This window comes from Bidens hawaiensis, unplaced genomic scaffold, assembly GCF_021521415.1.
Source record: "Bidens hawaiensis isolate Kalapana, Puna unplaced genomic scaffold, B.hawaiensis_p1.1 tig00035983_1, whole genome shotgun sequence".
Lineage (NCBI taxonomy): Eukaryota > Viridiplantae > Streptophyta > Magnoliopsida > Asterales > Asteraceae > Bidens > Bidens hawaiensis.
Genome location: NW_027496280.1, coordinates 36,803 through 108,891, shown reverse-complemented (window position 1 = coordinate 108,891; position 72,089 = coordinate 36,803). Strand labels below are relative to the sequence as shown.

At 38.2% G+C, this 72,089-nt stretch overlaps 1 long non-coding RNA gene across 1 annotated transcript; it reads right to left on the bottom strand.

Annotated features, from left to right (window-relative positions):
* Positions 1 to 32,426: 32,426 nt before the first annotated feature.
* On the bottom strand, positions 32,427 to 33,609 carry LOC143588096 (uncharacterized). The gene is made up of 4 exons (XR_013145023.1): positions 33,529 to 33,609; positions 33,184 to 33,418; positions 32,972 to 33,045; positions 32,427 to 32,664 (listed from the first exon to the last, which is right to left on the bottom strand). It is a non-coding gene; the product is annotated as an uncharacterized LOC143588096 (long non-coding RNA).
* Between the last annotated feature and the right edge of the window lie 38,480 nt (positions 33,610 to 72,089).

Below are 72,089 nucleotides of genomic sequence, written 5' to 3'. Positions count from 1 at the left end.
TCAATTTGGCTTATAAAGCAGGAGTACAAACATTCATTCATTATACCCGTTTCTTTTATGCTTGTATAAACACAGGTGTGCTCATTCAAGCTACTTCTGGTTTGTACACTGGAGGACACATCACCTATAACGTTCTCCAATGGGTGATCTTTGTGAATTCTCGTGGTCGGAACAGCACCGACATGTAAATTGTCTTCCAAGTTTGAAGAGATCTCATCTATGGTTGTTTCTGGCTGAGAGTGAAAAGGATTAATAAATTCATCTTCAGTTGAAGCCGCAGGGGTATCGATAGGGTTTGATGTGGAAGGTTGAGATTTCTCAAACATCTGATGTTGCAATAGATTCTCTTCCTCATCAAGTATCATCTTCGTCACAACTCTTTCGTCTTCTTCAGAAATTTCCAAATCAGGTACGTTAAACGACTTAAAAAGTTTAACATAGTCGAAAAGCTCAGCAGGTCCATTGCTTGGTTTTGGCGGTTGGTAACTAGTAATGTCGGTGTTACAAACCACCTCCACCTTGCAAGTCGACGTATTGAAGACCCGTCTGTTGGGAGTCCCAACAACATAACCGACTAGGATTCCCTCATCGGCTACTTCACCAAATTTCGAATTAGTCTTCAAAATCGAACAAGGAGACCCAAATGGTTCAAGACCGCACAAGTTGGGCTTCCTTCCGTGGATAAGCTCGTAACAAGTTTTTCCAAGTTTCATAACTGTTAACACCCTATTCAGAACATAGCAGGCTGTAGCAACTGCTTCAGCCTAGAACATCACAGGAAGCTTCGAGTCTTCCAGCATAGTTCTGGCTCCTTCAATTAACGTTCGGTTCTTCCTTTCAGCCACTCCATTCTGTTGTGGAGTATACGGAGCGCTGTATTGATGTTCAATTCCCTTCTGAAGACAGAAGATTTCCATTTCAAAGTTCTTGAACTCTGTCCCATTGTCGCTTCTGATGTACTTAACTGATTTACTCATGACGTTCTCAACTTTTGTAATTAGATTCTTCACCATTTGAGCCGTCTCATCTTTCGTTTTCAGAAAATATACCCACGAATATCGCGAGTAATCATCAGTGATCACCAAGCAGTAAGAGGTACCTCCTAGACTTTGTACATTCACGGGACCGAAGAGATCCATATGAAGTAGTTCTAGAGTACCGGCAATAGAATTAATCTTCTTGGTGAGATGGGATTTCTTGTGTTGCTTTCCCTTCTTGCATGCTATACATTTGTCTTCAAAGTTAAAACTTTTTAAGGGAACGCCCATCACAAGCCCATTCTTGACAATGAAGTTCATCTTCCGAAGATGAATATGTCCCATTCTCCTGTGCCATAATTCTGATTCTGATTCGCTTGCTTTTGTCATTAAACAGGATTCTCCAGTGGCCATTTCAGTAGACCTCTATCCATCACATATGTATTCGTTTCACGTGGAGCTTTCATCACTATCCATTCGTCTGGTATTAGAAAACCAGGCTTCAATACGATCGCTTCATTCTTTGTGAAATGGACAGTGTAATCTTTATCACAAATCTGTGACACACTCAGCAGATTGTGCTTTAATTCCTCCACAAAATTTACATTCTCAAGTGTCATTCTCCCATTCGACATAGTTCCTCTACCGGTAATCCTACCACCGCTCTCACCAGCAAAACTAACTCTTGCTCCCTGAACAGGTTTTAAATCTTGCAACAAGTGTTTGTTGCCCGTCATGTGCCGGGAACAGCCGCTATCTACAATCCAAAGATTGTTGGCAGCCCTGTTCAACTGTTCCTGCACAATAAAACAAAGAGTTAGAATCTTGGGACCCAAGACCAATTGGTCTTGGATCGATACGTCCCGTACCCTGGCTTTCTCAAGTTAGCATCAGGATAATTTCTGTAAGTCCTGTTAGGGAATCTCCCTGCAGATTGAGTGTAATGCCTTCCAAACCTTTGAGAATTGAAAGTGTTATATCTTGAGGTTTGGTTGTAAAACTGAGGTTGGTTTTTATGAAAACTTGAATTCGTTACATTTTGGCATTTTTTAAAGTTTTCATTTTTAGCAGTAACAAAATGATGCTTATACTCAGTTTTATTTGGCTTCACACCTCTGAATCTCGGCTCCAGAGGGCAATCTGCAACTAAATGCCCTAATTTGTTACATCTAAAGCAACACCGACTCTCCATTTTCTTGTCAAATGTTGGTTTGGATGTAGAGGCAGTGTTACCAGCCGTTCGTCTCACATAAGGTGGGACGTACGGATTGAGTGGAGAACTCTTTTTAGAAACTTTATTTTTATCTCCATCGGTGGGTAACCCTACCTTCTCTTTTGTATGACCAGATTCGGACAACTTATCCGAATCCGATGAGACTGGACTTGAAACAGAAATATTCACATTAGAAACAGGCGAACTTGTTTCGCCACAGCTAACACTTGGTTTTACACTTGTAATCTTGATTGGAGTTGTCTGAGGAACTTCGAAATCAACAGATTTCTGAACACTCGGATTATAAGTATAGTTGTGGTTAAAGGGTGGTGGAACTTCATTATATCCGATTCCTCCCCTCTTTGCAGAGGTACCTGGATCACTCACGAGGTGATCAAGGATGGCCGAGGAATTCCTGAACTGCTCAAGTTTGCGGTTCAGTTCCACCACCTTCACCTGGTGGTCAGCAATCTGTTTATCTCGATCAGCAATCAATTTTGTTTTTTCCTCCAAAACTTCATAACTAAGATCAATTATTTCAATTTTCTCAGCAAGTTTAATTTTTAAGCTTTGAATGTCTTTTTCACATGCTTTTATTTTAATTTTATAACTTGTTTCTCTTGCTTTCGTAAAATGGTGATCTTCTTTAATAGTTTTAAAGTCAGCATCTAAACGGACATACTGATCAGTTATCGTTTTAAGTTGCTCAGACAAATTCTCACAACTAGTACAAATATTCTTAGTACTTACCTCGGAGCGATTATCCTTGTCATCTGCCATGAAAGCTGTTTCTTCTTCAGTAGCTTTCTCAATTCCATCAACCTTCTCACATTCTTTAACTTCAGCCTCAGCCATGTTCGCTTGCTCACCAGAACCACTTGAATGCGGGTTCCAGTTGTACTCTCCTGCTTCTCTGGTTAACATGGCGTTAATCTCTCTGTTAACTCCAGAGTGTTGTGTAGGCCGACCTTGTCCTCGTTCAACCCTCTCATTTCTGCATTCCTTGGCAAAGTGCCCGTACTGTTGACAATTATAGCACCTTACCTTGGATTTGTCGAACCCGGGCCTACCACCAACAAACTTTCTCCCAGTTTTGTTCATAAACCGTTTTACACGCCTCACAATCATTGCCATTTGCCATTGCAAATCCATCTCCTCCAGATCATCAGCATCGATCTGGTCGTAATCCTCATCAAGAGCAGCAGGGTCCACAATCTTCCCCTGAATGTAGTTTTCGTAGGAAGCAATAAATGATGCATAGACTGCAAACTGCTCTTCAGCAGATTTTACACTCATAGGCATCTTGGAATAATTATTGCTTGAGGCATTTGCAGAAAAACTACTTGAGGATGCTTGAGGCTTTGAAGTACTTGATCCTCCAGCAACGAAACAGACATCGCCGTTTGAGTTTACAGAAACGTTTCCTTCATGAGAAGAGTCAGAACCTGACTCCCCTTTTGAGTAATAAGCAGCAGATTCAGGCCTCGAACTCGAGCCTGAGTTAACCTTTGCACCATACATACCAGGGTCTTGTATCTGATCTGTTGGTGTTTCTTTTCGAACCATATTAAGCTCATAAGTTCTGAGCTTGTTTACTGCCGTTTCAAGATCACAATTAGGAAAGTCTCTGTCTTCCCTCATAAGAACGGTGTACATTTCCCACTTCGGTGGGAGAGCGTCGAGAAGCTTTTCAACGATCTCTTCTTCTCGGTAAGCAATCGAATAATTGCTAAGCTCTATCATTAGATGATAGTATCTGGTGATAATATCATCCAGTGATTCGTTCTTCAAAAATTTGAAGACGGAGAACTGGGTCTTTAAGAGTTTGATCTTTGATGCACGGATACCCACATTCCCCTCGAATCTATTTTCAAGAGCATCCCAAAGCTCTCTCGCAGAAGTGTACTTTCGGAACGTATGGAGAACCTCTTGAGGAAGTGCCATTGTTATCGCAGCATGGGCCTTGCTTTCGGCCTCGTACATTTTCTTTTCTTCGTCCTCCATTTTGCTGTACTTCTTAACCACATCACGACCTTCGTATTGCGCAGTTGGAGGGATATATCCATCCTGGATGCACACCCACATTTTGGCATCCTGGTATTTGATGTATTGGATGAATCTGTCCTTCCATGCCACGAAGTCAGTTCCTTTCATCAGCCTCGGGGCCTTAGTGGCAGACCCCGCTTCTACTTCCATCTTGACCAAATCGGAGATGTTAATTGACGACATCCTTGCGAAAACCTGAAAAACCTGAAAATACAAAAAAATATTAAAACAGCTCAGTAGGCGAAGTTAAGATAACTTCGCTTGAAAGTTAACTTCGCTGAAAAGAGAACTTCGCTGAGTTCTTAAATTCGCTAGACTTGGCGAAGTTAAAAATAACTTCGCTATGGCGAACTTAGGAGGTAAGCGAACTTGAGTGGAAAGCGAAGTTGCGGATAACTTCGCTAAGGCGAACTTATGAGGTAAGCGAAGTTGTGGTTAACTTCGCTAAACCTTATATCTTCGCCGAAACCCTAATTCCAGTGACGGCAACTTCGCCTGAAGAATGGTAACTTCGCCCGAAGAACGGTAACTTCGCCCGATGAACAAGGAAACTGTTCAGATCTGTTTTCGTCAATCCAGCAGTTTCCGATCAATGCAATGGCTTGAAAATGACTGTCAAGCACGAGCAAAACTCAATCCCAACAAAAACACGTCCCGCGAATAGGTCAAACGAGACGTTTTCTACACCCGCGTGAAATCCCGAACCTCACAATCGAGCCGATGGCTCTGATACCAATTGTAGGTTCCTGGACGGATCGTACACGGGATGTCGCTAACAACGCAGGTGCGGAATCCCTGCGTAGGTAGATACGAGTGTAGAGTATGTAGAGATCGAACACACAAGCAATAAACCAACCACGTTATATTGATAACAAACACGTGACCCGAGGTCACTGTTACAGACTATGACACGTAACTCGGTTACTGAATAACTGAAACAAAACCCTAAACGATCAACGCAAACTGTTTCGCTGAAACAGTATATAAACACGACAACTTCGCCACAGGCGAAGTTGTCAATAACTTCGCTGATTCAACAAGTTCGCCATAGCGAACTTGTTGACAACTTCGCGTATTACACAAATAAACATAATCAAAACATAATTGCATTACAGACTCGATTACAAATGCTAGACTATGAACTACTGACACACATGTACCAACAGACTGAAGCCAATGTTTGGAGATGAAGGACATACACGAGCTGGATGAGGAATCGGTGAATTTCGTTGTGACTTCACCAGTTTATGAAGATAAATGAGTTTGAAGCATTGTCGAGCTGTAGACATTAAATTCAGCGCTTACGGGAGGCAACCCGGGGTTTGTAACTGTCTGTCCAGTTTGTTTTTTATTTTATTGAGTCTCGTACTAATAGTCGTCTCGAGTTTTGTGTAGTAAACGCAATGTATGGGGAAGTTCGTTGAAGAATGGGAATTTAGAGAAGTTCGTTAAGCATTGGTCAAATTATACGTCTTTCTAGGTATGTAAAGGTGTTTTGAGTTTGGAAACGTGTTAAGGGTGTTGTCGGGAGGCCAAAAAGTTCATTTTTGAAAAAAATTTAAATCTGTTAAATTATCCCATCGCGATACGCGATGGGCATGTTGTTACTTCCATAGCGTATCGCTATAAAGTCTGGGCATCCCTGACATTATGACGTCATCGCGTATCGCGATGACGTCACAAACACCCCATCGCGTATCGCGATGGGGTCAAAACCCAAATTAACGTCAAATTGGGTGGCGATACGCGATCGCCACCCCTTTTGACCCATCGCGTATCGCGATGGGTCACGGGTTGATCCGAATCTCTTTTTAATATAATGACCTTTCTTCTTCTTTCCTTCTTCTCTTCTTCTTCTTCCTCCCGTCTTCCCCTCTGTTCTTCCTTCTACGGCGAACACCATCAATCACCACCACAATCCACCCCCGCCGTCCACCATTGTCACCACCACTCACCCCGCCGTCCACCATTGTCAACACCACTAACCCCACCGTCCACCCTACCCTATCCACCCATCCTCTGCCGTCCACCACTGTCAACACCACTACCCCACCTACCCACCACCATAACACCATTGATAACCAACATCCCTGTAACCACCCCTGTTTTCCAGTCACCTACCCACCACCATCACCGATAACTACCGCAGCCACTGCCACCACTCATTTTATTTTCTCTCATTCAAAACCGACATCGAGGTACATTTTTTTATTATTATTTTATGTCGGAATTTTAAAGTAAATTGCTTGTTAAAATACGTGAATTGTTGGAGTTTTGTCTTTTGGGTTGTCGGGTTATTATCAGGTTGATTCGGGTTTCAGCTTTATAGATCGTTTGCTTTTTGGGATGTCGGGTTCGTTGGGTGGATGAATATTGAGTTATTGATTAGAGTGACGTGTCGGGTTGGTTTGAAATTGTAAAGTCATTATATTATTATTAATTTACTGAAGGTGAAGGTTCAGAATTAAAAGAAATATTTTGAAATTGATTTATGCACATGTTATAGCCTAAACCCGACGCGTCACGTTTGTTTGCTTCGCACGTTATTCAAGACAAATTGTTTGTGTGTCTTGTTGGATAGAGTCAGTTGGGTTGTGTTGTTTTGTCTTTTTTTGGTTGTGTAGGTAAGCGTCTGTTGTGTCGATTGTGTTTTTGTGAGTCGAGTCTCGGGGCCGCCTTGCTAGTTTGAAATTAATGAGTTTGAATTGTTAATTGATTACCCACCCGTACTCAATCTCCATTCGGGCGGGTTAATTTGTTGGGTTTGAAATACGCACAGGGCGTCCCCGAATTTTATTTTTTTTCATCCTTATTTTGTTATTTTTATATTATTTTAATATTATTTTACTAAGTGGGACAACCGTGACCGAAATGCTATACGGTTGTCGCCACATTGACCGTTGACATATCTAATTTGCATGTTTAATTTTACAGATATGTCTGATGAACCAAAGTCCTCGCGCACCAGGCGCAAGAGATAGCGGACTCGGCCCCGCACCATACGGTATGATGGTGACGAGGTGCCGATTATTGCTGGAGTTGAGCGTGCAGATATTATGGTGATGGACGCCGCACGCAGCATTAGGTCCTACGATTTGGGATTACGTCCGAGGAGTACGCCAGGTACATGCGGATTAGAGGTATGCAGCTTTTGCGTATGAGGACGTTTGACTGGGTTTTATTACATACTCTGGAGGCAGATACCAGACTCCAGGGTTTGATGTCGAAGCAGTGGCGGGCGGTACTCGAGTGTGACTCGATTTCATATGTCGATCTCACACGCGAGTTTTACTCGACATTCTCATACCCCGCTCCCGACTTCGACGAGCCACATGCCGTGTCGTTCTCACTTGGACGACATGTGTATGAGATGTCAGTCCTAGATTTTGCTGTTGCGACGGGCTTCTAAACTCAGGAGTATGTTCGGACTCCTGAGTTCTTACAGAGCTTTCGCGGTTATACGCAGCATCAGCAGGCGGCCCGACAGTTTTGGCTCACTGAGCCTAATCTGGCTCAATTTTGGGGGCAGATCGCGGACGGGGCCCACTCGAGTTTCTGTGGTGGCATTTGCTATCAGGGACCCCGTCCACCGATACTTACACCGCATCGTTGCTTACACTATCGCTGGCCGTCATTCGGGCCGCGATAAGTGTAGCAACCTAGATTTGTTGTGCCTCATGTCCATGATCACTAGCAGGGAGGCCAACATCGCGATGCTGCTCCTTACATCTTTCGCACGAGGCTAGAGTATTCATGGTGCATCGGCCCAGTTAGCATTAGGGCCGTATATTACCAGGATTGCAGAGAGATTGGACGTATTTGATAGATTTCCGGTAGAATACTTCACTACGGGCCCGGCTACAGAGCCGTTTCCGTTGGCAGATACTCAGAGGATCGGGATCTGTACTTATGATGATCCACCACTGCTAATCCCGGTCCGACAAGAACCACAGGTACCACCACCAGAGGGTACTGCAACGTACGTGGCCATGCAGCGGGGGATTCCGACTCATCGTCGGCACATTCAGATCCCGCGCATTGATCGGCCTCAGCAGCAGCATCCACTGAGACAGGCATCAGCATCATCATCTTCACAGCCACCACCGTCGCAGCCGCCTGTCACGCTAGCGATGACCTTTCAGAGTCAACAGCAGATATTGGACGAGGCTCGGGCCGAGATGGAGGAGGCTCGAGCCCATCGACAGGAGGTTCGGGCCGAGATGGAGGAGGCCCGAGCGCATAGGCCGGAGACGCGGGCCCATCTGGCCCGCCATGATGAGTGTTTTCATTTGTTATTTATCTCTTTGTAGGTACAACTCCCGTAGTCATTGATTATCACAGTGGAGCAGCCTGTGGATCTGCCAAAGGATATTGCTGACGATCTGCAACAGCAGTAGATTTTTGGGTTACCTTTTTACTTTATTTATGTTTTTATTATTCTCATAGTTTTTATTATATTAATATTATATTTGTGGGAATACTATTTGGGTAACTGTTTGGGTGTATATGTTTATATATCTTTTGATTGCTGTTGTGTTTGATTTATTTGTATAGTTTGTTGTAATCGAACTTTGTGAGTGTTGTTCACTATAAACCCTCACGAGACCCCACTCTCCCTCCCTGGCTACCGGGAGGTTTACAGGGCTTGTTGCATACACTAAATGAAATCGTGATTCCTACAAAAGTGAGTTAGGTCTTTTAATGTTTTTAACTAATTTAACAGAATTTATTATGAAACGACTTAATTTGGCTCGGTAATTGTTTTAACAAAATTAACAAATATTCATTTTCATAACTCTTAAAAGACCTATGTCTTACACTTGTGAGAATCTTGCTTCTACACATCTCGAGATTTTGCAGGTTCGATTGTCAGTTTGGTAATTAGATGAGACAAGAGTATACGAGTGTTTATGAGAGTTCACGAGCCGACTGGTCCTTCTCCAGTCCCGTTGATGTCAGGTGATTTCAGTTTCATAATTTATTTTGCCTTTATTACTTTAAATGTTAAAAGTGTAATTGTATAAGTGTTAGTTGAACCGCCACATTTGAGCCTCGAGTATTAAAATTGCTTAATAGTCAAAAAGTCAATTTCAACCCCGTCCCTCAAATGTCATTAATCGTTTTATCTATTTTAACTTTGAGGAAAATGTTTAAGTATTCTTACATTTAGGACAATGTGAACCTCAAGTGTGGGGATGGGGGAAATTTGAAAAATTTTAGCCCGATAGTACCTCGAAGAGTGTTCAGAAACCAAAGTTGTTAACTGTTAGTTATTGCCATTAATTCCAAGTCATAGGTTTTCTGGTCATGGTTGGTTTTTCAGCTTCTCATTAGTCTTACTCACAAATGTTTTTATAACGAGAAGTTGAAAATGGGGTCGTTTAGGCGGGGATAACGAGTCATGGGGACAGGTACACATGTTTATATCGTCAACCCTATTCCTCCGGTACGTGTGTGAGTTGACCCAAATATATATAATACACATATAATATATAGTACACACATGTCATTTGAGTGCTTTCATTGATGTTCATGGATTACGGGATCGTAGTTGGCAAAATGCAAAAGTGACAGAGGCAATTAGGTTAAGCCTCGTCTGGATGAGCGTGAGTGTGGGTACAGGCAGGTTATGGCCTCATACATTATACATATGAGGATGGTTAATGTGAGGGGCGGGGGGTTGGGTCCCTTAGAAAACCTTTCTTGGACTTATTTTTCATTTGTTTAACCCCGACATTATGTTACGAGACGATCCGGCTTACTAGGTTTATCTGTAATTGTATTTGTTTTTGATTTTGTATTTGTATGTGTTCCAGTATTAAGCATCACGTTATTATGCTTAAAAAAAAGTTTGAGGAAAAAGCCAAAAATATGTCTGTGTATATTCAGTTATGTATTCAGTAGTTCGTTTAAGTCTGTTTATGTAAAACAAAAAAAAATCAGTATGTATGTTAGTTTGCTTATTTAGGGGTTATGTAATAAGTCAGTCAGTTTGTATAGTAGTTTCGTTTATTTATATGTTTGTAATAAGCCGGGTCGGATCGTTTGAGCTACTTAAATATTTCCCTTCCATACCCTTACACCTGGCCCCGTTACAACCCTTTTAAGACCTCTTGATTTGCATTTGTGTCAAAGCAGCTTTATGGATGAATATTTGCTTCTGAGTGATACTGAGAGCAGAGTAATACTGGCACATCTTTTGCTAGTCCATATATTAAACCGAGCGGAGAGATGTTATATTACGAGGGGTATGAGCATGTGTGCCTTAACCGGAAACAAAACACACTCGTATGGGCGACTCTATTGTTTTTATTATAGCACTTAACTTTATTTATGAGATGTCAATCTATAAAAAGTGTCAGTCTGGGAAACCGGGTATGACCTTAAACCTTACTAGTATTAATGGCGACAATCTACATACCTATGATGGAGTTTGATGTTTGCTTTGAAGTTTGCTTGAGGGCAAGCAAAAGATAAGTGTAGGGATGTGATGGTCGGTTAATTTGTATATGTTTTAGTTCGTTTATTATTGAGTTTTAATAGTTTATTCTAGAACTTTCGATACTTAATACGTGTATTATTGGATTTCAGGTCACAGATGTTAAAGTATATAATTTGGACCTATTGTAACATGGTATGAAGACCCGAGATGTCCTGCACGCGAAACGAGGAAGTTCTATGAAGTTTGTTGGTGACCAGGCCCATCGCGATATGCAATGGGATTGCGTGAGGACCCATCGCGTATCGCGATGGGATTTAAAATGATGTTGACTTTCTGGTCCATCGCGATACGCGATGGACCAGCGAAGACCCCATCGCGTATCGCGATGGGGGGTGCAGGCGGGAAAATTAGGTTTATATCTCATTCTTCATCAAAAACAACCCTAACTCCGTTTGGCGACCAAGAGGCGATTCCAGCAGCTATAAGAGGCGATTTTCACCACTATAGCTTGTGCCAAGACCCTACATATGATTCATATCATCTGTATTGAAGATCCAATGATGTCAAGGCTCGGCTAATCTCCTAGAATCGCACCCGGGATGTATAGTTTGTAATCTTTACAGTTTTTTCTCATGTGACTAAGAATATTATTGTATTATTATTGATGATTGATATATGATTACTGATGTTTGGTATTTCTGAGTGTTCGGTCGGTTTAGGTTTACGTTAGTCTGAACGATCTGTTACCAAGCGCTAGATAATTGATCATATGACTGTTTGGTTAGAGTGAATACAATAAAACATACAATTACCCTTAACTGAGTCACACTGGCAATGACTGTTTGATAACAAGTGCCGTGTATAAAGTGATTGTTGATGTCTGAGGTTTTGTCTGATTGATCAGTCTTTAGTTAATCGTTAATAATTAATCTGTTAGGTTGCATGAGATAACTGTAGGTTGCTTACTTAAATTCCCGGGTGTGGTTTGCTTTGTTAATTGCTTAAAACTCGTTTGCTTGTTTGTTACTAGTTTAACTATAAATTCAAATCATTGCTTGTGTGATCAGCACTAAAAACCAGTACTTCATAATATTAAAACTGTTTACACGAATTACATTGACCACATACTCCTTGTGATACGATACCCTACTTGCTCTAACTATTTAGTTTAAATTGGGTTTTTGATTGACTTGAACAACGGTCATCAGGTTTTCACTTGCTTCTTTCTTCTCTTTGTAGCTGCCTCAGACTTTAGAATCATCACACATGAATTCCAAAAACTACCAATTGTCTTCTTTTGGCTGATTTAATAGTTGACCATTACACGAGGGCTTTATATGATTTCTATCTTCATAACTCAATCCATCCACAAAACACTTTCTTAATTCCCACAACTCGTTCTAATGGTGCGGGCATTTTCTGATCATCACCTTAAATAAGGTAAAAGTCTCGTGAAATAATTCACCCGGGCCTCAGACTTTAGAATCATCACACATGAATTCCAAAAACTACCAATTGTCTTCTTTCGGCTGATTTAATAGTTGACCATTACACGAGGGCTTTATATGATTTCTATCTTCATAACTCAATCCATCCACAAAACACTTTCTTAATTCCCACAACTCGTTCTGATGGTGCGGGCATTTTCTGATCATCACCTTAAATCAGGTAAAAGTCTAGTGAAATAATTCACCCGGTAACTGTGCAAAGTGACAGGATTTCATTCTAGCCTCGTTTGTCTTCGGCTATGGGTAATACTCGTTCAGAAATACTTCTTGCATCTCATCTCAATTTCTGATATTGTGCATCGGTAACGAGTTAAGCCAGTGTTTTGCTTTGTCTTTTAGTGAAAACTGGAATAACCGTAACCGAACCTCGTCCTGATCATGACAAGACCGAGCCCCGGTGCGGAAGCGTGAATATTCGATATTAACGGAGGAGCTCGGATATGGGTTAGGATCGAATCGCACTTGTATTCACTCTTGAAAGATCTAATGGACGGATGATATGTATTGGGAGAGAGCCTATTTCGATTAACAATGATCAATAAAGTAGGATGAACACATATATGTAATCAAAACACAAACAAGATAGAACTGGCAGTATGATATTATAAGCCGAATGATTCTCATAAAGATGAACCACTCATACATACATTCATACATACAGAAGAAATATCAGCCACCCTGGGAGAGCTCATCCCTGGGGAGGAGACTCTCTCATAGGGATAAAACCCTAGATCTCAATCAATACTCAATACACTCACTCATCCTAGACAAATGAATAAAAACATCTATTCATACTAGTCTAGCATGACTTGATCTTCAAGCCATCCACCCTTGGTTGAGACGATGTGTCGGTCTAAAATTAAACACCCAACAATCTCCCCCTTAGACCAATGCCATCGAATTTCTTCCATGATCACTTCATAACCCGTTGTCTTTCACTGAAACTTTCCCCCTCACTTTAAGCATCTCCCGTTGTTCGTTTAGACCTCTTTTCTTTTTATCTCGTTTGATAAGTTGTATGGGCATAAGAATGAGGCTTTGAACTTCAATGATCCATATCAAGTAAAAAGGTTATCACAAAAGGAAATACACTCAATGTGATCATCAATTAATCTTCAATTCTTCAAACACGTTTCCTCCCTTGTAAATCATCTTCAAACCATTCCCTGAATTAAGATGGCATTCAAGTCAACCATAACCCGTTCTTGACTGTTCAAGTGACTATTTCATAGGAGGTTAAACTCAACTGATCATCCTTTCAACATTGTTGCTCGTGATGACTCTATCTTCTCATCCGTACTAGGAAATCTGAAAACTTACAAACGATGAACATCTTTAAAAAACCTTGGATTATTAATCTTGATCAATTTTTCCTTAAGCTGAGTCTTTTACTTTATTTGAAGTTACCATTTGCAATGAAATTCATAGATTTTTACTCCCCCAATTTCGTTGCAATTATCTTTAATGAACGTGTCTTCAAATCAAGTTTGGGTGAAACAATCTTGTCCATCCTTATCAAGATTGTAAGAATAAAATTATGTGGACACTCAAAGTGATTAAATCCTTAAGCTTGGTCGACACTTGTTCTTGTAAAGTTCTTAATGAAGTCATGAAATTCGATGAGGTTTGAATTCCATAAGATTGTTGATGATTGGAGAAAAGTTTACCAAAATACCCCTGGGTATATATCTTCCGTAGAGAACAGCTTGGTCAAACGGTCAATGGCACTAAATAGCTCAAAAGTTTCTTTAAAACCTTGAAATGTTTCACAAATACAAACTTTCTATTCACGAGCACACATATTTCCCTTTACGAGAACGTTAGCACATAGCCATGCTCATGAGTAGGAAGTGTGCTCGAGAGTAAAAAGATATGCATTGATTTGTCATGAAGGTTTTCTTTACTAGCACCAAGCATGCTCGTGAGCAAAAATATGCTCGAGAGCAAAGGTGTGCTCGAGACACAAACTTGAGTTTTCTCTTCCCAAGCATAACTGTTCAAGATAAAACAAAGTATACTCGAAAAAGAGTCTGCTCGAATAACAAAGTGTGCTCGATACTAGAAAAATAGTTTTCTAGAGAAGACCAAGGATATTCTCGGGGTTTCACAAATTATGTGCTCGAATCTGGAACTTGATGTGCTCGAGATAAGATGTGCTTGGGCTAAACACATCATGTGCTCGAAGCAACACTTAATCATTATAAATACTCGAGTTCAATCTTATATGTTAATAGTGTGCTCGAGACATCAAAACTTCATTTCTGCATCATCAGTTACTGATTTTCCCTTACAGAACCTGCTTGAATATTCACTTTGCATTTGCTGCAACCAACAATGATGAAATTGCCTTTATTACATGTGCATTCTTGACTTGTACATTCTCATTATCAGTTTGTACCATCGGCAATATTTTTCCAACAAACCATGTACTGTTTGTGCAGCACACTCATCAGAAACAATAACGAGCACACAAAACCCTAATTCTTCATATCCCGAAACAAGTTTCGTAATCTGAAATAAATCATTGTAGCACCATCCAAGTCATCTCGAATCAGAAATATATCTTCATATTATCCACAGCCTTTTCAGATCTGGAAATCATCACAAGAACGGAGTTGCCCTAAAAGGAGCCAAAAAACACTGGTACATCAGATCTGGACCGATATGACCAAATAAACATGAAATTGATGTTGAATCTCCAAACGAGTCATCAACCCAAACATCAATCCATAAACTTTTCTCCAAATCATCAAATAATTTCAAAACCCCCAAAAATAAGTTCAACGAACTTGATCGTTTAACATCCATGGCGGATTCAAGAGCAAAATGAATCAGTTTCAGCGGTTAGTCTGAACGATTCGGTAACCCCCGCTCTGATACCAACTGACAAGACCTGAGCCCCGGTGCGGAAACGTGAATATTCGATATTAGCGTAGGAGCTCGGATCTAGGTTAGGATAGAATCGCACATGTATTTACTCTTGAACGATCTAACGGATGGATGATATGTATTGGGAGAGAGCCTATTTCGATTAACAATGATCAATAAAGTAGGATTAACACATATATGTAATCGAAACATAAATAAGATAGAACTAGCAGTATGATATTATAAGCCGAATGATTCTCATAAAGATGAACCACTCATACATACATTCATACATACACAAGAAATATAATCCACCCCGGGAGAGCTCATCCTCGAGGAGGAGACTCTCTCATAGGGATAAAACCCTAGATCTCAATCAATACTCAATACACTCACTCATCCTAGACAAATTAATAAAAACATCTATTTAACTAGTCTAGAATGACTTGGTCTTCAATCCATCCACCCTTAGTTGAGACCAAACAATATATTTTTCACCCACATGTTAATTAGATGTGTCGATCTAAAATATAAGACCCAACAGATCATGTGTACCATCTTCAATGGACCAACAAATAGCTGAAAAGTCATACAAGTGTGAGTATGGGTTCTCCTAAGCCATCCCGTGAAAGTGAGGTAGGATGTTGATATACGATGGACGGGATTTGAATGCTGGTTGCCCTTGTACACGAACCTGCGGGACAATCTACGATGCACTATTTGAAATAGCCGGCCTAAAGCGGTTGTTCACACCCTGGACTGGGGCCACATAGTTCCTCCTTCTCCTCATCTGGTTAATCAAACCTCCTCTTTTAACTTGAATTCCCTGACCTTGATCAATTATGTCAGCTCTGTTAACTCTGTTTCTCCTAATACCATTTCTAGCCCTGTTTTGGTTAACAAATCCACCATGTCTATGGTTCAATAGTTCTTCTACCACTTCATCCCAATTATTATTCCTCTCAATTATCAGCTCAAACCCCTCATTATCTCTAACTCGCCAGTATGCCCCATTACTACCATTTTCACCCGGATCTTTATCATTCCACTCCCCCTCTTCTTCATCTTCTGTGTGGACACTAACATAGTCTTCATCATAATTCACTGGAACTCTGTGGCTAGGGGTGTTATATGGAACTGACGGTTTGGTTTAGTCAACGTTTCGGTTTTTGGAGTTTCGGGCTTAGTTATTTTGGTTTTGATGTTGGTTGGTGTTGATAGGTGGAAGATGGTCATCTTCGGGTTGGTAAATATTGTTAGGTTGAAAGCATTATTATCTAGTAATGGGTTTTGGTCTTGATTTTGATTCTAATTCAGAGGTTGGCCTTCACTTCTGACCCCTTGTTCTAAGCTCGGTTCTGCCAGCTAATCTCTCAATTTCAGGCTCGAAAACAAGCGGTGACTTTCTGCCGAATGGCAGGTGTGCATAAACTTGTTACCTGTACTAACAACACACCCCGCGTAAAATGGGAAAATAAAACTTAAACTAAAAACTAAAAATTAAAACTAAATTTAAAAAAAAAAATAAACAAGAAAATCAAATAACATGAAAACAAAAGTCGCACTAACTCCCCCGCAACGGCGCCATTTTGATGCTAGACTGTTGTTATCTAGTCTAAAACAATTAAAATTAAGTCCTAATCAACTAAGCAAGTTAGGGTAAGTAGTGTGTCGAACCAAGAGGAGTATGTGGTTAATATAATGTGTAATAGATTTTTACGATTATGAAGTAACGAATTATAGTGCTGATCATACAAGCAAACAAGTTTGGTTTTAATGATTAAACAAGCAATTAACAATCTTTCTGACAATTAATAGAAACAGATAATACCCGGGGTTCAAGTAAGAATATAAAAGTAATTTCATGTTAATTTAACAGAAAACGTATCAAAGACCAACACAAACTGATTAACTAGACAAACCTTAGGCATCAACAATCGCTAACACACAACACTAGTTATCAAACAATCCTAACTGTGACCCAACTAAGGGCAACTGTATACTTTATCAAATTCATACTAGTCAAACAACCCTATAAGCAATTATCATAGCAACCGACAAACTAATCGTTCAGATATACATAAACCTAAACCAACTGAGTGCACATCAATACTCGTAGATTTATCAACATAAATACAATCAGGTTATTCTTTAACACATGAGAAAACTGAATAATACAAACTTTACATCCCGGGTATGAATCTAGAAGACTAGTCGTGTCTCAAGATCTTCAATTCTGATGATATGGAACATGTATATGATCTCGAGATGAATCGGAATGATGGAAATACTCTTATTTTGCTCTGGAAACTGTCTATAAAGTGTTAAATGATAATAGGGTCTTCACAAGGATATTTTTTAGTCGCACTAACTCCCCAGCGACGGACCTTTTCATCAGCTGACTTTGTTCTTTGCATCGTTTTGCGTGCTGGACATCCCCGGTTTTCATTCCGTGCTCGTGCAAGTACAAAATAGCTACTTTAAGTACATGTGACCTGAAATAAAACACATGTGTATGAAGTACCAAAGTTCGTACAATAAACAGCTAAACCTAGGAAATAAACGGACTAAAATATATACAAACCGACCAACCATCAATGTCAGCTCTAACTTCTGTGTCATTAACAATCTTGGTCAATCTATCAAGTTCAACTTCATCCGTATCTATTGTAGCCGATCTCTATACTTTTATATCGTCTTTAAGTTCCTTCAACTTCATCATTAGAGTTAATTCCATAGACCACCCGCCTCTGCCGGCTCAGTTCAAAATGCCTTAACAACCTCCGAAAGACCGTTCTCAAACAACCAAGAGTTAAAAAACCTAAGCGGGATAAGCCCGAAGAGAAGATGATTAGCAATAATAAACAAAGGGCAATGATTAGAAAGAACCTTTGGCAAAGCCGTAGTCGAGGTAGACGGCCAATTATTTAGAAAATCTTTACACACCCAGATACGATGAAGCCTACTCATATAACGCCCATCATTGCTCATCCTAGTGAGCGTCACCCACAAATGAATATGATTTGTAGTATGTGGCTATTTTAGCATAAATTTAATTCGAATGGCACACTTGAGCGTTATAAAGCTCGATTGATGTGTGATGGTCTTTTACAAAAAGTGGGAATAGATTTGTAACGCCCCGTTTAAACTGGACGTTGGATTTACTCATAAACGCAGTTTTATACATCATAGTTAATTAAAACTTTACACGGAATATAAAACTTTCAACATTCATAACATTTCACAAACTTGTCTTAATCAAACATTCTTGTCTTTCAATTTAAACATCAATTCATAAAAACAACTTGAGTCTTTAAATGCCAACCTCTTATTCACCTGCCATGTGCCTTGCTCAAGCCAGCTGCCTCATTCTACTCACCTGTGTGCATACTAAAAGTCAGATGCGCTAAGCGAGTTCTAGTTAATCATTCAACATGCAATACATACACTTACCTTCATATATGCATCCGAATATACGCATTAAGTAATTTACTTATTACTTTCATTTCATACATTCTTACATATGTTCACACTTTATTACTTCTATACTATATACTTACTGTTCCTTCTATCTCAGATATTTTTAGGGTCTGATCCCTCTTCTTTTCTATCTCAGATATTATTAGGGTCTGATCCCTCTTTCCATGTCTATCTCAGATATTATTAGGGTCTGACCCCTTTCCTTCTTCTACACTTGTGCATACTTTTTTTACATACCCATATCATATTGTACCTTTACATATATATATATGTATATGTGTATATATATATATACTTTCTTTAACATTCATACATACTCACATGTCATACATATACCTTTCATACACATTCATATTTCATATACATACCTTCCTTGTCAATACGTGCAATATCCGAAGATCTTTCACGTACCTACAAGTTTTCGTTCACATTTTATATATATTAAATTTCACATAAATCGTACATGGCATACACTTACCATTTAAGGTAAGTGTATTAACTATCGCATCGAGTATGCACACAGCCCCGAAAACATAACAAGGAAGTGGGGCTAGAAACTCACCTGGATTCTGTTACATTTTCCGTTAATCGTTATCCCCCTCTTTAACTGTGCTCGGCTAACTGTACATTAAATATATGCATCAATATTTTCCCTAATTATCTATTTGGGTTTAAGCCAAAATGGCTAAGTATAGTCTTTTCTAATGGCTTATATGGTATTCCATTCACAAGCATGGTTTTGTATTCAATTAGAAATTACTTAGATTATAATTTTACCCCAACCCTAATGTGTTCAAATATAGTGTTTTCAAATACTTTAATATTTCTTCCTTTTTTTCTTTTGTATTCATAAACCCTATCTAGGTGAATTTTTCTTTCTTTTAGTATACGAATGCATACGCATATATATATATATATATATATATATATATATATATGGTACTGTACCCAAGTGTATATATGTTGTATTCATAACATCAATGTACTCCACTATGCACATTATATTCGACTCATACATAATGTATGCGAGTCCTTTATTGTATTCGGATACCCATAATGTATGCAAGTCTCTTGATGTATTTGAATACCCACAATGTATGCGAGTTTCTTGATGTATTCGAATACCCACACTGTATGCGAGTTCATGCATCGTAACCGAATGACATTGTATTTGAACAAGCGCATTGTATTCGGATCAGCTAGGAATTCGATTAAGCATATAGTATTCGAAATAGCTATGTATTCGATTAAGCTTATTGTATTCAAATTATACTTTGTATGCGGGTTTGTTGATTGTATTCAAACTCATCATTGTATGCGAGTTTAATATGTATTCGACTAGCCTCATTGTATGCGAATTGTATGTATGTATTTGAATCCTTATATTGTATTCGATTTGTTTAGTGTATTCTGATTTTAGCCTTGTAATCGAATGTATATGTAATCGAGCTTCTCATTGTATTCGATTGAGCATGTTGTATTCGAACGCGTCCATGTATGCGAGTCTAATTGTATTCGATTGTATCATAGTATTCGAATCAAGCATTGTATGCGATTCCTATAATGTAATCGAATGTGGCACTTGCATTCGAGTTTCTATGATGTAGTCGGGTATAAAAATGTAATCGAATGAGCCGTTGGTTCTTGTTGTATTCGAATGGGCCGGGGGTTATGGCTTGGTCCTCCAATCCCATTATCATTATACATTTTGTCATCTAGACCCATACCATGGTTCGGTATTAACCCATAAATGTTTCCCTAACCGTTTTCGACCAAAACTTGACCCGTGTAACCATAAAGCTTGGACCTTTATGGTCCAAAACGTTCAAGGCTAGATCTAGGGTTTCTTATGAGTCGTTTATAACCACGAGTTCGTTAAGTCCATTTTAAGCATAAAGTTTGAAACTTTATGAACTATCTACACCCGATCTACTCTAGGGTTAAATTTCATGGTAACCCGTTCATAAAAACACAACCTTTAAAGATAAAGAACGTACCTTTACTCGTTTTTAGGTTACGGTTTAGCTTGGTTATAAACTACAATCTTGTGTCTTGTTTGTATATCAAAGATCTAACGAGATATAGCTTGGTTTAGGTCATGGATTTCTTTTTCTAGCTCACGGCCGTGTATGGAGGTTTGTGTGTGTTTGAGTGTGTAAAGAATTATGAAAGGTAGAAATGAGGGATTTAGGGTTTTAGGGAGGTTTAAGGGAGTATTTATACCCTCTCAAGCCCATGGACCTAAGGCCCAACTCATCTTGTATTCCATCTTTCCCCATCCAAGTCCATGCTCCTTATTATATTTAATCTTAATTAAATATGAACACGCGTTTAACAAACATCAATTCCTTTATTTATTATAATAAAATTTAGGATGTTACAAGATTTTTCAAGAGTATGATGATGACATCTAACCGGTGACCGCATTATTATCTGCATAAGAGAAACGAGCAAACCTATGGAATGTAAAAAATAGGGTCACTCATGACAAACTTAAAACAGACTTGTTAGAACATTTATGGAGCAATCAACTAATTGATGACGACAATGATGAGAGCAGCGATGAGGAGAACGAAGATTATTATTATTAAATAATTGTATAATTTTATAATAAGGTTTTATCCATATATATTTTTTGAAATGTAAATTTTATTATAGAATAACGAGAAAATACAATGACAAATAACACAACAAAGAGACAATTACATCGTTACAAAAAGGGGAAATCACATAAATCTTTCCATCATATAGATTTATGAGGCGATCTACTTTTGAGCCAAATAAGGTCTTATATGGATATTAAATAAAACAGTCCGTTGATTAGATAAAAAAAGTGGTTAATTACAACATAAATAATTACAAATTATTATCCATTGCTTAATAAGTTTTTTTTAAAATAATAAGTTACAATCCAATAATCCATTCATAGCCGTTGGGTGTTTAAAATTCAAAATACAAAGAACAAAATATGAAGAATATAAAATTTGAATTCCAAAATTAAACTTTAGTCGTTGAATGTTAAAAAGAAAATTTAAAATAATTAATAGTAATTATTATAATTTTACACTATAGAGTTAAGTGCCACTTTAATACCTGTGGTTTGGCCAACTACCCAATTTTAGTACCTAAACTTTATTTTGTGCAACTAGCTACCTCAGCTTCAAAAAACTTGCCATTTTAGTACTTTTTGCTAACCCCGTTAATTTTTTCTCGTTAAGTCAGGGGTAAACTTCTAATTTCAATTATTTTATCATAAACTCAAAAAGAGTTAAGTGTCACTTTAGTACCTGTGGTTTGACCAACTACGCAACTTTAGTACCTAAACTTTTGCTTGCGCAACTAAGTGCCACTTTAGTACCTGTGGTTTGGCCAACTACGCAACTTTAGTACCTAAACTTTTTTTTTGTGCAACTAGCTACCTCAGCTTCAAAAAACTTGCCATTATAGTACTTTTTGCTAACCCTGTTAATTTTTTCTCGTTAAGTCAGAGGTAAACTTGTAATTTCAATTATTTTATCATAAACTCAAAAAAATATGTGGTGACAGGGACTCGAACTCGCGCCTATGGTTTTTACAAAGTTTTAACGAGGGATGCAATAGCTAGTAGGACAAGTGACTGATTTGTTCATAAGCTGGTTCTGAATACTTTTATAGTCAAGTTTGTAAGACCCCCAAATCCTCATAAATCATAGAAATGTCAAAATTGGTCATAACGGATCATACAACTAGTTACACCACCACAATTGGGCCCAATTCCGCCCTCCGATTCCGTCAATCAGAGCTGTTAATCCCGTGCTTAATTAGGATAATGCACTGCACATATTGTATAGCAGATTTTGGGTTGGAATTCAAAATGAAAATTAACCAGTTGGCCAGAGCTGAGATGGCCGGAATCCCGCCGGTATTGAGATCGGGACAGAAGCCGGAAAACGAAAGAGAAAGGGGGTGGAGGTTGTTTAGTTTAAGATTTGACACCATCGGTCCCTAGGTTGGAATTCAAAATGAAAATTAACCAGTTGGCCAGAGCTGAGATGGCCGGAATCCCGCCGGTATTGAGATCGGGACAGAAGCCGGAAAACGAAAGAGAAAGGGGGTGGAGGTTGTTTAGTTTAAGATTTGACACCATCGGTCCCTAGGGTTTTCAAATGTTTACAAACTAAACAAAACCTTTACAAAAGGGGGAATTTGATTAAATGAAGAGTTAAGTGTCATTTTAATACATGTGGTTTGGCCAACTACGCAACTTTAGTACCTAACTTTAGGTACTAAAGTTGCGTAGTTGGCCAAACCACATGTACTAAAATGGCACTTAACTCTGAAATGAATTAATAAAATAACTGAAATTACAAGTTTACCCTTGACTTAACCAGAAAAAATTAACGAGGTTAGCCAAAAATACTAAAATGGCAAGTTTTTTGAAACTGAGGTAGCCCGTTGCACAAAATAAAGTTACGTAGTTGACTAAACCACAAATACTAAAATGGCACTTAACTCTACACTATATAAACTAATAGTTTTAACCATTTTTACCACACCAAAAAAGGCCTAACTCTGTGTTCTCTACATTTATCTCTTGTGACATTAACCTAAACAACCAAAACATCCTCGTGATGAACATTTTTTACCCAAACAAGTTGCTTTACGTAATCATGTGTTGCGAGTGTTGCCAACAATCCATACTAGTTCAACACAAACACGCATGAAATCGTGTACCGACCTCTACCCCAAACCCCACAACCGAGACCTCTACCAATAACCCCACAACAAAGATTCGGCCTCTTCTTCCCTTCTCAATGCATACCGGAAACTCAACCGCAACCAAAACCCGACTTCTCATCTCAATCAATGCCCGGGACTCAACCACAACCTTCACCTGAACAAACGCTACGAACCTCTTCCAAGAAAAAGTATAGGAAAAAACATGTCGAAGAGGTGGCGATTGAAAAAACTGTCGAAAAATGGACGAGTGATGAGGAATTTGCGTTAGCCCAGGATTGGCTCGACACATCCGAGGATCCATTTATTGGTAATGCTTTTGAAAGTTTTATAATTTTGAGTGTATTGTTTTTATAATGCTTTGCGTAGGGAATGCTCAAAAAAGCAAGAAATCTTGGGATCGTGCTCGACACAAATTCCATGCTGAAATGCGTCGTGATTTATATCGCATTCCCGACCAAATTTCCGGGAAATAGTCCGCATGCGAACAAAACTCACCCACTTCAAAGATATGTATAGTCGGTTAACAAATAATCGATCAAGAGTAAGCGGTACTAGCAATGTCGACATTAGAATCGAGACACATAAGATTTACAAAGATGAGTATAAAATCGCGTTCACCATGGTAAAACCATGGGAGTTATTAGTCGTCAAAGTGGCAACTAGTTCCTCCGGTATTGTGAAATTCTTGTTTAAAATAAATGTAAAAGTAAGTGATAATGTGAAAATGTAAAGATGGCTTGAGAATGTGTGTATTGTTGTTGTGAAAATAGTGGTTTTTAAGAAAGTTGATGTGACTGGTTTGACACAAAAACCGTTGGAGATGGTCTAAGGGCTTTCTGCACTCTCTCTCATTTATCTCTCATCCATGTCATCAATCCACATTATCAAGGGCATATAAGAGCTTCCACAACAACAAACTCATACAAACCGCCACATCATCGCCACATCATATTCCAAACTTTTCTTAAAATCTTCATTTTTTCCACAACAACAAATCTCTGCAAACCAACACATCATCAGTTACTACTTCATATTTAATCAATTTAAAATACTTTTACAACATATTAATTTTTATAGTTAATCAATTAATATTAATCTTATATCAATATATCATACCCAAAAGCCACAGTACTTGCACCACTCCCGTTTTATTTTACTATATATATATATTTTAAATCTGAAGCACCCCTTCTATTTAAACACAATATGTCAGTTCTAGCCGGAGATTCTAATTGATGGATGCAAGTAGTCGCTGGAGAATATAAATTGATCTCCCCATAAATCGAATCGTAGTGGAGACGGTGCATTTACCGCAACCAATCGAAGATGAACGCTCAGAAACTTCATATCGATAAGATCTGAAACCATGGCGGTTGAAATACATTTTGGTGAGGTTTCCGACGATCGATTTTAAGAAATCAAGAATGTATTTTATTTAGTAGATCTAAAGGGCTCACATCTACTCGTTTGTCTCACATTTGCAGAATCAGACTTTTTCACCAGACTTGGGCGCCCCAACGGCAATGTCCGGCAGACCTGCCACATGTATTCGGACCTTGGGAAACCATCCCCGTTGTGGATGCTCTAAGGGCTTCCTTTTTCTTCCCCATTGGAGATAGTCTTATTACAGGTACAAATCAAAAAGAAGCTTTTAGTGTTTAAAGATTTTGATACCGGTCAAATTTTTGCTAAGGGCATTTTAGGATATTGGTCAATTCGGAATCAAGTTATAATTCTGCCCCTTCAACGCTTCCTCTCTGTGGCTATAGCAACCACATGTCACTTAGAATTCAGGTACACTCCACGAACTTAATTATAATTCCATGTTACGGGTTCTTCTTCGAGTTTCAGGAGCTTTAATGGGAAAATGATGGTTGTTAAGACCCATGTTTTTCAGCAACCAGCTTCGTCATCCGATGGTTGTGTTGGTAGGTTGAAGTTTCAGGACAAGCATGAACTCGAAACCCGGAAAATAAGTAGTTTTATCTTTATTTTCATTGAATATTAGTAGGGCTATAAACGAACCAATTATTTAATTAGTTGTATCAGCTAAAAGTTTATTTATGTAATAAGCTAGCATAAACGATGTTTTTTCAATTGATTAAATAAATGAACATGAACTTGTGAATAGTTCTTTTTTTATCTTTAAAAATGGCCAGCCTGAGATTTTTTGTTTGACGGTTATTAACTATTTCTAAATATTAAACATGTAAATAGTTTTTTTTATCTGATTTTTCAACTTTTTTCTCTCCGTACACCTTCAACGGTCACCACCACCAAGTCCACCTACCTACCTATCTCCGGCCAATCTCCAAGACCAGGCGCCGGACCTAACCTGAGCAGCCACAAAATACAAGATCTCTTTACGGAACCGTATACCCAAAATCTATCCCTCTGTTTTTAACCTTAGATCTTGAGATTTCCGGCAGACTACACCAAAATTTTGGGCGGAGATCTAGAGTGTACCGAAGCGATACATTTTTTTACGGCGACGTACAAAGTTGGCCAGGCACAAATTGTTGTTCCCCGGGCGAATAGCACAGCCGTTGGTTCCAGCCGGAGCTCCGCCGCCAACCACCGTAGGTATCTGCTGCACTTACGTCCACCGCTGCACCATCTTCTATTTTTACCACACGACGCTGCTGGCTGCTCTGCTTATTCAACACACCGTTCTCACGCTGCCGGCCTTTCGCAACCTGCTGGCTGCTCTTCTTATCCCGCATTAACACAAGCTGCCACCACGACGCTGAAGCAAAAGAGCGAGCTTCTTGTAACCTGGCTGTCGTTGAGCTGTATCTGCCTTCATCATCTTCACGGTATACTCGTTCCTTTCTCACTATTATTATTATTATTAGTATTATTATTATTATCATTAGAACATACGTGATCCGGATCTTTGGAGTTTATTTTCATTTTAAGATCTCTTGACTATTATTGTTATTGCTACACACTATTATTATTATTATTAGTTTTTATTACTATTATTATTATCATTATTATTATTGATTTGGTGTTCTACTGCTTGTGTTTGTGTGATTAGTTGCAACCATAGAGCGTAGGAACCATGACTATTACTTGAGACCATGTCCTGAAACGAGGGGTGTAGGAAAGAGTAAACATAGGGAGCGTATATTGCGTTTGGCTTCTTGGAATGTAGGAACATTAAATGGTAAGTTGCTAGAATTGGTAGATGTGCTTAAAAGACGTAGGGTTCATATAGCATGCCTCCAGGAGACTAAGTGGAAAGGACATAGAGGGGCTGAGTGTAATGGGTATAAGTTGTGGTACTCGGGGTCTGATGGAGCTAGGAATGGAGTGGGGTTTCTAGTGGCTAAGGAAATACACACTAGTGTGGTGGAGGTGATAAGACATAATGACAGGATTATAGTGTTGAAATTAGTACTAGGAGAGGAAGTAGTGGCAGTAGTCTCCGCCTACGCGCCTCATGTAGGCCTAGGGGATCAGGAAAAGAGAGAATTTTGGGATTGCCTAGACGCAGTGGTAGGGGGCATACCTAGGGGGAGAGGATTTGCATAGGAGGTGATTTTAATGGACACATTGGTAAGGCTAACGATGGTTTTCAAGCCGTACATGGGGGTTTCGGTTTTGGTGATAGGAATGAGACCGGAACAGATCTTCTAGAGTTTGCGGTGGCACATGACCTAGGAATTATAAATTCTTATTTTAGGAAACAAGATTCTCATTTAATCACTTTTAGCAGTGGCGGACGCGAAACGCAAATTGACTACCTTTTGATGAGGCAAGGAGACCGACGTTGGTGGAAGGACTGCAAAGTCATACCTGGGGAGGCAGTTGTGACTCAACATCGACTACTAGTGACAGATATAGCCTTCAGAAATAAGCTGACTGTTCGAGAGAAGAAAGGTACACCGAGAATTCGATGGGGAAATTTGAAGGACGAAAATCTCCTACTGTTTAAGGATAAACTCATACTGCATATGCGGGCTCGACTAAATGGGGACTCAACTCATATATGGGAAGCTATGGAGACAAAGATCATCCAAGTAGCAAATGAGACTCTCGGGGTCACAACAGGAAAGACAAGTGGGCATAAGGACTCTTGGTGGTGGAATGACGCAGTGCAAGACAAGATAAGGGACAAACAAGGATGTTTTAGGGAGTTAATGAGGTGCACGAATGAGGAGGAGCGAGTGGAATTGAGGGACAACTACAAAACGGCCAAGATAGAGGCGAAGAAGGCAGTGGCGGAAGCAAAGAAGGCGGCCTTTAAACGGATGTATGAAAGTCTAGAAACAAAAGAGGGGGAACATGCTATGTTTAAGATTGCCAAAGCCAGGGAGCGTAGAAGGCAAGATCTAGGACCGGTGAAGTTCATAAAGGATACAGATGGGCATGTACTGTTCAAGGAGCAGGACATCAAGCTAAGATGGCAAACCTACTTCCACAATCTTTTTAACAATGGGAGAGCTTACCAAGAAGAACATGACAACACAAACTTTCAACGACAACAATCGAATAACTACTACTGCCGACGGATCACACGAGAAGAGGTGAAGGATGCACTTAGGAGGATGGGAAGGTCTAAGGCGGTTGGCCTAAACAACATACCCATCGAGGTGTGGAAGTGTCTGGGGGAGGAAGGAGTCATGTGGTTAACTACTCTGTTCAATAGTATTCTCAAATCAGGTAAGATGCCAGACCAGTGGAGGAGCAGCGTTGTAGTTCCTATCTATAAGAACAAAGGAGACGCCCAATGTTGTGGTAACTACCGAGGAATCAAACTACTAAGTCATACTATGAAGCTATGGGAAAGAGTGATTGAGGTTAGACTTAGACGAGAAACTCAGGTTACGGTCAACCAATTTGGTTTCATGCCGGGGAGTTCCACCACAGAGGCAATACACCTTATAAGAAGATTATTGGAAAAGTATAGGGAGAAGAAGCGTGATCTACATATGGTGTTTATTGACCTAGAAAAGGCCTACGACAGTGTGCCACGACAGGTGCTCTGGGAGTGCTTGGAGGGTAGAAGAGTGCCCAGGAAATACATAGAGATAATTATGGATATGTATACCAGGAGTAAAACAAGTGTCCTTGCGCCAGTGGGGGATACTGATTTCTTTCCTGTAGAGGTAGGTCTTCACCAGGGGTCAGCGTTGAGCCCGTTTCTTTTTGCAGTAGTCTTGGATGAGTTGTCAAAGTCGATTCAGGGGACTCTCCCGTGGTGCATGATGTTCGCAGACGATATTGTGTTACTTGCTGAGAAAAAACAAGATCTAAACATGAGGCTTGAGGAGTGGCGAACAACCTTAGAGACAAAAGGTTTAAAGATTAGCCGATCTAAGACGGAGTACCTCCACTGTGATTTTGGTGGGATAAACGACAATGAAGACGAACAGATCACAATTGAAGGGCAGGTGGTCCCACAGGTAACGAAGTTCAAGTATTTAGGATCATTTGTACAGAGCGATGGGGAATTAGACAGTGATGTGACCCACCGAGTTCAGGTAGGATGGTGTAGATGGAAAGCAGCCACAGGTATATTGTGCGACAAGAGTTTCCCGACTAAACTAAAGGGAAAATTCTATAGGGTGGCAGTTAGACCTGCAATGCTATATGTAACAGATTGTTGGGCCATCAAGAAGGCACAAGTGCGGAAGATGGAGGTAGCAGAAATGAGAATGCTACGTTGGATGTGTGGGCACACAAGGCTAGACCGAATAAGAAACGTTGTGTTTCGCGAGAGATTAGGGGTGGCGAACATAGCAGACAAGATAAGAGAGTGGAGATTGAGATGGTTTGGACATGTAAAGAGAAGACAGACGACGAATCCTGTTAGATCCGTAGAAAACATTACTATAGAGGGGAGGAGGGGTAGAGGACGACCGAAATTGACTTGGGATGAGAGGATTAGGCTTGATTTGATAGACCTAAACCTCTCCGAGGACATGGTTGAGGATAGGAATTCGTGGAGAAGTAGAATTAAAGTTAAGGATTTTTAGAGAGAATTGAATACCTTAGGGCTTAGACTTAACTTATTTAGGTCACATACCATAATGGTATTTCCCTTTCATATATTATTATTATTATTATTATTATTATTATTATTATTATTATTATTATTATTATTATTATTATTATTATTATTATTAGCTTTTATATAGCTGTTAAACTGTGATCTTATTATTAATATTATTATAATTAGTAGTAGTTTTTATATAACTGTTAAACTTTGATTTCCTTTATTTTGCTTCATACACATGTACTTAGAGCCGAGGTTCTCTCTGGAAGCCACCTCTTTATTCCTTTGGATAGAGGTACGGTGTACCTACATCCCACCCTCCCCAGACCCTACTTATAGCTTTGCTGTCGGTGGGATTTTACTGGGCATGATTGATTGATTGATATGTAAATAGTTTTTTTTTCACACAGCCACTGCATAGAGTTCACTTAGGGGTGGTACAATCATGTCAGCTTGAGTTAATGAACCCAAACGCGGTTTATATATGATTGTGTATATCAAGTAATCAACCTTAACCCTAACACAATAATACATAACAATGCATAACATGACCCGTGTAGCCCAATTAACTCAACGGGTTGTAACCAGGTTGTAGTTTGTAAACGTGCTAAACGGATCATAAATGGTTAAACACTTAAACAGGTTGGTGCCCCCAACATTTTTATTTTGTGATTGGCAGTCTTGATTTGTGATTTTTGAAGTTGTGTTACAGCATATGGATTCTAACAGAAACTATGAGGTAAAGCAAGGGTATGGTGATGGCGGATACAGATACGTGTCATGGTATGGAATGGAATAGAATCAGGAATCAGATATGTACTACGAGTTTTTTTAATGCCTAAGAGATTAAAGTTTTGCTGATCTTATTGTATACTAAATTTCTTAGTAGTGTGACTTGAATAAATTAAATGTTGATTATTATATGTTGGGTTGTTCACGAGTCGAGCCTGAGTCGAGCCAGGGTGGTTTCGAGCTTGGGCTTGAAATTAAACGAGGCATCTCAGCTAATGATCTAGCTTGATTTTGAAGCTAAACGAGATTTAAATCAAGCCAACGAGCCGAGCCATGATCGAGCCGAGCCTAGGTCGAGTCGAGCTTGATTACAAGAATGATCCAACTCAACTCAGAATGTTTCAAATCATGTTTTTTTAGCTAGTTTTATTCGAGCTTTTATCGAGCGAGCCACGAGCCCGAGCTTTTTGAACAACCCAAATTATATGTAATCTAGGTGTTAAATCGGTACGAGGTTGTTACACCCTCTGTTTGGGCAGATTCAAATACTGGTTTCTTTCTAAAACTAGTTCCTGATTACATCAACGAAAGTCAAAATTGGTAATGTCCAAGTCTGTTATGGTTTCAATTTTCAAACCAGTTTGTCGCAATCCTTCCAAACCCTGATCCCATCTTAAATTTAATTTTTTTATATTATGGCCCTGCAGATCATTTTGTTTTTGCATTGTTGAAACGAAACTTGCTCTTTAACGTCATTTGATTATTTTATTTTCCTAATAATGCTTCAACAAATTATAAGTAATTGACAGAATAGCAAAATTCGTCATTTCCGCCTCCATCTTCAACCACTGTCGGTTGGGGCTCAACCTACAATCACCGCCTACACCTGCAACTACCACAAGTTACATCTCCATCCTTAAGCTCGTTTTAATGCACAATCGTTTGGGCTTTAAAGGCAGCAACAGGGTTGTTGATGATTTGAAGCTCTTGAACATAAAATTGGGTTCCGGTCATGATAATACGATGTGATTTTGTTGCTCGTACCATGAGATGAGTGCGGGATTTTATGAGCTCCTCAGTAGCATTTTTAATTTTAGAAACCCTTATTTTGTGAATTTTGGGAGAATTTTGTGATATGTTGTGGATGTTTTGTAAATGAAGAGAAGATGATGAGTGGGAGAGAGAGAGAGAATGCATACATATATATATATACTTAGGTTGTGGGTGCCGTCGCGCACACAACTACCCCTAGCAGTGGACGGGGGTGCGGACGGTCGTCGTGGATAGGTTCATGGGGTTGAACGAGTCTTTGGGTATGGGGTGGATCAATCAAGCCCCACTACACCTTCTAGGGCTGATTTAGTGGCTTGATCATGTGCCACGTCAGCGCCTATGTAATGTAAATATATTGGTTCGCTTGGGGTTGGATCAAGCCCCACAACCCTTAGCCTTAATATTATTTAATTTTTTGGAGTAAAATACCAAAATACCCTCATGTTACTTGCACATGACCAGATTTAACAAGAAAAGTTAACTGGGTTACAGCCAAAGAACACAATGTGATTTGAGTTTTTTAACATAAAAGATATTTTCTGCCATTTCTTTTGCTCAACTAAAAAAAATCAAACATAAAGGACGTCTTTTGTTATTCTGTCTAAATAATTAATGTTTAATAGTATATCATGCTCCAACTCATTCTTAATTTCGAAATGTTTGGTGCCCAGCCCCTTGTAATACACGGGTTATAACCTAGTTGAGTAATAAATGCAATTAGTTAAAACTACTATACTTGATTTAAAATGAGTTTTGGTAAATTCTATTTTGCTTAGGCCATGGGGTATACTTTAACCTTTACATGGGTTAACATGACATGACACTTTAAAGATGGATTAAACTACTCCCTACTTGTGTTAAGTGTGTTAAAATGGCACATGGATTATGCTTCTAACGGGTTAAAATGAACAACATGCATTAAATATGTATTAATTACTAATTGTTTAGTTATTATTTATTTTGGTAGTTAAACTAAATGTTTGATTTTAAATTAAATATTAATAGGAGAGAGATAGAGTTAAATGAGTTAAACCATTTCCTTTGGATGACATGAAGTGAAATAGAAAAAATGAGTGATGTGGAGCTTATATGGAATTAGAATAGGTAGAGTATACCTCATGGCCTTATATGATGTCTAGGTGGCATTTTAACTAAACAGATAGTTAACACCACTAAGCATAGTCTAAAACATGACTGGCTTTTATAGTTTGTTGGAATAATATTAGAAGTCGGATACTATTTTATTAAAAGGAAACCTGATAAACTATCTGAAGATCCAACAAGCAACTCACAAATGATGACCATCAACTTCAAACTACAAGTCAATTTAAGAAGAAATCAGAAACAAATGAATGACTTGCAGATGAATAATTTGTGACCTCGCATTCTTGTACAAAATCTTCAACATACAAATCATTCTGGGATGATACAAGTTTCACTTTTGTCTATGTTCAGTTATGCAACAAACAATTATTTGGCATAAAAACGAGTCTCGTAGTTGACAGCAGTGACAGGAAATCATCTCCAGTTTCTTCAGCGGTATCTAACTTCATATTGATCATTAAAACCTATGCCCTTGTCAAGAGAGCAATAGACTCCCATTCCAATCCGCATATCACATCCTATAACGAATGAGAATCAGTATAATATGAATTAATTAATAAATATTAATTGGCCCGATCTTAGGCTTAAAAACCTACTCGCGAGCTAAGCTCATGCCTAGACAAGCTCAGGATAGACTGGTTCGTTTACAACCCTACTTACCATGAAACTTTCATCAGTTCATGTTAGACAAATTATGATTAAATTAGAAATGAATCCCAGCAACAAACTTTGAAGTAAAAGGAGAACTAAGAGCAATTATAAAAATGCTAATATAACAAGAATCAACTATAAAAAACACACCATGAGATGTTAAGTTCAACTTACCGAGGGGTTCTGTCGATCAATGTCGAAACAATTAATGGCACAGTTTTCAGTCAGTAGTTCAGTAGGTTCTTCACCTACAAAAATAAGCATCCACACGAACTTAGTATCTAATAACTAAAATTATAATGTAGTTATCCAGTCTGAATAAATGATTTATGCCAAAAAGTAGTTCGCTTATGAAAACTATAATACAGTTATATAATATTATCCACCTTGTTTAAGAACAGCAAGAATCCCATCTTCTGAGCAAATCATAGCAGGCAACACTCCTTTGGATGATAGTTTAGCATGATCCAAAGTGCCCATATACGTGTCGTATTGAACCTCCCACACATCACTTTCAGATATACATGTCGTGGTCTCTCCATTATCAGTTCCTGAAAGAACTATTGGCTGCTGTGGCCTTCTGAGATCCCATGCAAATATAGTACCATACGACCCTCCTGCCTTCAAATTGTAAAAAAAAAAAAATATGCACGTACCGTTTTGAAACGGAGTTAGCGTTTTTCTAGATAAGATAAGCTAGTAGTGGAATAAGATTAACAAAGTATACTCACCAGACACGTGTGCTTTCGTGACGGATGAATATCAATAGAGTGGACAATCCCGGAAGTATCTCCCTGAGCCCTGTAATAGGCTCTTGCAAAGTCATAAGGCATAAAAGGTATGAAAGTGTCTAAATCATTTACAGCAATAACAGTGCATGGTTTATCATACCAAAGTAAAAAATTCTGACAACGAGATTCGTATTAAGTTGGAGCAGTCCTAAAAGTGAGACTTACATTTTACAAATATAAAAACCAATAGCTTCTAAAACATATGCATTATAATAGCAGATAGATAAACGTCTACTGCATTTGTAGATTTACCATTGTTGCTGACATGAGTGACATCTATCAAAGGTGTACAAATGCATGAATGCAAATATAAGTGCGCTTGAAAAAAGTAATTCCATACACGTACAATTTCAATATAGCACTATGCTTCAGCTAAATCTTTAACTCGTTTCTAACAGTTCGGCCATTCGGGATTAAAGTTTCATTACGAGAGTAAAAACTACCAAAAGAAGAGAAACCCAACAATCCATTCACATTTTGTTCTCTTGTAAATTGAGATACAATAAATACATAAAGAACCCGTTACAAAACCTAACTATAAGCATGGATGTAAAAAATCCCGCCTAGGCACCAATTAGTCCCCAATTAATCGTTAGCGAGTACCCCACCAACTAGTTGCCGACTAGTCGCTATTTGGTCAAAATCAGTCAAATTTGAAAATCTTATGTATAAATGTTTGCATATATATGTATATTTGAAAAATTACATATAAATTCCAATCCGAGTAATCCTAATTAATCCGTATTATACCCATTGCTAATCGACTAATCCCTAACCTATCGCATAGCGATTTCTACAACACTGACTATAAGTAAAACACAACCCTTCACAAGTGCAATATTCTCTGCCTACTGTAAGTCTGTAAGAGAACAAATATCAGATTTCGATTTTGTAAAATCCGTACAGTTCAATTTTGACTTTACCCGAACATTAAAAACAAGAAAATGTGATAACTTGAATCAAAATCCGGGACAGTTTACTTACCAATTGGCCTTAAACTGCGAAACGGGCCCTCCGGCTCTCCTCAAATCCCACCACTGCAAAGAACTCCCCAACCCGCCAGTGGCAAACTCGGTAGGCGACGCCCAGCGAGCGGCCGTATACGAAAGCAAGCCTTTACTGTCGAAAACCCTCCGACACTCCAAAGCGGAATCGGCAAGAGTGATCAAATAGACCCTCCCATCCTCCCCCACAGTGACACAGGCAGACCCATTATCCTGCAAATCCAAGGAGGAAACGGGGCCCAAATGCAGGGAGACGGAGAGGTCGGAATCGAAGGAGGCGTGGATGGGGTTGGGGAAAAGAATGTGGATGGAGCCGGTGACGGTGGAGGCGGCGATGAGTGGGTTTTGGAGGGCGACTTTTAAGGAAGTTGAAGAGGTAGGTCCTCGCAAAGCCCAGTTGGACCCGCAAGACACACCTTGAAGAGGTACGTCTGCGCAAGGACCAGCTGGTTCCGCAGGACCCACCATGCTCAGAGAGATGAAGACCTTACACGCAGTAAGCCAGCTGTTCACGCAGGAAAGCCTCCCTTGGTACAGTACCCTACTTGTTCCCGCAGCTGTGGGTACAAGCCAAGAAGGAAGGCTACCCGCACTAACAGTAAGGCTACACGCATAAGGCACTAACTCATACTTCAGCAATGTCACCTGAGGAAGGAATGAGCAAGGCGGGAATATTCCCGCCCAAAAGAGCCAGTCCGTACGCTCCTGGAAGATCTTTTGTACTATACCTGCCAAGGTATGGACAAAATAGACAAGATCTGACCAAAGCAGCCCATGAACCAATCACAGGGTGACAGCTCACCGACAATAGTACGAGGAGGAGCACGCTCCAGTACAAAATGTCACTATCAGCCGCTGCCTACCCACCAACTCCCATCGTGGCACGTACGTAGCCTGTAGTTGGTGGAAAAGGAATATTATACAGCTGGCCGTACCTGCTTGGAAACCTACATTCGGCTATAAATACTCCAACACCTTGGAACGGTATGATCATCTTATCCTCTCTCTAGCTATTTCTCTCAATATACACATATTCAGAGCAATCTAGTCTGATTCTCACGCCGGAGGGTGGTCACAAGGAGGAACCCCCCCTTCTCAGTGACGAGCTCACGGTGTCTGTTTTGCAGGTCAAGAAGAATAACCATCTTTTCCGGACCTAACCCTCGTGGGAAACATCTACCTGACCCTAAGATTATCCTTAATCGGCCGGGGCCATTTAGTGTTTCTTCATTGGCGCCATCCGTGCATAAAGCTAGAACTAATTCTTTTTCTCAGTTTTTTCAAAACCTCTGGAAAGATGGTTAAGGTTACTCCGATGCCAAGGCCAACGAGTGACCAAGAAACTCCGGTAACCACAACCCCAGCTACTGGGGGGAACACCGGCGAGTACACGATTTTTACGAACACTACCCCGGTTACTCAAGCCGGGGCAAGTGCAGTAAACAATCCTCCCCTGGGATTCATTGATACCCAGTTGGAGAAACAACAGACAAGGCTTCCCCGCCAAACACTAGATCAAGTTAAAGTGTGGGCGGAAGCACGTCAGAAAGAATTCCAAGCTGAGTTGGACGAACGTTTACGTTCACTCCAACAGGCCAACGACGAATTCGGAAGCACTCGACAACAGCTCAACATGAGCAATGATTGCGAGTACTTGGACGATGAGAGGGAAGAGTCTGACAGTGACGCAAACCCTCGTCATAGGGCGAAAGGGAAGAGTAAAGAAATAGACTCCCAGCCGAGAAGAAATTTTGGAGAAACCTTCAAACCAAGGAACGCGGGGGGAAACCCACGTGACTTCTCCAACACTTTCAGACCAACTGTTGCAAATGCGTGAAAGTCCAAGTTTGCAAGGGACATTGCGGAAGCAATTGCCCCGAAGAGTGCCAAACAGATGTCCAACATCGGCACTTATGATGGCATATCTGACCCGAACGATCACTTAAACAGGTTCATAGCGGGGGTAACCGTCAGCAACTGGACGGAACCCACGTGGTGTTACATGTTTCAGATGACGCTCGTCGGAGCGGCCAGAGCGTGGTTTGATCGTCTACCAGTCCACCACATCTATGATTGGGCAGACTCCCAGCACAAGTTCAGCCAACACTTCAGTCAACAAAGAAAATATACTGAAGAGCAGTGGACGATCCTCAACTGCGTTAGAGAGGAGGATGAATCTTTGCTAGACTTCATCACTCGCTTCAACTCAAAGAAGCTGAGTCTGGGCACCATAAGTGAAGATCTTGTTCGCGCTGCTTTCATCCAGGGCGCCGAGTACCCAGAGCTTATCCGCACGTTGACGGGTAAAGATGGCATGCCATCCACAAGGGATGCCATCATGACGGAAGCTAAACGCTTTGCCGATACGGAGAAGCAACTGGGTAGGAATCTTCTCCAGAGTACAAACCTCTACAAGCAGAGGACCAGAGAAAATAACGTCCGCACCGCCCGACAAAACAAAAAGAGGAAGCTTGGTATTTGGCAGTCAAGGGTAAACTTTGACACCTCATCCAGCTCTCGCCCTCTATTAGGCGGAAGGGATAACACGCACTCATCAAACCGGAATCCCAGATGGACGCCACTCACCAAAAGCGTCACGGAGATATTTGCCACCGAGAAACTCCTATGGCCAAAAGCTCCAATGATCCGACAGCGCCAAAACGCTGATCAGAGAAAATCCTGTGACTTCCACGGGACAAAGGGCCACACCACCGAGGACTGTACATCTTTGAAGGATATTGTCGAAACATTCGTCAAATATGGAAAACTTACACACCTCGTGGCGTCAATCAAGAACGGAGGGAGGAATGACAATCGGTACAAGGGCAACGGACGAAAGCCCGTCGACATCAGCATACACATGGTTCATGGCAACGTCAGAGGAAGAAAACGACGAACGACAGAACCATGTGCGTGGAAGGAAGCTGAAGTGCGCTTCCCGTGTGTGCCGGGAGGGCCCAACAAAGAAGGCCCTATAGTCATCAAAAGCCAGCTGGGGCACTACATTACTTCCCGCACTCTTGCTGATAACGGCGCTTCGTCAACGGTCATGTACAGGCAGTTCTTCGACAAGCTAGACGACGAAGACAAAGAACGCCTGGAAACGGTCTACGCCTCGATGGAAGGGTTCGATGGCAGCACAAACACCCCCTTGGGTATCTTATCTTTCCCCGTCACTCTCACGGACGGGAAATACTCCCTCACAGAAGACGTGGACTTCGTCGTAATGAGGAAGCCACACCACACATACGACATTCTCTTCGGGAGAGATGGGATGGCAAGATTCAATGCCGTGGTGTCTTCAGTCCACGGCATGATGGGGTGGCCAACAGCTGAGGGTGTCGCGATGATCACGGGTATTCCCCAGGTATGCATCGCATCTGTCTCATCTAAACCCAAACCAAAGATGGCTAAACCAACCATTACCGAGCCAGAAGAATGGGCCTTCAATGGCAAATACCCTGACCAGGCCGTTACCATTGGCCCAACAGTTACTGATCCCACACGCACCCTACTCAAACGCTTATTGCAAAAAAACGCTGACATCTTCGCGTGGACACCAGCTGACATGACTAGTGTACCCCGAAGTAAGGCAGAGCATAAGCTCAAATGTGACCTAGCTTTTACGCCGGTCATACAAAAGCGTCGAGTAATGGGTGCGGAACAGGCTAACGCGTGTAGAACCCAAGTCAAGGAACTCCTTGACGCAGGCATCCTACGCGTTATTAAATATTAAACATGGGTTGCAAATCCCGTCATGGTACCGAAATCTAACAATCAATGGCGCATGTGCATAGATTTTTAATACCTAAACAAAGCATGCCCCAAGGATTGTTACCCGTTACCCGAAATTGACCTTAAGGTAGATTCGTTAGCACCGTTTCGCCTTAAATGTTTCCTTGATGCGTATAAGGGATACCATCAAATCCACATGGCTGTTGATGATCAGGACAAAACCGCATTTCGGACGCCCAATGGCACATTTTGTTATCAAATGATGCCATTCGGACTTAAGAACGCCGGGTCCACATACCAACGCCTGATGGACAAAGAGTTCCATACCCAAATCGGGAGGAACTTGGAAGTTTACATGGATGATTTGGTCATCAAAAGCCTTGAGCCAGAAGCGATGTTGAAAGATATCGAAGAAACTTTCAACACGCTCAGACGGATAAACATGAAGCTCAACCCGAGCAAGTGTTCTTTTGGGATGGAAGAAGGGAAGTTCTTAGGATTCATCGTTACCAAAGATGGCTTCAGAGCGAACCCTGAAAAGGTCGAAGCCATTATCAAAATGGAATCACCTACTACCATCAAACAAGCTCAGACACTGAATGGACGACTAGTCGCAATTAACCGCTTTTTGGCGAACCATGCGGATAGGTCGTTCCCATTCGTGTCAATATTGAGAAATTGTTTAAAGAAAACGCACTTCCGCTGGACACCAGAAGCGGAAGCAGCTTTTCAAGAGATTCGGTCACGCTTGATCGAACTCCCAACGCTCACAGCACCAGAAGCGGGGGAGGAATTAATCCTATACCTCCCCGCCACAGACAGAGCAACCGGGGCAGTCCTACTAGTAGAACGAAAAGGCACCCAGATGACCATCTACTATGTTAGCCGCGTCTTAACAGACGTAGAAACCTGGTACTCTACCCTGGAAAAATTAGTCTTAGCGCTTGTACAGGCTTCACGCAGACTAAGACGATATTTCCAAGGTCACCCAATCACCATTCTCACCAACTTCAAACTTACAAACGTTCTACGCAAACCCGAGTTGTCAGGACGCCTAGCCAAATGGGCAACAGAATTGGGAGAATACGCAATAAAGTACAAGGCAAGACCATCCATAAAAGGTCAGGTCTTGGCCGACTTTATTGCAGAAGTCCCCGCTTCACGGGAAAAAGAGTGCCAGGAAGAGGCTCAACCCTCTCCAGCACAGGACATTGATGATGTCTGGCGACTCTATACTGATGGAGCAGCCAACAACGAGGGTTCAGGCGCAGGGTTGAAACTAACTAACCCAGCGGGCAAAGAGTACACCTACACTATTCGACTGGATTTTCCAAGTACGAATAACGAAGCGGAGTACGAAGCATTCCTGGCCGGGTTGAGAATTGCGCGTAAGATGGGAGTGAAAAACTTGGAAGCCCACGTGGATTCCATGTTAGTAGCCAACCAAATAAACGGGACGTACACGGCTGTGAACGACATAATGGCCCTGTACCTCGCACAAGCAAAAACCCTTATGAGCGATTTCAACGATTGTAAAGTTATGCACATCAAGCGAAGCGAAAACAAAATCTGCGGATGCGTTAAGCAAGCTTGCATCGTTAGCCTTCACCCACTTGGGAAAGGACATCCGTGTTGAACCCCTTGGGGCACCTTCAGTCCCGCACAAGGAACTTTGTGTCATCCAAACCGGCACGGAAACATGGATGACACCAATCATAAATTACCTTGCGGCGGGTATACTACCAGAGCCAAAGGCACAGGCAAGAAAGATACGTTGTAAATCGCTGAACTATCAACTTGTTGATGACATACTTTACAGGCGTAATTTTCTTGGCCCACTCCTCAGATGCGTGGACGAACAAGATGCTGATTACCTCCTAAGGGAAGTACACGAAGGCATCTGTGGAGTACACGCAGGTCCACACGCAGTTGTAGCTAAGCTAAACAACGCGGGATACTTTTGGCCGGGGATGCATACGGATGCACTGGCCTACATCAGAAAATGCAGGTCCTGCCAGCTCTACGCACCCAACACGCATCGCCCAAAGAATGAACTTGTTCCAGTCACTTCTTCATGGCCATTTTAGAAGTGGGCCATCGATGTGACAGGCCCATTTCCGACAGCAGCTGGGAACGTCCAGTTCCTAGTGGTAGCCATCGACTACTTCACCAAGTGGATAGAAGCAAAACCCTTAGCCCAAACAACCGCAAAACATATCAAAAAATTTATTTGGGAATTTATTATTTGTCGTTTTGGACTTCCACAGAATTTGGTGAGCGATAACCGCACCAACTTTGCTGACCAGGATCTACAAAAGTGGCTGAAAGAACTTCAAATCACCCACACCTTTACCTCAGTGGCACACCCGCAAGGTAATGGTGAGGTGGAAAGAGCAAACAAGAGCATCGTCGACTGCATAAAGAAAAGACTCTTGGATCATAGATCCGGCTGGGTGGACGAAGTTACACATGTCCTTTGGGCGAACAGAACGCTAAAAAAGGCAAGCACGGGCGAAACCCCGTTTAGCCTCACCTATGGCACTGAAGCCATGGTCCCGGTCGAAATTGGTCTACCCTCACCAAGAGTCATGACTCAACCAGAAGACAATGATGCGGAAAGACGGTTAGACCTCATGCTAACCGAAGAACGCAGAGACTTAGCCGCAACGCGTGAAGAGAACAACAAGCGACAAATGCAAAAGTACTACAAGACGCGGGTAAAACTCTGCAACTTCAATGTCGGAGACTACATACTGCGTAACAACGAGGCTTCGAACCAAGAGCTCCCAGGAAAGCTGGCCCCGGTCTGGGAAGGGCCATACATTATTAAAGAAGTTTTGGGAAAGGGCGCATACCGGCTCGAAAGGCTCGATGGCACCCCCATCCCAAGAACATGGAATGGAGCTCAATTACGCAGATGTTACATGTAGATCAATTCCAAACTTGTAAAGAAAAGGCTTAGAGCCACTTCTAATGGAAATGATTCTCCTTATCACATTGTGTTGATAGCCTTACCTTTATACTTATGAACTGACCACACTGATATGCCGGTATTCACCGCATAAATAAGGGAGTAAGTCGTTGCGTGTGGAAAGCGGCAAAACCCGCAAAAACACAAAAAACGGTAGAAAATTTCTAAGGAAAAGATGAGGAAAACCTTCACGCTGATCAGATATAGGTGAAGTTTGGTCATCCTACTAAGTGAAAGTGACGGTCCTACCCGCACAATCATGATAGCGGAAACTGAACATTAGCCTATTACAATCACGCGTCAAAAGGTTAACTTATTCAAAACACTTAGAAAATTGCTAAGTTAAACTGAAATATACATGAGCAAAACATATAATGTTTACAAGGCAAGGCGTTAACAAAATATTTATATTCACAATAAAAATTCAAACATTACAAGAATGTCTAGGTATCTACCCGCCTACAAAAATATATATCTATCCTAACGGTTGGAAGGGATCTCAAGGTTCACGCTTCAGGACCACTCCCTCCAAACCCACTTGAACCCGCACCATCAGTTGGCTGCGGCGGTTCAAGGAAAGCCTTGAGAACAGCTAGCCTGTCATCAGCAGCAGCAATCTCGTTCACCTTCTCCACCACCGGATGCGGGAAGGCAGCATACTGGTTCACTGCTTGGTCGTAGGCAGCTTCAGTGTCCACGTCGTGTAGAGGAAAGTTGGAAGGCGGGATGCCTTTCTCAACAAACCCCAGACCAAGCAGGAAACCAGCCTTTTCCCCATCCTCATGAGAAGCGTTGAGGGCTACACTCATGGCATCGTCATAAGATGTGTTCGCAAAAATCCGATGCACAACCTACAAAATATATATATATATATATATCAAAAACTTTTCTAAGTATAAAGAAAAGCGGAAAGAAATTATGAAGCTATGCGTACCTGAGGCAACGCTTCTCGCAGAAGCCACTCCTTATTTGTCAGAGCCTCCTGAAGGGTAGCTTGAGCTTGATCGCGGGCGCGTTCGGCTTCATTTTTGTCGAGGTTGGCAAGCAACACATCCTTAGCCGAAGCCTCTTCAACGCCCTTAAGCTTACGCTCAGTGCGATCAAGCATACCCTTCTGATCCAGGAGCTCTTGGAGCTTCTTGGCGTCTTCTAGGGCTAAAGCATTATGAGCCTGCTGAAGCTTCTCTAGTTTGGCTTTAAGCTCCTCATTCTCGGCGCGCAGAGGCTCAGCAATGGCTTCAGCTTTGGTGGCCCTCTCGGTCGCGTTACGCGCAGTCTCTTTGGCCAACCTAAGCTGCTCGTTGACAGCTTGGGTAGCCTTGGAGAGGGCCTCATGCCTGGCCTGGACCTCGACCTCAAGGTCCTTGAAAGCCTTCTCCTTCTCCGCTGCGGTGGCAGCGAGTCTCTTGTTCTCCTCCCGCAATGCTCGCGCCTGAGCCACTTCCAGGCTACGCGCCGTCTTTAACTTGTCGTTTTCACAACAGAGTAGCTCGACGTGCGGCTGCATCCGGGCAAGGAGGATCCGGAGCTCATTGGACATTGCCTCCCCCAACGCACCGCTTGGGGCGGCATGACGCGCCCACTCGATGCAGTCCGCAGCCGTTCGGAGGGTCGTTCCCCGGAGGATCTTCCACCGTGGAGCATACACCTCGTTGGAATCCGAAACTGCAAAAACAAAAAACAGTTAAAAAAATGATAAAAATAGATAACAGGCCAAAATAACCCCACGCACCTGTAGGGTCGATAACAGGCCGGTAGCCGCCAAACCCATCACCCGAACCTAAGGGATATCCATCCAAGAGGTCAAGGAGATGGGAAGGGGGCAAAGATTGGCTAGAAGCCCCAACCCTGAACATACTTGAAGAACCGGCCACGGAAGAGGTAGTCGCTGGCGCCGGAGGGGGCATGGTAGAAGCCACCGTGGTAGAGACCATCGGAGGTGAACTCATTGGAGATGAGCAACCGAACCAGCACCGGAAACAGGCGTGGCCGCCTGGGTCATCGCCTCGGATAGGTTGACCAAACCTATCGTCGTGGGTCCAGAACTGCTTCCGCCCGACCGCTCTGGAATGCGGATGCGTCCACTCCTGCATAAAGAGCAAAACATTAAAAACAATGGCGAAAAGAAATGCGGGAAATGTGAATAAAAATTATACTTACGGGTTTTCTTAATCTTGAAAGTTCTGACGGGCGGGGACGAACCCGATGGAACTGGCCTCTTCACGCCAGTCACCGTCGTAACGCTTGGTTGCTCGGAGGTGACAGCTGTCCCAACCTCCGAGACAATGGTCTCACCACCACCAGGGTTCCCCGCCGCCTCCTCGCTTTCAGTCTCGGAATCAGACTGATTTCCCAGGTCGACGGCGGAGGTAACCTTCGCCTTGCCCTTCACGCCGGCAGCTTTCGTCTTCCTCACGAAGAAAGGCCCATCTGCGGATCCCTCATCAGAAGATAATAAAATTAGAGGGACTCCAGCAGAAGTTTGAGCATGAAGAGGGCGAGGATTAAAGAATCCCTTACCTGGCCGCGTGGAGCTCAAAATCTCGTGGCCCTGCGTGTAGACCTCCACAAATCTATCCGCCGTCTGCTCCAAGATGGGCAACTCATTCTCGTCAAGATCGCGAGTACCCAGCCGGGCGGGACCACCAGTCTCCCGCAGATGCAGGAGCGATTGTAAGTCGTTTCCCTCTGAAATAAAAAGAAAAACAATTAGAAGAAAAACCCTATATCAGCACATAAGACGGAGCATACTGTAAGGAGTAAAGTTCAAACTGTATTCGAGGATGATGGTACTTGCGGAGTCTCAGAACCGGCATCCTTCCATACCCGGCTCATCCCAAGCATCACCATCCCAGACTCCGCAAAGCGGTAAACCGTAGTCTGGATCTGGGAGATCTTGGTAAACCATTCCGTCTCCTGGTAGTTGGAGGCGTGAAGGTTAGGGAGTGCCCTCCCATTTTTGAACGTCATCGCAATGGGGACGACACGAGCGGAGATGTAGAAAAACTCCCGCTTCCAAGACCGAAGACTGCGCTCGGTAGCGCAGATCTTCAAACCCTTGATCCGAGTGACCAAGGTATACCAGCCTTGGATGCACCTCCAGGAGTAGAAGGTCATCAGGCGGTCGACGCGGGGCTCGATGCCCAGAATGTGGCACACCCATTCAAAATGGCGAACCTTAGCGATCGCCATCGGGTGCACCTCCGTCAAGTGTACACCGTGTTTCTCCAGAACACGGTATACAAACTTCGTTAATGGGAATCTGAGATTCCCATATATGAAGAATGAGGCATAAACCCCTATCTTGCCTTTAGGGGCATCATACACCGTCTGGTGGGGTTCCGGAAACTCAGGCTCGTAAGGATCGAGCATGAACTTCTTGACGATATAGTGGTATAGATCGACAAAAGAGTACACTGGCACTCGCCAGCAGTACTCTTATCGTCCTTATCGAACGCAGACGTCGGGTTCTCGAGGTAAACGTCAGATTCCTCGACGTCAACCTCAGGATCGTGAGTAGAAGAAGACATGGTGTAAGGGTTAAGAGAACGATTTCAGAAGAATGCTCGACGGAAAAGTTAGAGTATTCGCCGGAAATCGCTTAGAAGAAGAAGAGTGAAGTGAAGGTATGAATTGAGATGCACCCTCTCCCCCCTTTATATACCCATCGCAATGAATGCGATGAATTTAATGCGGAAGAGAGAGAAAGCGCAGGTGCAATGAAACGGAGACACGTGGAAAAAGCAAGCTGGCAACAACTGTCAAAAGGACGAGTTCCGTAAAACTCGCGCCCACGCGCCTGAAAATGCGTCTGGAATGACCATATACTGTCACGTCGTCATAACTTCCTGCACGTCCTGAAGCCGTCAGAAGAAACCGTCAGGAAACGCCAACGTCACTTCAACCGTTTGGGCTGTCCTTATCCTTTCACCAACTCTTCGAATTTCAAAAAGATTCAAAAAGATTCAAAAATAAGAGGGAGTATACCCCCTTACCTTGGAAAGCAAGAAACCGTAAGACAAGTGCGGGTACAGTGTCAAGGCGAAACCCTTCACATACTTAGCACTTGCAGGGAATTGAAACCAAGAAGGATCTTATGGGCCATGCTTGCGGAAAGAGAAATAACACCTCCGCATGGCGGGGAACGTTGAGAACTAGATTGTTGGAAGCTTCAAGGTGGAAGTGGTGGTTTAACATAACTGATCACTATGTCCAAAACTACCAAAACCTCGTGAAGAATCTATACAAGTGAAACTCAACACTCCCGACTTGCGAAGAGATTAAAAATCTACCCGCATCATGACCAAAGATCAGGCAGAAAAGTCGGGAATTTCTGCAAGTGACATTAGGAAAACTACGGGAAGAATCCCCACGGAAAACCTTAAAAAACAAAAACCCCTCTTTAAAACCCCTTGCTTAAAGTCCAAAAGTTCACCTCATTAACAATTCATGAGAAGAACAATGGACTGGGGGGACTTGAAGAGGTAGGTCCCAGCAAAGCCCAGTTAGACCCGCAAGACACACCTTGAAGAGGTACGTCTGCGCAAGGACCAGCTGGTTCCGCAGGACCCACCATGCTCAGAGAGATGAAGACCTTACACGCAGTAAGCCAGCTGTTCACGCAGGAAAGCCTCCCTTGGTACAGTACCCTACCTGTTCCCGCAGCTGTGGGTACAAGCCAAGAAGGAAGGCTACCCGCACTAACAGTAAGGCTACACGCATAAGGCACTAACTCATACTTCAGCAATGTCACCTGAGGAAGGAATGAGTAAGGCGGGAATATTCCCGCCCAAAAGAGCCAGTCCGTACGCTTCTGGAAGATCTTTTGTACTATACCTGCCAAGGTATGGACAAAATAGACAAGATCTGACCAAAGCAGCCCATGAACCAATCACAGGGTGACAGCTCACCGACAATAGTACGACGAGGAGCACGCTCCAGTACAAAATGTCACTATCAGCCGCTGCCTACCCACCAACTCCCATCGTGGCACGTACGTAGCCCGTAGTTGGTGGAAAAGGAATATTATACAGCTGGCCGTACCTGCTTGGAAACCTACCTTCGGCTATAAATACTCCAACACCTTGGAACGGTATATCATCTTATCCTCTCTCTAGCTATTTCTCTCAATATACACATATTCAGAGCAATCTAGTCTGATTCTCACACCGGAGGGTGGTCACAAGGAGGAACCCCCCCTTCTCAGTGATGAGCTCACGGTGTCTGTTTTGCAGGTCAAGAAGAATAACCATCTTTGCCGGACCTAACCCTCGTGGGAAACATCTACCTGACCCTAAGATTATCCTTAATCGGCCGGGCCATTTAGTGTTTCTTCAGAAGTGGTTCGGGAGGACGGGGTGAAGGAGGAATGGAGGGTCAGGGATTGGGTTTGGGAGTGAATGGAATGGAGTTGGATTGAGGGTTGGCTGGAATCGGAATTGAAGGATGAAACGACGACGTAGCGGTCTAAGGCGGAGGAGAGAGGTGGGAGGAAGCGGAGGGAGTCGATGTAGGTGGATTGTGGGACTCGGTGGATTTGCTTTAGGTTTAGGTTTTGGGTTTCAGAAGCCATTGGGAGGGGTTTAGGATGGAGAGTGGAATGGAAGAGGTACAGTTGACTGGGTTTTTGGTCAATAAAGAAAACAAGGTGACGTCATCACCAACCCATATAAATTCAGGTTGCTTCGGTTTGGTAATATCATAATATGATATGATAATGTTCAAAAGTTTTTAACTTTTTATTTTTTATTTTTTAACGACCAATTAAGTAACGCCGGGTATTCCGTACGCGGCCCCCATTGGCTAAAGGTAGTCCGAGTAGATCACTAGTCCGGACGGACGGAGCCCCTAGCAGTCCACCTATTGAAGGATTCACCAGATAAAACCCGACCCCACGCCCGCCAAATGACACGACAGCGAAGAGCCGGTAAAACCGGGTGAGATCAAGACTCGAACCCTTGCAAGCCAGAGTCATCCCTCATATCTCTCATATAAATTGGTGATAGTGAGGTTTGAACATCCTACCCTAACTCTCACTTGTAAAGTGAGTGCTCTACCATTAAGCCACAACCAATTTTTCAAAAGCTTTTAACTAAACTATATAACATAAAATTGCAAAAACTCCAAATCAAAATACATCTATAAAGAAAAAACAATAAATGTTTGAGTTGTTTTCATGTTGTGTGGGTTAGGTTGTTCGGGGTTTTTTGTTGAGATAATGACCTGACAATCGACCCATTTAAGGTTTGGGTTAGTCGGGTTATGGTTATGGTTTTTCGTGTTTAGGTTTTTCGGGTATTCTCTAATTCAAGTTCTGTTGGCTTCGGGACAGGTTGGTATTCGGGTACAGATAAAAAGCACACCTCTAATTTATGTATAAGACCATGGGATATACTATATAGTCATCCTATATACCACTCGTCCTGAAGGCATAGACAACACCAAAGGTGAAGATGCTATTACGGAAATCCTATAGGTGTCACATAATAGTTTCATCAACCATTATTCATTCTGTGCTTTCATCGACGAGACGACACCACACCCTTTATCGGAAAAGCAACTAGGGGGTGAGCACACCATACGGCCTAATATTATTTCAAGCACATGAATGATTTGTATATAACATGTTTATATTGTAAGGTTGTTTTGATACTAATGATAATCTATGTATTTATGTGTACGTTAGTATATAGATTTTACTATTTGTTAAATCTTTGCACGTTTGTTGTTTCTCACTTCTAAAAGGTAAAACAATATTTTTTTTAAAATTTTTTATAGCAGTTAATGTATCATCTTTTTAGTTATTACAAACAGTAAATAACTATTAATTACAGTAAATATAGTAGTAATTATTTACATCTTTAAATAATAAATACTATTAAAGCAATACAACTGTACAAATGGCCTTCTTCTAGGTTGTCCACATGTGCAATCCAGTCAGCAACTTTCAATTCATATATTCTCTATTAGACTGCCACATGTCATGTTGACCAAACACCCAAAAAACTTATTTAAACCTTAAGATTTTCCACCCAAATCATTTTAATCTCTCTCTCTCTCTCTCTCTCGGCTTACTAACTTCACCATCCACCATCTTCTATATTCCGGTAATGTAGATCGTGATTAATCGTTTTTCGGTAAGGTAATATATTATACTCTAATGGCCAACAATGTTATATGAATTTCCGGCAAGGTAATATCTTTTTCCTGTAAAGTTTTCCGATATGGTTTTATATTTATTTTAATTGTTATATGATTTTGTAATAAAATAAGTTGTATATCAAAATCCAAGATTAAATTGATATTTTGAAGTTATTACGATTTTCCGGTTAAGTTTCCGGTAAGATTTTAGTCACAAATTCAACTATATATGCTTCTGTCACAAATTTTAGATTTCAACTATGCTTCAACGTGTTAATGTTTAATTCAACATATTTTAATTTGTCTATCAACATCATATTTATAAACCTTTGAATCTCATTTCAGTTTACGATCCCATATCAATATCACTATATATATATATATATGATATATGATCGAGAGTGAAAGATTGTGGTACACATGTTAGTAGATCGGGATTAATTGTTTTCCGGTAAGTTTATATATTATACTCTAATGGCCAACAATGTTATATGATTTTCTGGCAAGGTAATATATTTTTCCGGTAAGGTTTTCCGATATGGTTTTATACTTATTTCAATTGTTATATGATTTTGTAATAATCTCTTTAAGTTGTATATCAAAATCCAAGATTGAATTGATAGTTATTACGGTTTTCCTGTAAGATTTATGTTTTCCGTTTTTGTTTGTATTTATATTAATTATTATATGATTTTCTATTGTAAGGCCCCGTTACCGGTGCCTCATGTTAAACGTTGGATTTACTCATAAACGCAGTTCTAAAATCATAGTTAATTAAAAACCTTGCGTGGAATATAAAACTTTCATAAAACATTAAATATCAATTCATAATCATGTCTTAAAACGTTCTTCTTGTCTTTCAAAATCCAAAACATAACTTATAAAACATATCAGGTCTTTAGATGCCAGGCTTTATTCTTCTGCCATGTGTCCCGCTCACGCCAGCTTTCGCATCCTACTCACTTGCGTGCATACTAAAAGTCAGCTACGCTGAGTGAGTTCTAGTTAATCATACGTCATATAATACTTACCTTCAATCATGCATCCGAAGATACATAATAATTATTTTACTAACTTACTTTCATTTCATACTTTCATACATACGTACATACTTTATTACTTTCATACTGTATATTTACTATCAATTATATCTCAGATATTATTAGGGTCTAGTCCCTTACTTTTCTATCTCAGATATTATTAGGGTCTGATCCCTCTTTCCTTTATCTAAGATATTATTAGGGTCTGATCCATTTCTTGTCTATCTCAGATATTATTATGGTCTGATCCTTTTTTACTTCTCTATCTCAGATATTGTTAAGGTCTGATCCCTTTCTTCTCTATCTCAGATATTATTAGAGTCTGATCCCTTTTTCTTCATCTTCGTTCGTACTATCTTTACATACTCATGCATATACTTTCTTTATTCGTCATTACATACTCATATATCGTACATATATTTATATCATACACATTCATCTTTCATATACATACCTCCCTTGTCAACACGTGCAATATTCGATGATCGTTCACGTATCGACAAGCTTTCATTCACAATCATATCATAATATCTATCACATAAATCATACATGGCATATATTTACCATTTAAGGTAAGTGTATTAACTATCACATCGAGTATGCACACAGCCCCGAAAACATAACAAGAAAATGGGGCTAGAAACTCACCTGGATCCTGATGCGTTCGCCGTTAATCGTTATTCCCTTCTTTAACTGAACCCGGCTAACTGTTAAATATATATTTTTTAATTAACCGTATAATTACTTAAGTTGGTATTTTAGTTAACCAACGTATTTTCTAAGTTGGGCTTGCTAGTTTAGTTCATGATGATGGGCTAGTCTTGTTTTAACTTATGAGCTTGACATTTGCGGACTTAGTTAAGTCAGTCCCATTGTCCATTAAAGCATCTGGGCCTAACTAGGTTCAGGCCCAAACCAAACAGAAAACTGAGTGGTCGAGAACTCAAGGCAGAGAACCCTTGGGACCGAGAACCCATGTTGACCGAATACTCATGTTGACCGAGAACTCCCTTTTTGACGGAGAACTCTTTTCTTGACCAAGAACCCTTGGTCACTGAGAACTCTCGTTGACCGAGAACTCTCGTTGACCGAAATCCCATACCTGGCCGAAAACATGGGTTGGCCGAGAACCCTCAGTCCTGGCCGAGAACCCCCAATTCAGCTCATCTTTCTATCTTTATGCTTCTACCTTGCTCAGTTAACTGTTCTATGGTTCAAATCATGAACTTTTAACCCCTTTTCATTATCATTCATAACCATTTAACACCCATTATCATCACAGCTTCAAGATCTAACCCGTTTTAGACATAAAGCTTAAACCTTTATAGGGTTAAAACGTTATAAGCTAGATCTAGGGTTCATCTATGATCCGTATACTACCATAAGACCATTAGGTTTATTTTAATCATCAAGTTTACCACTTTATCACATAATAAGGTCCGATTTATTATCCTACTAAGTTTCATGCAAAACCAACTTCGTTTACCCGTTCTTTTCACAAACCGAACATTAATCATTTTACCCGAAACGAACTAAATAACCCGTTTACTATCAAGTTCATTATTTTATAAATAATCATGACCTGATCTATCATCCTACCAATTTTCATGTAAATCCGTTAATGAAAAGTAAGACTTTTTAACAAAAACATACCTTTGAGGTTTTTGTATGAAATCACTCGAGATGCTCAAAACCATATCAAACGAACTCCGATTTGAGTGATTCAAGCGGCCATGGAACCGTCTCGTCCCTATCTACAAACCCATCAGCTCACCTTCTCCGGAAACCGCCGTTACAGTCGCCGGAACAGCTGAACAGTTGCCGGAATCTTCACCTTTGAGCTGCTATGGTTTTGCTGATAAAAATCGGACTTCCCACCTCTGATCGAAGATCTAATCAGTGGAAATCTTCATTTATATACCATGAAATCTCAGTTAAAATTTGAGACCGATCCGACGGCTAGATCTCCGGGAATCTTTATGCCTTTGTGGGTGGTTTTCTCAAAAACGGGAATTGAGTTAAGTGTGTGTTTTGATGGTGTAGGCTATGGTGTGAAGATGTATGAAAATGGAAAGGATTAGGGTTTTAAGGGGTATTTATACTCCCTTAAGCACATGGACCTTAGGCCCATCTTTCCTTTTTGGTCCATGATTAATTACATCTAATTAGTCTACTTATCTTTCCATCTTTATTATTTTACTATTTCTTTTATAAACTCAAGTAAACTTTTCCATTTTAAATAAATAATATATTAATTATTTATACTTAGAAATTTCGAGATGTTACATCTATTAATCTCTTTAGGTTGTATATCAAAATCGAAGATACAATGGAGATTTTTTCTATTTCATTTTTCCGGTAACGCGATTTAAATATTCCGGTTTTCAATTAGAATATTTGTTTACATAATTCAAATATTTTATAATTGGTAATTTATTTATTATGTGATATTAATATTTAATTTTCTCATTTCAGGTTATGTCTCCAACTTGATATAGTTAATTTCATAGATTGAGGATTTGTTGATAAGATTTCTTATTTTTTGTTTTATATTGATGTATATTTTTGTTATTATTCATGTATTTATGTATTTTTGTTTAATATTGATGTATATTTTTGTTATTATTTATGTATTTATGTATATTTTTTGCACTTCCAAAAAATATTTTTCAAGTGTCAATATTATTGTCAATCTCCATTAGTAAGATTAAGTTTTGAGTACTTCCTAATTTTCACACACTTTCTATCTTTTTTGTTTGACCAATGTATAATGAGGTATAAATGTCACAATTAATGCTAATGAGTGTCATCATTTGGTTATGAAACTGTAACAATTAATGCACTATAAAAATTCGAAATATTATTTGAATTTGAATTCTAAAAAAAGATATATTACAGTTGGTTATGAAAAATTTTTGTTTCCATTGTCAATATTATTATATTTATTAGTTTCCAATCTCCACAATCTTCCTATCTTATATGTTTGACCAATTTATAATTAGACATAAATGCCACAATTAATGATAATGGGTTTGTAACAAAATTGAATGCAGATAATAAAATAATATTAATTATGGACCGACTATAAAAAGTAATAAGATTACATTGTGTCATGATTTTTGTAATATTTTTTGTATTTAGGATCTTTGACTATAACAAATTTCGTTTAACAATTTTGGTAAACAGATTTATAACTTAAATAACAATTTATTATATTCTAATTTAATCAAATCATATAATAGAGTTGAAAGTCATTATTTATAATTATTATTTTTTACGTGTATTCAAATTAATAATTTGAATGTCAAATAAATAAGTTGAGTATAATTTATTTATTTATTTTTGGAATTGACTATAATGTGGGTCGGTGTTTTCTAAAATTTTTAAAGTTAATAACTTCCTTTAATATTGTTGACCGACTATTAGTTTTGATAGTTCCAGAAATTTTGGTAAACAGATTTATAACTTAAATAGCCATTTAATATATTCTAATTAATTCATTTTTCTAATATATACTCAACATAAATTGTCAATATTTTAAATACGTGCCTATTACATTTTCTATTTTTATGGGATATTAATATACGTTCGTTAATAATGTCTTTAATAATATTCTCATTTAAATATAACAATTAATTTCCACGTTTTTAATATATTTTTTTATTAAAATACATGTATATATGGTATATATATTTTTGTATCATATTTTTTCACCTTTAAATATTTCAAAATCAACATAAATTTTTTTAATCTTTCCAAAGTTATTTGAAAATTCATTTATTGTAAAACGTTTTTATGTTTTGCAAGTTTAACAAAATATTAATGTAATTAATTTAAAAGTTTGTTGCAAGATTGGTCAAAAATAAAAGAAAATTCATAATTTTTTGAAGTTGACTAATTCCAATTTTTTTTATATTTTGTAACTATTTGAAAATATTTCAAAACGGGTTGTTTTAAAAGAGTATCAAATTTGTTATGAATACAATTACGGCCAAAAAAGGTTTTTATTGATATATCTTTTTGGTTTAATAGTTTAAGTTAGAAAAATGTTTTATGTTGTCATTTTACCTTGTTTGTTGTTGTATGTTATTTTGTTTTAATAAAAATAACAATTTAATAAAAACAACTTTATTTATGTTCAAATGTTACTTTTTATTAAATATATTTAATTTGGATGCTATTGTTTTATTATATTTTTAGGTGGTGAAGCAAAATAAGTTTCTTTTGGTAGAATGTTTGAAGAAGTTGATGGTGGTTTAATATGAAAGAACATGTTTATGTCTTTTGTTGATTTTTTTGGTTGTTCGATGTACATTAACTTATTGTAACTTTTAATATCTAGAACATGTAAATGGTTAACGTTTTGGTACGAAAGTTTGAAGAAGTTTTGTGTTGCTTGAATTTGTTGTTTAAATTTATTATGTTTGTTGACATGTTTTTCCACCCATGTGTAACACGGGCTATACCATAGTATACTATTAAAACAATATAGTTTATGAACACATGTCATCTTCATATTGGTCCAACCCTATTAAGTCCATATATAACTACCTATTCTTTGATTTTCTTCACAATAAAATAATTAAAAAACAAATTTTAATTAATCACAACCCATTTATGATTACTAGAATAAATAAATATCAAATTATCAAAACGGAAAGTTTTAAATATTTAAATTATGATCATTAAGGATATCTTGATTTAAGGAATAGTTTAATATGAGAATATTATTTAAAGAAATTTAACCACTATTTGTTTTGCCAATTAATTTACTTGGTAGTCTAATGATTTATTGGTCACATCAATTGAGATCATTCAGTTTCAATTCTTCAAGAACATATATATAACTCACCAATCATCTCTCTCAAAAGTTAACCCTAATTTTAGTATGGCCGCTCAAAATCCAATTGATTCTACAGTCGTTCTCCCTATGGTCTTAGGTTTGTGAATACTGTCTTTGTTGTTTATTAATCTAAGTTTTTATTTATTTACGGTTTTAATCGGTTGATTGTGTTTCATGCAGGATTTTGATTCCGATCTTTGTATTCACTGTTTGATCATCATGGTAAGGTTTTATTTTAATTCGTTTATTGATGTTCTCTGTCTAAATATTTGATTTTTAAGGATTTAGAACTTATTTACAGGGGTGTTAAAACTGTTCTTTGTGTTGATTATATTTGTTTTTTGCAAGCCTATCGTTCCCGCAATGTACAATCTTATTCCTCTTTGGTATCGTTTGTGAAATTAATGACTCAGTGCACGCTTATTGTTTATGAAATTAATGATAGAGTGCAAGTTTACTCAACCATGCAAAAATTATCAAATTCTCTACCAAAATACTTTGATAATATTGACCAAAATAAATATGCTTAGACAAAATGCTCTATTTTAATGTATTTACATAGTTTGACCTTGAGAAATCGAACAATCATAAAAAATTCAGTTTATTTATTATTGATTTTTGAAAGTAAAAAAATTCAATGTACAATAAAATGGAATTTAGTTATTTAATAAATATGAAAATGTATACACACAGAGTAAGTTAAATAGTTTGTTGAGAACTAAAATAATATGAAACGTTGATAAAGTTTTATCAGTGTAAGTTTTATTATTATGAACAAAATCATTTTATTAGTTCATTTAATCATTGTTATTTATTTTCGATATTCTTGTATTCTCTATTGTTTACTAAAACAATTGCAAAACATATTTTACATTGTTATATTCAGAATGTTTACTTTCAAGATGCATGTTTGACCTTTCTTAAAATGATTCTAGAAAAATTAATTATTTTTAAAATTAGACTCTTTACTTTTTCATAATTCTTAACACAAAATCGTTAACTATTTTTTATTCAAACAATTTTCTAAACAATTAGCATGGTTTCCTTATTTATCAAAATCAAACACTTATTTTGTATTAATTATATTTAATTAGGTTTTGACGCTTTCTTAAAATAGGTATTCAAGTTGTTTTCTTAATTCATATTTATTTTAAGATAAGTAGTTAGTGAGTAATATTTATTCATTTTTATTTTTCCACTTTAAATAATTACTTTACAAATTTTGTCATGTAAATAATGTTTGTTTGCTTTGTTTATTCTTGCAAGTTGCGGTATGGGTTGTTACGTATAGACTGAGTTTTTACTCTTTTAGTTTATTGAGTGATCATAACAAAAACATTAAAATGATGGCTTGTCAGTTCTTTTATTTCGTCCGAGACATGGTTAAGTGTTTACTTTTGTTTAGCTTGGTCTATGTTAGATACGTTAATAATTTTATGAACACTTGAACTGATCATGTTTATGGTTAGGCTGCATCGCACAATTCATGACATAACTTTTTTACTATGGTAAAACAATTTATTCGTTAGGCTGCATCGCACAATTCATGACATAACTTTTCTACTATGGTAAAACAATTTATTCCGACCATTTATGTAAAACAATATGTTACATTTCTTCAAATATAAATATATGAGTGTTTGTGCTTAATTAACGATTTTTATGTTTCCGCCCATGTAGTACACGGGTTAATAACCTATATATTATTAAACCAATAGAGTTTATTGACGCATGACATCTTCTTATTGGTCCAACCATATTGCTTCCACATATAGCAACCACTTCTTTAATTTTCTTTCCAATTGATTAATTCAAAAACAAATTAAATTAATTAGGAACTCATCTACTTAGACTATTAACACATTTCTATTGGTTCAGTTGACTATTTTCTAAATCATTCATCCATAAAATTTCTATCTATTATAATAAATAAAAAAAGTTACAATGTTGAAAGTGATATACATTCTCTTCACCCGTTTCACTTAGAAGAGCAATTTCAAAATTAATTTGCACAAAACCTTAACTACTCCTTCTCTATTTCGTCTGATACACTATGTCGTCTTCCGTCATTCAATCATCATAGAGTTTCTACAATTAATGCTACATCTATTCATTCTTTTTGTGTTTTGATTGGATGTGAAATCTCACCTATATTTCAGGTATTATCATATATAAACGATATACATTTATTCTGTTGTTGGATAATCAATATCTTCATCGATTTTTGTTTGATCAAAAGTGGGTTTTAAATAATTTAGAGTTCTAAAATGGAGAAGTTGGATATTGCTACAAGTTTGATTTAGTGCTCTAAAATGGACTGTCGGCTTTAAATGATTTAGGGTCTAGGGTTTAATCGACTAATTGTGATTGGCTTCTTCCTGATGAAATTGCAACAAGGTAGATATTTTTTCATCTAAAATGAATATTTTTAAATCTATCTAGTGAAATTGAAACTTAAAATCTAACATTACTGGAGTGATTGAATTTGATTTATTTTAATATATATAAATTGTATTTTTTTCGAACATCGTGTGGTTTCAACACTTCATACCACTTGGGTTGTTTTTTTTTGTTTTTTTTTTATGCAGGATAAAAGAATCTGCAACTTGAGTTGGTTTATATGTGAAGGTATATTGGATTTTTTGCTAACAATGTAACTTGCAAGTTCACATCGCAGATTCAATTTCACATCATTGAAGAAATTTTTTTGTGCATTATGGGTGTTAATTTACCTAATGTATCGATCTCCTACAATTTATTCAATAGGTTTGTAACATATCATTTTTTATTATCTTAATACATGTTTGTATTAGTAAAAGCCAATTTTGCAGGTCATAGTAACTGCTGCAAGCAGTTAATCGGAAGCAACGAAGATTTCACCAGGTATAATGCATATTTTTTAAGATAAGGTATCGAAATCAAGTTGTTAGTCCATAAGTTTCTATTTAGTTTTGGTGGATTATATTGGAATGACAAGCTACATTACGTCAAATGGGTCTAAAGTAAGGCTCTCAAAACGGGAGGATCAGTTGAGGGTGGGCAATGGGTTAAAATGAGTTCGGGTCAACTGATTCTAGGGTTCGGTGGTGGTTTTGGTTTTTCCCATTCTAGAAAAAAAATTGATTTCGATTTAGCGTTTGAATACGTTTGTTTAAAAGGATTACGGTTTCGTGTTTCTTAGTTGCTTGGTTTGATGGTGAAACATTTATTTTTTTCTCTCTTGGTATTATTGTTTAAACTTTAATTCTATTATTATTGTTTGACATTTTCCCTTTAATAATATATATTTATTATAAGGGTGGCGCCAAGGGATTTTCAAATAGCCGGGAAGGATTGTCTAGGTAATACAGAATGAACCTAACCATGCAATTATTTTTAGTGCACTTTGAGTCTAACAATGGCAAAAGCTATAAAGAATTGTTCATCAGAATGTACGTATTTGTTTGATTTCCTATATCTAGAATAATGTATCATTTTTTGCAGGAGTTATGTGAGTTTCTCAAAAGATCATTTGACTGAGTTTCTCAAAAGATCATTAGAGGCAGCCATCGGTTTAATTAAAATAATTGCAGCCAGTCATTTTTGACAGGTAGAGTTTTGACATGCTTTTGTTTATGTAATTAAACAAATAGTTATATATGTTTGTTTTTTTCCTTTTCACTTTTTTTCTTTTGTGTATACTTTAATTTAATTAACTATTTAATATAATTTGATTTAATAAATTTCCGTTGTATTAATTTTCGAATTTAATTTGATTTGATTTGTTTCTTCCAAATTTTGAAATGAGTTTCCCTATGTTTCTTGCTCAAAATATATTATGTTGGCTTAATAATTAAAATTTAGGAAATTAAATTATCATATTATTATCAGAGTAACAAGGCAACTCATTATAATCATAAAAATTAGATAATTAATTTAGCACAATCACATTTTGTTAGCGTTTTAATTTTAATTGTTGTTTCTTAATTTTGAGTTGAGTTTCCTAATTTTTCTTAATCACAATTTATTATGTTGGCTTAGTAATTCAATTCTCGGAAGTTTGAAATTAGTTAACTCCTAAATTTGAGTTATATGTTTAATGACATGTTTTTCCAAATATTAATTTTCTCATGCGAATTCTTTTCACAAACATTCTTTTTCTTTGTTTTGAAAGTCAAATACTAAGGTTTATTTTTGACTCATAACCAGTGTAAACGTGACCCTCTGATTCTTATTACATTCGACTGTTGGCGCTGACGAACATATTTACGTGAGCTATGTGGATTCAATGTAGTGGTTGGAAAGTACAAATGCGTTGGAGACTTGGAGATAACCGTTGATAAATTTAGTTTCAAGGTAAGTATTATCTATCCAATAGATAAGTCAAACATTGATGTTTTTCATTTAATGGTGATACCATATATTCCTCACTTACAGTAGTTTTATTACAAATTACTTTTCTATTTTTAGAGAGTTTAGCTTTATAAACTAATAACTAAATTTAATATTGGCGAGGTCGTTTCAAAAGGCTTTTTGATTTAAATATAGTTAATTTATGTATAGTTTAAAAAGAAATATATATTTCAGAAATATTGTGTATAACATATATTGTAGTTTTAAATTACACGTGTTTGTTATACGATTTTTTATTTTTACCTGTGTCGTACACGGGTTAATAACCTAGTAATAATAAACTCTATTACCCATTGTTATTCTTTGAAGTTCCAACAAATGAAAACCTTTTTTTTTGAAGGCCAATATAATAAAAATGAAAACCTCTTACTCATGTTTTTTCTCTTCTCTAATCCTTACACCTCTTTGGTCAACTTTGTTGTCATTTCTCTAGGCCACCAAATGCCATTTGTCATTGCAAAATAACCTAATCCCCACAGATTTACGGGAAAGCTAACATGGCATGTGAAACTATTTTGTCTTCTTCCTTGGTGGTCATTTTGCCTCAAAACAATTGGAGATGTAAGATATTGATTAGTCCTTGAAGAGTTGACATCCCTCACTTAATTTGGGTGAGTTATAGCACTTTGCGTGTGAGGAGAAAAGGGAAGGGGGTGGGGTTCAAGATTAATTACCACATAAAACAAGTCCTTTACAACGGGTTTTAAACACAGTTAAAACGATACTTTAAATGTATGTGTTTTAAAAGGGTGAGACCGTTTTAAATAATAAGGTTGAATCATTTTAAAAGATCTTTCAAAAATGGAAAGAAAAAGCCATATACAACGGTTCAATTATTAGCGAAAACAACATTCTTGTATGATCAAATACGCCATAATTATTATCAAATATAGCGAGTCTAATGTTATCAAATACGAGTCTAATGTTATAAAATACGTTTTTTTAATATCAACAAATACAACGGTTTGTATATAAACAACATACTTATCAAATACATCAGTCACTCCTACAATCCACAATTAATAAATATAATGCTTTATAAATCTTTTCTGCAGCTATTAAATATCAAAACATGATTTTTAAACCAATATAATATAAGTAGCAGCCTAAATTCATACATCAGTAACCATATGATGTTTCACATCAGGTAAACAATTCATAACCAAAAAAATAAACATCATTAACCATAGAATATTTCTACATAATTTATAGTTATAGCTCAACATTGTGATCACAAACAAGAGCAGCTTTGGCGAGACCATGGGAACCGGTAAGAACTGCTGAAAGCTAAATCAATGAAGCTACTTCTATCCTTGAATGAATGTAAAATCCCAACCATAACTAAACAAAATGAAAGTTTAAAAAATGTCAACATTTTTAGCATTAATACTTAAAAAAAACTTAACGTTGCACTTTAAATAACTGACCTGATGTGGAGCCCATTGTATACTTATTCATGATGTGGAGCTATATTGTTGATAGCACTAAAAATATTGAATTAACAAATAGTTGTATAAATAAAATATATAAGAAACAAATACCACAATAAAGATAAATTGTAAACATACATCAACCATTTTTCATTTAATGCTCTCTCTCATAATGTGACACTTTTTCTTTTTTTAACTAAGTCGAAAATGTATCCTTAGAATTTATGATTTTTGGGATTGTGAAAATCACAATTAGCGCCTAATGACCCCTGCATAAATGAATATTTTGATGAAAAGTCACGTGTTAATATTTAAAATAAATGAACTAAATAAAAACATTGTTAATTACAAAAAGAAAGTATGAAACCCAGCAAAATACGATGCCATAAAATAGTGTATGTCCTTATATAATTCATGATCTTCTTAGAATTTTGCAGGTCCTCGCTTGCGCTTACTAGACATTTTTACAAAACATAAAAAAGAGATAAAAAAACTTATAGGTTAATCACCATATAAAAAATATGAAACTACAATCAATGTCAAAATTAAGCAATGAGAAACATCTCAAAAAACAAGCAGTTGAAAGTTTGTGAATCTAAATCAGTAATTACACAAGCAAATTGAGATGCAAAACAAAAGACCAACGAATAAATCCTAATTATAAGATAACGTCTAGCGAAAAACACAAATTTGAGTAACAATGATGAAGCGATGGAGGCCAGTAGGGTTACAATAGCGCAAAATGATTAAAACACAACCATACAAGAAACCTCACCCAAATGTCCCTACTTATAATATTATCTTATAGCCACATATACAAATTTACTGGTTATTTGTTATGAACTTATGGTTCTAACTATAGCACCATTTGAGACCATCTGTTATTAAACCCCTCAGTTTTGTTTTTGGATAATTAGACACAATTATAAGCCTACGAAACCTATTATATCGATTTAATTACTACTGATAATAATCAATCGGGAACTCAATTAAAGCTATGGCAATAATTGATCAATTAATATACAAAGATATGTGGTTGAATACCTGATGGCCAGAAACAGAGGGAGAGATGGCTGTTGAGTTCGGAGGTTACTGATAGTGAGAAACATAGACCCTTGTGGGAAGTTACTGGTAGTGGGAAAAATATCAAAGTGGTAAAAGTAACTGCCGCAGATTCTAATGTTTGGGGGTGATTAATAAAACCCTAACACAAATCGAAACCTAAATACCATATAAAACACCCAAACTTTAAATCTATTAAAAGATAAGTATACCAAATAAAATGATCCAAACATAAACCATTTTAAATAAGCATGTTAAAATAAAATTAAAATACATATAAATTTAAATAATACAAAATAAAACGATCCAACTTAAATCGTTTTAAATGACTTTATCCAAATAAAACGTTCTCATTAAATAAAATGAAAACCGTTTTAAATAACCATTTTAAAAATTTTATGATGTTGTATATGTTCTTCTAAATATTGAACGTTTTAAATAGTAGACGTTATTTTTATGACTATGACTTGTTATAGCGGTTACTTACCTTTAAAATGATTATTATAAAACTGTTTTAAATAAATAAATTGCATCGTTGTTAAAGGGGTTTTCTGTAATAGCTACCTTTCTTACATAAGAGTTCATCTTGTTAATCACCTTATTGGCGCAAATTAGATATAACTTCCCTAAGTTATAACAAAAAAAGTATATATGATTTGATCCAGCCTATTTTTAAAATAAATAACTCACACACATTCCCTCTTCAAAAAAAAAAAGACCAAGACCTCAAGCACTACACTTAGATTAATTAGATTTGTTGCTAAAGTATCAGTATTTGAGTTTTTTTTTCTAATGGGAATAACATTATAATAAAAGGATAAAATAACAATAGAGAAACAGGTAAAAGGGCAACAAGTTGTGCCGCCACCCTCTTTCGAATGGAAAAAACAGTCCTACTAAAAACAGAGTTATTATTATTCGGCGTCATTGAGTTACTGTGCACGACCTGCTGACCTATTTTCAGGAACGTAGCCGCATTGGGGGCAAGAGACCCAAATGTATCGAAAACAAAAGGAATAAAGGCGTGTTGATTCTCAACACCCGTCTTCTCGTGCTTAGCATTTTTTCTTGATTCTGCCTTTAACACGGCCTGTCTAGCAACAAACCCAGTGTCCCTAAGCCCGAAAAGAGAGGATACCCCAGTAAGGTCCACACAAGCATGCCCCCCCCCCCCATCCAAACACAATAATGTTTGTTGGTTTGCGAGTAGACCTTCCTTCACACAGATTCAACAAGAAATTCACAAGAGCCTCTTTTTTTGCTGAGATTCCCGCCCGTTTTAACACATCACAAAGGACATCCTAACCAAATCATGTCTATATTTAAATATATTTAAACCCCGGGAGTTCTTTGCAATGAACCGCATGTTCACCAAAAGTTTCTAAACAAGCTTTACGGCAGACCGAGCAGGGCTCATCAATTGGGAACACAGGGATCATTAATCGATATTTAAGAATGACCCAATACTTCACTGCTGATATGTGCTGGCCTAAGCTTTTAATGGGGATGACAGTCAAAAAGCCTTGAGCATGAAGAGATTGAAGGCATTCTAATACCCCCCCCCCCCCCGAAGAGGGGACATGCCAAACTTTTCTCCCAAACTTTGGACAGTTTTACTATAAATGACACTCGCCAAACTATTTTGGGCTTTATGGAGGTGTCCTTATTCGTGAACCCGCCGAGATCAAGATCGGGAATAGAGTTGTGCAAATAATCCAACGCACACCCAAAATCAAAATCTAACCAATCAACACCACAATCATAAATATTATTTTAGTTTATTATATTAATTAAGTTTATCTTTTATTTAGTTTCCTTATTGTATTATAATTAGGTTTTCCTATTTTTATGTCTTGGTTTCCTATATATTGTAATGTTTGTTTCAGAAAATGAATAAGAAAAATAATAAGAAAATTTGTCTCAAGTTTGGTTTCTCTTCTTCTCTCTTGTTCTTGGAGCCTAATCCATTCTATGGGTCTATCGGGAGATTGACCATCTCGAATCGGTCTTTATCAATTTTGTGTTTTCATTCATCGTTCTCTTTCCTCCTTTGTCGCGTAAAGACTTGATCACGGTCTTGGTCGACAAAATCGATCGTTTATTGATTTAACAAGAATCAAATGCCGCCCAACAAGCTACCATAGCCAAGTTCCACTTTGACTCCTTCATTGCCACCATGATGGTATCATTGCTAACCTTACCGCCGCCCTCAACAAAATTTTCTACACCACCTCGATGATAACCAACCCCAAACTAGCAACAAACCAAATACCGGCACCAACCCCGCCCCCATATCAGTATACACCACTAAACCCCCCTCCCAATTCTAGCTCCTTCCAAGGTTGATAATGATATCTCTATAGTTGAAAAACAACCTTTAAATGTTGGATCTCCTAATGGAAACTCAAACATCGATGCAAAAGCTGTCACGCGCACATTGGTTTGGGCCATAGGAAAACCACGCCACCTCAGTATGTATCTTTCTAGGATATTGGATCATGTAGAAGAAGTATACAAAACTGTCAAAACATATACCTATATCAAAATTATGATTTTGATGGATTGCCTTTTTCAATAACCAAGTTAGATGGACCATTGATAGTGGCGATGAGCAAAGGTGTAACCTTCCAACTAGAAGACGCAAATTACCCGGATGGAGACGCAACCACAAGATGCGAGTGGAAACCGTCATGGCGAGCGGTCAAGACTGACCCGCTTGAGGTAGTCAGACTTGAATGGCGACCACCATGGAAAACGCTTTCCGTTTTTGAGGACAAGAATGTTTTGAAGGGGCATGGAATTGATATGATCTTAAATATTATTATAGTTTAATATATTAAGTTTATCTTTTATTTAGTTTCCTTATCAATATTCTATATCTATATCTATATTACATATAAAACATTTTAGATGGACACAATGGTAATTTAACCAACTTCCGATGAGACGCTGCTTTATTAATTGTCCTTCACTGGCGACGCTTTAAAGTTCAGTCCTTCAATTCTTCTCTGGTGACCGCTCCCTTCAATCCCACAATTCAATTTCAGTTACACACATTCGCTTCATTTTAATCTTTGGTTACTCCTTGAATTATTAGTTATTCATTCAATTTGGTTGCATTAATAATAATAATAATAATAATAATAATAATAATAATAATAATAATAATAATTACTTTTCACTTGGTTTGTATACGAACGGATCTTGCCATCAAATCCCATCCCATTCTCTTCACTTCAATTCGGTTACGGCACATTCTTTCCCTTGAACACGCTGGCATTTCAACAACCACCATAAGGTGGCCTTTATCCATTGTTGATTCTAATTGTTATCGGTTTGTTACTTATTTGTTTATGAACGAATGAGTTATGCTTTGATTATGCTTCAATTTGATAACAATTATTAATTTTTTGTTTAATCAGCTTCATGTTGATATGTTTCTTTTTGCTTCACTTTTGCTTCATATTGAAGATAATTATGGAACCAAGGATTTATATTTAGTAGAATAGGCTTTGCGATTCAAAAGGTGATAGCGGCACAACTTGTTGCTCGCTTACCCATTATCCAGATGTAGCTCGGTTTGTGTTATATATAAAAGGATATAAAATTTAAAAATAAAAAAAAAATTATGGAATATTTGCTTGAAGTGGATAATTATTATGAATTATTTTCTTAATTCTACCCCAAATTGATGATAATTATAATTTATTTGAAGAAAAAACGTTGCACATTACATGGAATTTGTGAGAATTGCTATGAACTGAATCTGATATTTAATTTTTAATTTGTGAAGGAATTAGGGATGGATTTGAGATTCTTATATCATAATACAGTCTTTTCTATTTTACTATTTTATATTTTGCTTATAATAATTTTAATAGTTTTATTCAAATCATGTTCTGGTTTTAGGATATGAATACACACAAACTTTTAACCTTTCATTTCTTTTTCCATTTTGATTGAATGAATTGAAATTTGTGACTGTTAGGATGTAGATGTAGCATTTGATGATGAAGATGGAGAAGAAAAAGAATTCAAGAAAGGAGATCATGATGATGACGATGATTACCATGCTCAAAAGCATGCATGAATGTTGCAAGATATCACTAAACTACATATAGCTACTTTTGAAGGTAATTTATATTTTTACAAACACCGCCTCACTTTGCAGGTAAGAATATGGGTGTGCATAAAACCAAAAAAAAAAAAACAAAAACAAAACAAAACAAACAAACCGAATTAGAAGCTGACGGTTCGTTTTTTTTATTGAAAACCGCAATATTGGTTTTGGTTCGGTTTTGTATTTTGTGAGAAATGAATAAATGGCCAGACCATAAAAACAGTAATAACCAAGCCGAACCAAACTATAACCATTAAAAGATAGTGATGTTAACTATGTCTTTATGAGCAAATCTCATTAATATTTTTTAACAGTTTGTGTTGATGAGTTTTATAAGTTAACTTTTATCATCATGCTTTGATAGTTTGTTCCAACTATATATCAATATTTCATTAACCAGGTCAAAAAGTTAGTTTTACCCTTTTGTTTACATACGCCTGAATCGACCAAGCCGTTTAGTTTTGACACTTGTTGACAATATTGCCCCTATTGATGACTTCACCAACAGTGAACATGTAGTTAATAACTATGGCAGTAGTTTTCATGTAAGAAACCATACACAGCCGTATAATAGTGGGTTTGTTGCATATGCTAGATCAGATCTTGTTCCTTATAGTCAGCCATCGGAGCAAACTAAGACCTTGAATGTGCAAAGGTTGTATGATATCAGAAACAGTGAGGCTATTTACAGTAGTCAGTTAAAATTGGTCATCAAATGTCATATCAAACCAAGCACTAAAAATGACCTGTTACTATTACTCAACCTAATAACCTAACATATTTTCACCTCTAGAAAGAATAATTCGGAATAATGATAGTATTATGCATATTTTAAATGCTAAACAGGCGCAAGCAATGCTACCTGGCCAGCATGTTAGATAATCAATGAGGATAAATCCGAGTTTGGCTCTCATACGTCACACATCAATGTATATGAATCTGAGTTAGACTCTAATGTTGGGCTTGTTGTGATATTGGGCCCATATATCAAATGCAGAAGATTATGAAATCAATTCATATATATAATATCGATAATGATGGGCATGATATGATATTACCCACATTTTACCCGCAACTGGGTTGGCACTGCACCTAAAATGGAGTTTTGGAGGGTTAGAGAAGAAACAAAGACACATGATTCTCGGACCTATTTACTTGAAAGAATAGATGTTTGACTACCACCAGTAATGAATCTATAAAACATGTACATGCAAAAAATTATTGGTTTATTGCCCGCATTCTTTTGTTGTATGTCTCTGTATAGTGAAATAAAATGTGGATTTGGCTATACTACAAAAATGCAATGTTATCGTAATTTCAACATTTTTGTAGTTGGTATGAAACTCATTATTGACATCAATGAAAAGTTACGATAACATTGCATCCTGAAGGCTAGGGGCATACACGATCAAAGGTGCTCATTAGCTATAGAGGTCGGCACTTTTTACTTTAGAACGTATCTAGGCCTTACAAAAATTCAACGGATAGAGCTGAACAACTTGTATATGCAATTTGCGAACAACTGGTGTTATCTTTGTTGCTTTCGTTTATTGTCCGTGAATTGTTTTTTCCCAATATTTTAAAACTTAGTCTTGGTATAAACGGGTGGGACAGTTTCAGCTCAAACCAGCGAACCCGTTGAGGTCGTGCTCTGTTCAACCAAGTTGGTTCACAAAGTGACTTGTTATTAACCATGATTATTTATTTATAAATAAACGTGTTCTATTTAATAAATTAAACTGTTTTGCTATTTATGTCAAATTTAAAACTCGACATAAGAGTCCACAATTAAAATGTAATTCTTTAATATAAAATTTTGTTTTACAAGCTACTACGGCTATTTTTGGATGGACGAAATAAAATGTTTAAACTCAAGAATTGAATGGCCAATACACAACAAAACTGAATCTAACATCAATTGGGATAACCGTTGCAACGCGCAGGCTCCCTTACTAGTTGTATTATAATCAGGTTTCCTTATTGTTTATCTTTTCCTATTTTTATGTATTGGTTTCCTATATATTGTAATGTTTGTTAGAGAAAAAGAATAAGAAAAATAATTAGAAAATTTGTTTCAAATTGGTTCTCTTCTTCTCTCTTGTTCTTAGAGCCTAACCCACTCTACGGGTCCTTCGGAAGATTGACCATCTCGAATCAGTCACTATCAGTATTAAACCTGCAACTCTCGATGGATGGCCAGTGAAAGAATCAATTACATTGGTGGTCAATGTTGTTCATATTAAGCGGTTATAGGCTTCAACTATTTCGTAAAATATCCTACACAAATCAATTGATCTGAATTTTTAATTGGAACTTGTTAAACTGGATTTATGAAATTAGAATTTACGTCATGTTTAGAGTAGTAGTATATGTTTATGCAGGTGGTGATGGGTAGCCGTATGCGTATCACTGGTAAATCATTGGGTTTATAATAAAGTTAATACAACAATTTTAACTCTTTATATTTTGGATAGTAGAAAGCTTTGTCATCGTCCACCCTCTCCATATGATTTCATAAATGTACGCTTATTTGTTTATCAGTAAAATTCATGGTGGATAAACATTTGAACATGCATACCGTAATATCATAGAGAAGGGATGCAAAATTCCAAGGCTACAAGTGCCAAAGTAAGACTTAAATACTATGGGCATTGGGAATGTTGACCTCAAAGCTCATCTTGGTACATAGTGGAACTAAAAAAGGATGTCATTCAGTCGTACAATATATCAACTAAAGAGTAACTTATGCTAATTATAACTGGCTACAAAATCCAAGGTTTAAATTGGCAAACTTTTTGGTCACAAATATCCTTGTTGTGAAGGTAGAATATGCTTTCAAAGTTTGTAGGAAGTTTGTAGAAGCAAATTAAAAAAAATCTAATGATGTGGTCATTTCTCTCCATACACACATACATATAACATATATAAGCATGCTTGGGATTGAGTTTGAAAAATGCTTGTTGGTAGGGCTGGCATATCGTGTATACCCGTACACGATAAGACACGAACACGATAAGACACGAACACGAAATGTGCATACCTGTACACGACACGAAAACTTATCGTGTACCTGTAACCCAAACACAAACACGAACCTGTTATTACCTGGTATACACGATAATACACGATAGTACACGATAACTATGGCCAACAACGAAAGGAAGGCGGCCGGCGACGGTGGGATGGATGATGAGAGGCGGCGGATGTGGTTTGTAAGAATGGCCCACGTAAGAATGGTCGGAGAGAGATATGGTTGGCGACTGGAGGAAGGTCGGTGACGGGAGGATGGCCGGCGACGGTGGATGGATGATGAGAGATTGATAGGCGACGGTTGTGGTTTGTAACTTGTAAGAATGATTTGGATGAATTTAGAGTTTGGGATATAATATAACTATATTATATATATATATATATATATATATATATATATATATAATTTTAAAAATAACCAGGTATTAACAGGTATCTAACAGGTAAACATGTATTATACCTGTTTAGACACGAAAATTAACAGGTAATTTCGTGTCTACCTGTTTAGTACACTAAACCTGTTAATGTAACATCGCGTCTTTTACCCTCTTTAATTTAGGTCTAAATATACTAACTTAGAAAGTATAGGGACCAAAAGTGTAAATTCTGAAAATGTTGTCCCATCGCGGTACGCGACGGGGTAACACTCAACCAATCGCGTAGCGCGACGGGCTTGGTGAGTCACCGGACACGTGTCCAACACCGTGTCAACACGTGGCGCAAAATGACAGGCCACGTGTCACCACCGCATAAGGCGGTGTAAAATTGCGGCGTCGCGGTACGCGACAAGTCCCAAAGAACCGGTCGCGTACCGCGACGGGGTCCTGAATTCGCCTATAAAAGAAGGTGACGGGCATGAGCTCCATCCATCCCAAACACACCTCCATTTCCACACACTTAACCTCGAAAGGCGTGCCCCATTGCCGTAACAAGCCGACGTGCTGTTTTCTCGTATTTCATGCAAGAAACGAAGTTATAATCAGGTAGCAATCACTTAAGCAAGTAGATCAAGATCCTGCCTTTTCTTATTATCAATCTAAGCATCCGAGTTAAGGTAGGAGTTATGTTTAAGTTATTTGAATTATAGCTTAGAATATCAATCGAGGCTATGGCCTTTAACCTTGATCGTATTTTACCAATATTCATTCACAATCAAGTTTTCATAAACGTTACTTCATGACGAAGTAATGTTAAACGAAAGATATCTTTTGACGGGCATGTAGTAACTGGAAGGGGGATAGCACTAGTAGTAAATTTCTTGCCTAAGGAAAAGTAATTCACATAAATCCCAATCAACCAAGGGACCCGTTTACTTATCTGGAGAAACTTACCAACGTGATAGAACCTATTAGGCCAAAGCATGCTATATCAAACTTCACATAAAACAAGTGTTTTCATTCACAATCAAAGATAAAGATTTCAAGGTTAAGCTTACAATCATAGCTTAACATCATTCAAAACATTCATACGAACCTATTTATGTATAGGTTAAGTATCATTCACAATCAATCAATCAATCAGTCAAGGTTTCCAACACCGACGATACAGGTGAATACGTCAACCTTTTTAATCAGTCAAAACATATTATACTCAATGAGACGAGCGGGTGTTTGTCTTAACGAGTCAATCAATGTCTACATGAGATCATACGATCTCTAAAACTTTATAATACAAAGTAGAAAATAAAGTCAACTCAGACCGAATACACATGTGTTTGGATCCAAACATAACCGTTCAGCCTAATCATTCTAAGGCTACGTGGCCGCGGGCTAATGGTCATAACAAGCCGACGTGCTGTTTTCTCGTATTTCATGCAAGAAACGAAGTTATAATCAGGTAGCAATCACTTAAGCAAGTAGATCAAGATCCTGCCTTTTCTTATTATCAATCTAAGCATCCGAGTTAAGGTAGGAGTTATGTTTAAGTTATTTGAATTATAGCTTAGAATATCAATCGAGGCTATGGCCTTTAACCTTGATCGTATTTTACCAATATTCATTCACAATCAAGTTTTCATAAACGTTACTTCATGACGAAGTAATGTTAAACGAAAGATATCTTTTGACGGGCATGTAGTAACTGGAAGGGGGATAGCACTAGTAGTAAATTTCTTGCCTAAGGAAAAGTAATTCACATAAATCCCAATCAACCAAGGGACCCGTTTACTTATCTGGAGAAACTTACCAACGTGATAGAACCTATTAGGCCAAAGCATGCTATATCAAACTTCACATAAAACAAGTGTTTTCATTCACAATCAAAGATAAAGATTTCAAGGTTAAGCTTACAATCATAGCTTAACATCATTCAAAACATTCATACGAACCTATTTATGTATAGGTTAAGTATCATTCACAATCAATCAATCAATCAGTCAAGGTTTCCAACACCGACGATACAGGTGAATACGTCAACCTTTTTAATCAGTCAAAACATATTATACTCAATGAGACGAGCGGGTGTTTGTCTTAACGAGTCAATCAATGTCTACATGAGATCATACGATCTCTAAAACTTTATAATACAAAGTAGAAAATAAAGTCAACTCAGACCGAATACACATGTGTTTGGATCCAAACATAACCGTTCAGCCTAATCATTCTAAGGCTACGTGGCCGCGGGCTAATGGTCATAACTAGTCTCCCGGTAAGGGCTACGTGGTTCGGGAACAATTGTGTGTGTAGGGTAGTGGTACATAGACCAGAAGTAGAAATGCTTCTGCTGAGCTTGTAGAGAAAACTATATTTGTATTATATTGTCATTCAAATGTTTTATTGAGTCATACGTGTTTACCAGCATATAGCTGACGTATTTTTCCAACCCATTGCAGGTAATTAAGCATAAGTAGCATTAACAAGGATTGGAGTCTTATTGAAGATAGAAGCGCATACAAGATGACTCCGTTTTTGATATAAAATCCTTGTAATATGAAAACATATCTTTTGTAAACCAATACTCGGGTATTTAATTCCCGAGTAAATTTTTAATGTAAATTAATATTATATTCAACCTAAAGTCTTCCGCTAAAATTAACCCATAAACTCTGATATATTTACAAAACAGGTACCAACTTGTGGTCACATGCCTAGGCCCTAAGTCGGGGTGTGACAGTTAAGGCCTTACCTGTTACCTGTTAAAGTTGTGTAGGTACGTGTCGTGTATTCGTGTCTCGTGTATAAATTGCCAGCCCTACTTGTTTGTTTATTGGTGTTTTCAAAATGTCAAAAAGTTTAAATTTGTTTGGCAATCATAAATTTTTTCTTATTTTAGCTTTTTTAAAGTGTTAAAAAGCAATTTTTCAAAAGCCTCAAATCATGGCTTTTCAAAATGGCTTTTTGAAAAAACACATAAGCCAATAAGTATTTTTCAAACTCAATCCCAAACATGCCCTATATACGTACAACTTCAATATTTTTTTAATGGTGTTTGTGGAGGTTTGTTGTTGTGGAAGAAATAAAGGTTTTTAAAAAAAGTTTGAAATATGATGTGACGATGACGTGACGGTTTATATGGATATTTTTGTTGTAACTGGTTTCCATAAATAGATAAATAACCTTATTGTAACCGTACTATGTACAGATTTCGGACCCATAAAATAAATAAACTCTCTTTAGTTTGGTCGTGGACGTAATCACTCATGTCTAAGTACATTTCCTATAAAAGAAATTGCGGTGCTTAAACAAGTGAACACATACTAATAAGTGGAGTAACTTTTTAGACTTTTTATTTTCATT